The 71,207-nt window shown below is 49.2% G+C and overlaps 1 protein-coding gene across 1 annotated transcript; it reads left to right on the forward strand.

The window, feature by feature from the left end:
• The first annotated feature begins 10,132 nt into the window (after positions 1 to 10,132).
• On the forward strand, positions 10,133 to 40,300 carry Tgfbi (transforming growth factor beta induced). Its single transcript, XM_057787587.1, has 17 exons — positions 10,133 to 10,328; positions 14,886 to 14,984; positions 23,865 to 23,929; positions 25,284 to 25,444; positions 25,709 to 25,873; positions 26,108 to 26,254; positions 27,953 to 28,094; positions 30,758 to 30,970; positions 31,674 to 31,811; positions 32,337 to 32,482; positions 33,114 to 33,250; positions 33,931 to 34,061; positions 36,381 to 36,505; positions 37,436 to 37,538; positions 37,960 to 38,039; positions 38,982 to 39,006; positions 39,683 to 40,300. Exons 1-17 carry the CDS (start codon positions 10,195 to 10,197, stop codon positions 39,721 to 39,723), a joined length of 2,052 nt encoding a protein of 683 aa, XP_057643570.1. The 5' UTR covers positions 10,133 to 10,194; the 3' UTR covers positions 39,724 to 40,300.
• The last annotated feature ends 30,907 nt before the right edge of the window (positions 40,301 to 71,207 follow it).

Here is a 71,207-nt window from a genome sequence, read left to right on the forward strand (position 1 = left end):
AGTGCTGATGCTCCCTGTGGTCACGATGAAAGAAGTTGCTAAATGAGGGAGGTTTCAGAGGAGACTGAAATCCAGGGGGGAGCGGAAGCTCGGTGTGGGAAGCCAGGCCCAGAGAATTGACCTCAAAACTTTGACCCACTTGTGAAGTGTTTGGTTCATAGACCAGGGTGCTCAAGGCTTACCTTGCCCCGGAGACGGAGACCAGCCACTTAAACCAAGCCAGATCCAATCACTTCCAGGGGACCTCGTTCATGAAAGCAGGCCTGTCCTGACTGAATTCTTTTATGTGCCTGTTTGTGGCCCCAGTCACTTGATCCTGTCCCGTGCATGTGGTTGGCTTTTGTAAGCATCCACAATCAGGATGCTTCCTCCCTCCTGGACCACAGAACAGACAAGCTTTTCATCTACAACGAGAACAGGCTCCTGATCTAATGGTTTCCAGGGTTCCATTTCCACAATGATAAAAGGTTTCCACCCCAAATCCAGCCCCTGCTGTGACCCTGGCTTAGGACCACTTAGAAACATGCTGTGTTCCACAGCCTTCTTCTGGAGGGGACATCTGGCCGGTGTGGACATTGTGGCTTGCTGTCATCCTCTCTAAGACCCATGCCAGGTAAACATCCAACGTGGGCCAATGCGTCCAGCCAAGTGAGGCCGCTGAAATCAAAACACACAGACCCTGCTGCTGGGACCAGTAGCCACTTTCTGTTAGCCGGGGAAGGACTGCCATTTGTTATTGTCTTGGAGCTGACACCATGCCAATCCGCACATCTGGAATCGGTTAGGAAGAAAGAAGAGCATGAAAGCCAGGGTCTCATGACCCTGCCGTCTTCCTCTCCGCTGGTTAGAAGCGGTAAGTGGGCCTCCAGCATAAGTACGAAGACTAAAGGGAAAAAGAACTCACAATGGCACAGTGGATTGTTTCAGAGGGGCTTCGGTGGGCTCCGTGTCTAAACAAACACTTGTTTGAAGCTGCACGCCATGCTGTTCTTTACTCACACGCCAAGCCTTTGTGAGCCCAGCCTTGAGGTCCAGGTCCTTCCCGAACTTGGCCGACTCTGCCACATAGTCCCAACGGCTTGGTAGAATTTGCACTTACTGGGTTTGGTCACACAGAGAGAGTCAGGCCACAAAGACACACACTTGCTCCCTTCCTCGCCTCCTTGAAACCGCAAGCAGTGTTCAGCAGGAGCCTGGACGGTACCAACATGGGATGCTGATTGGTGGTCCTGCAGATGACATCAGGATTCAACATCAGGATCCACAAGTCCTCGGGGGCTACTTTAGGGCTTCTTGCTTTTGGAGAAGTGGTCCAAAGAAAAATCAGGTCTAATTTTGAGAAGAATAAATGAATCAGGCCTAAGGATACTGAGTATATGCTATACCGTGGAGAAGAGGTAAAGGAGGGCTTAATGTAAAAAGTCAGGGTTGTGGTTTTTTTCTTTTTCTTTTTTCTTTTTTCTTTTTTTTGGCAGTCAGACTCGGTACATATAAATGTGACTTCTCTGGACTCTCCTGAGTCTCCTGAATTATCAAGTACTAACAAGAACCAGAAAGCCAGCCCAGCGGTCTTGGCTCCAGTTTCTGCCTGAGGAGCTGCGTCTACCTCACTGACACGGCTTCCTTTCGCCCAGATGATGAATCACCTCTTCTGGGAAGACTCTGGGACCCCTGCCCCCTCCCTGCTCCCCTCCCTGCCCACACCAGCTGTATGGTGTGGCGTGTGGTTGGTACTTCCCTTAGGAGCTACTCTTGCGTAGAGTCTTGTATTAGGCACTGATTTCACCGTGTGCGCGTCTGGCTCTCTATGGGGCCGAGCGCCACCCCCCCTCGGCATGACTCACTCCTGTCTGGAAGCAGCCCACTACAAGCTTGCTCAGGCAGATGCGAAGACCCCATCAAGACCCACTTTCTGGAGTGTGCTGGCTTCTGAAAACTGTCAGGACGTTTTTTCAAAGGGCTGACTAATAGGATCAGCTGAGCCGTTAACGTGGCTGCTGAGTTAGAAATGAGGTAACTCTTTTGTTGTCTGAAGACTTTGATGTCCTAAATGTTAGACAATGCCATTAGTTTAACCAGTTCTCACATACGCAACTTATATTTGATCAGTATTGAAACAAAGTATTCAAAGTTTTTTCTTTCTGTGTGCCTGGCATAGTGTTGCCACACGTCCGTGGTCTGTGGGAGCCACCCTCTCTACCTGGGGCCTTTAATTCTTAGTTCATGTGATTCCCTGGTGTTTTGAAGAAATGCTGTCTGCCTCACAGGTGTGAGGTCTTCTCCAGAGTGAGGGGCACTGGGAAAAATATTCTGCCCTGCCCAAGTCAGACAGAGCTTAGAGCTTTAGGTGGAGAAGGCTAAAGAGGGGTCTAGACAGTCTAAGCAGATGATAGAGACTGGCTGTCACCTGCCAATGTGGACCTAGGGAACCCAAGAGCTGACGAGATTGCCCAGTGGGTAAAGACACTCTTGGCCAAGCCTGAGGCCCGAGTCCCACCTCTCATCTGTCCTTGGGACCAATATGGTAGGAAGAGAGAAACGACTCCAACTTAGACATGTATCCTGTGTCAGGTGTGCACACACAGAAAGTAAATAAATAAATAAATGTAAAAAAGAAAAAAAAACTAAAAGCATCCCTTGTAAGCTGAAAGAGTAAATTATTGTCTGGGGTCTAGACAACCCCTGGTGTGAGGACTGCGGGACATCCCTTCCAAGAGGCCCAGGATACAGAGCGTGAAATATTAGTCCTAAGTTACCTAGGAATCCACGCAGATGCCAGGGATGTAGTACAAACCTAAAGATGAAGTCCTTCTTCACCTTGCAAGGTGAGTAGCTGCTTCCTTATTGCACTTCTAGGGATGGAACCCAGGGCTAGGCAAGATGGGCTGCATCTCCAACCTGCTCAGTCACATTTTTATTTATTTTTTTGTCAAAATTCTAGATGCTTCTTTAGAGTTAGCACCCGCAGCAGGGTTGTCAAGAGGGAGTAGAAAGTCACAGCTCGGGGGCCAGCAGTGTAGCTGGCTGATTGGAATCTTCCTGAGGAGCCTGGGAAGCTCCAGTCCTCAGAGACTCGCCAAGCTGTTGATAAGGAGTGTTCTTGTAGCCAGGCGGTGGTGGCTCACACGCTTAATCCCCCATTCAGGAGGCAGGGCAGATGGATCTCTGTGAGTTCAAGGCCAGCCTGGTCTACAGAGAGAGAATTCCAGGACAGACTCCAAAGCTAGTCTCAAAAACAAAACACAAAGTGTGTTCTTGTATGCTGTGAGGTGAGGCCTGCTGTTTACTTGATAGCGCATCTCACTGTGTAGCCTAGGCTGGCCTGGAACTTGCTTTGTGAGTGGTCTGCCTGGGTAAGTGACAGTAATTCAAACAACTTTGACTCTGAGGTGAACTGGAAGTTTGGCCCAGTAGCTCTGGGCTTATTTCACTCTGGAGAAAAGAACACTAGACCACTCTCCTCACCAAAGCTGCTGCTTTCACCAGAGTGACTTGGGGAAGCTGGGAGGGTTTGCTCAGTGGACCTCTATGCAGAGAAAGTGATAGGGTTTCAAAAGGGTTTCAAAAGCTACATGGCTGCCCTACATGGCGAGGGGCACATCTTTGAACACCTCCTCCAGGGATAGACCTGATTGGGGCATTGAGGGAATGAAGAAAAGGTAGACACATAAGAAAGCTCAGATTGGGTGGGCGGGACTCTCTGGTGGAGAAGCTGCAGTGTCTTGGAATTGCGGTGTGTTTATTACACACAGTTGAACAGGTAGGTGGGGTTATCACACACAGCTGAACTTGGAGGCAGGATTAGCTAATGTCTCTAGGAACCATCTCTGTAGGGAAGCAGACTTTAAACATAAAAGCTGGGGAGAGAAGGTTAATGATGTATATTTTCTGCACACACTGTCAACGTTCACACTTGAATCCCCAGGAAGACTTTCTATCCCTCTGAGCCTTGAGGGGAGGGAGGGGCTTTGCCATTTCTCCATGAATCTGGTGCTACGGTCCTTATCATGGGCACCTGTCATATATCCGTGCAGGATTTCACACCAGAGCACAACACACATCCACTCAGGATTTCACACACTCAAGTATTCCTCCACTCCCTACAGGGCACAGCTTACATGGTGGTTTGGTGGTACAGCAGGCTGGGGCAGGGGGGTTGCTTTCTTCATATGTTGACTTTGCTTCGCTGACTTTGTGGCCGCTCTGGTGGGTTCCTTTGATTCTCTCAGCCTTGGCTTCTTTGTATGTGGAGTAGAGAAGATGGCAGTACCCAAGCTATAGGAGTCTCTCGAGGATGGGAGGGCTTAAAGCAGGCCTTTGGTAATCCACTGACGGCTCGGCATCCTGTGTACACACATGCCCATTTCTGACGCTCCTCTTCTGGTTCTTCCTGCCATCTTTCTCAGGATGCCTTTCCTCCACACAGTCTGGAGGGACCACAGAGACTGGTCCTGTTTTTGTTGCATTCAGAGACAATCATCCAAGTCTGTTATCTGTGTCCTCTTTATCACTACAAATGCTGTGCCCTTCACTACGAGACCCTGTGTGGTTTGTGAGCATCTCAGTGTCCACCATGTCCTAGGGACTCATCTGGATTGCCATGAGTGGAGCAGGGAGGAGGAAGGTGCCGGGGGAGATTTGTAAGATTGAGGGGTAGGGTGCAGCTAGCAGATGGAATACCAACAGACCTTCTCTTGTATCCTGTCTTCCTGGCTGGGCCTAGTGTCTTACTGGGTGTGGTTAATGGAGGGTTGGGAGCAGTATAAACTGGGTTTCATATGGCTCTCTGTATGGGATTTAATTCTATCCTTTCAGCGCTGGGCAATATCAAGTTTCAGAATGTTGAAACACAATGACAGACTCTCACATCTGCCCTTCACACATCACTTACTGTAGCGTGGCTTTGAATGTCTGGGATGTTCTGGGCAGAGTCGGGTGACCCCTGGAGAAGAGCATTCTTAGGATCGGGCCTCAGTTAGAAGGATGGCTGCTGCCATCACAGCTGCTCCGGTCTGCCTTTCCCTCTGACAACATTGCAACTGAGGAAGTAGAGACTTACTTCCTCTTGGTCTTGAGGATCTGCCAGAGAGTCAGTGTGTGACTTTGGGCGCACCTTCTTGGGGACTCTCACTCCTTCATGCTTGTATGGGATGTTTTCAGTGGGCAGCCAGGGGAGGAAGCCAGGAATAACATTCCTTAGAGCTCTTCAGAGCTGTAGCTGGAACCAGAAGCCACGCATGGCTGTGTAGTCCTAGACGCGCTGGCGAGTGGCCCCCTAAGCAATCCCGCTGAAGTCCCTCTCTCGTCTAGACCTCTCAGCTGGAAAAAGCAAGAATGCACACACACACAAAAAAAACAATTTAGACAAGACCTTTCAAAATCATCAGGGTAGCCCACTGATGGGCCATAAATATTAAGTTGATTCTATGTTGTCTTATTTTGGGGTACATAAAAGGACCACTGAGCAAACACACAGGCTGTCTATCGAGACAGACTTTCACCCTCAAAAAGAGAGGCCTTGTCAAGTGGGAAAACCCAGGAGGGAAAGCCAGCTGAAAATGCTCCAGCCCAGAAAAATTAAGAAATTTGCCTGAGCAAGACCATAAAGTTGGTTTTGCAAGTGCTAATACGTGTGCCCAAGACAAAGAAGAGCGGGGGAAGCTGGTGTGGATCTGTGTGTGGGAGGAGAGGAGGAGGTGTGTCCAGCAGGAGCGGACAGGTGCACAAGCGTGAGCTGATGAGGGGAATCAAGGGGAATAATTTCCAAGGGGACTGAGTGTCAGGTGCACAGAAGGAAGCAAATAAATCATAAGTTCTTTTGCTCTAGGTGATAAGGATGGATTTTCCACTGATCTAGTCTTTCCCCTACATTTTCCAAGCTTTTTGTAGTAAAGCTGTGTTCCTTTTTCTGTACGTCCAAAGAAGAAAACTCAACAAAACAGTCTGGATCTTCTTCCATAAATAGTAGCCATCAGGAGTGTCTAGGTGAGCAGAGTTTGGGGGATTGGAGTAGACAGGGGATGCTGGGAAAGTGGGTGAGGGAGTTGGGTAGGAGATGATGGTAAGGAGCTGTCTGTGGGTCGGTAAGGGAGCGACAGGAATCTGGGTGTTCAAGGGTTAGAGAGCGAGCAGAAGCTTTGGGGAGAGACTTGGAAAGAACGTTTGTCTTGGTAACAGAGGGCATATGGGAATCAGAAAGGGAGGAGGTTCAAATCCACATGCAGGGTTTCCTGCCTTGAATGGTGCCATCTGCAAGAGTATCAAAAAGATATGTTGGCCCAGAGAACTGTGTGGACGCCTGGACTTTGGAATGCAAGGCCACCTGGTGCTCTCTGGGACCATCGCCTGCTTTGGAGAGAAAGAAAACACAAGCAGAATGACGTGGGTGAGGCTGGTCCCACAAGCCAGCGAACCGTCATCTGTGGGCATCACTCTGCAAAAGTATTTGAGGTTAGGCAATTAAAGCAACCCCAAGGACGCCTCCGGGTTCTCCTCAGAGATTTCAGCTGTGCCAAATCAATGAAGCTCTCTTTATGAAAAATCAATTTCCCTGGAAAACAAATTTGGGTTCTAACCAGCAAGTAGCATTTGGCAAACTCTCATGAAGAAAGCCAGTGTTTGGAGAAGAGAGGGAAACAGCAAGCCATTGAATGGAGCAAGCCTGGGAGGGAGCCTGGTGCTCTTTCAGGCTGTGACAGCTGCCGTCTCCATCAGCTGGGAAATCCAAAGCTGTGGCTTTGTTTCTGAGATCTTAACCACCACAAGCCATGGTCTGTCCTAACCCCGTTGGAGTGCTGGAAGCAGCGAGGGAGAACGGAAAATGATTTGGAGCCCCATTTCCTCTCCCCGTTCAGTGTGTAGAGGACACTGGCTATCAGCAGCAAGATCCAGAGCAAAAGCCACTTGACTGTCATACCTCAGTGGCCGTCCACAATGGGATCCAGTGTCAGCACGAGCTGAGAGTTCCTCCGTGCTTGTTTCGCGGGGGCAGATATTCCAGGGTATTCCCTTTGGGCCAATCATTTGACTTGTACTCTATGATCACCTGAAGGTTATCTGTCTAACGTGACCCCATAGGCCCGGACTTCTAGGGAAAGACACAAAGGGACTCTGTCAAAATGTGGAGCCCGATTCTGTAGGTGAGAAGAGAGTTCTAGAGTCTGCACTTCTAGCACATTCTCCAGTGGTGTGGATGCTGCTTTCTGGACATCACATCTGGAGTGGCAAGGCTGTGGGAGAGCTCAAGAAAGTCAAATCCCACACGGCACCACGGTCACCCCTTACCTGTAGCAAATGCGGCGGCTTCTCGCCTATGTTCCTTACATGGATAGAAGGAGTGTATGATGTGTGTCACGGGAAACAGGGTTCCCAGATCTGACACATATGTTCTTGGAAATCCCATGCAAATATACCTTCCTATTCCTCCTAGGTTGTATGCGGAGCAGGCTGGAGAGGCTGAGAGTCCTCTGGAAAAGGTCTGACCATTTCCCTTGATGCCCAAGCACTTGAGGGGGGGAAACAGTAGCACCAGGCCTGAGCTGGCCTGTCGCCTGCCTGCCTCTCGCCCACGGACATGGGATCCTGTGCAGAAAGCTCTTTGGAAACTCTGGTTTGTCTTCTGCTGCTGAAGGCCCATTGTCGAGTGTTCCCAAGTTGTTTACACATAGCTTCTGGTAATCTTGTTTGTGCCACAAAACATGGAAGCCACCGTTTTTCTAAAGTACCTGGAAGAAGTCTAGTAGTTATTGTTCCAGACAAGCCTCATTTTCTTGTGTTTAGATTTTCTAACATGGACAGGAAAAAAAAAGCTCCCAAATGAAAGAACTGTTTTGCCTTGGCAGCTCCGGGCCATGGGGCTGGAGGACCTCCCCACACACATCACCGTCTTTGAAGCAGCAGCTACTACCATGGGGGGTATGTTTACATTTCTCCCTTTTATGGGGACAGGCAGGCGGTGTGGAACTTGTGGTGGAATTTTTAAAAATATCTAAACAGTAACTGAAGCATTACTGTGATCTCCTCGGTGAGCTCATGGAAAAGCTCAAGTCATCTAACGTTCGTTTTATAGAGAGGGGAGTGAGGACGGTGAGATCACTAGCCACGTTCAGACCCCCTCTGCCTTGCCAGAGATGGGGGTGCTGGACTGGAAGGTGGACAGCAAGCGCTTCCCGGGCTCCTCTCCCGAGTTAGCATGGTTTCCTGACCCGAGGGATGCTTTCTGGGATCAGGCCTGCACTTGACTCTCTATGGGTGTCTTCCAGCATCCTGGACCAGGCAGCCATAGCATTCAGAGATGCTTTCTAGCAGAGCAAAGGTTGCTTGGCTCGGCTTTGTGTGCAGCCTTTCTCTCTGTTACAAGTTTCTCCATCAAGGCCTCCCTCGCCCCACTGCATCTCCACCCGTGGGGTTATCAGCCTCCGCTCTGCTTGTACCTCCCTCCATCAGATCACTGAACAGCTCTTGTCCACTGTCCCCTCACTGAAGAATGGCTTCCAGGTCTGAGTCGCTGGATCAGGCTGCCTGTGAACATTCCATGGAGATGAATCACATGTACCTCAAACTCTTCAGGTCCCGAGCTACTCATCTTTCCCTGGCAGTGTCCACCCATCTCCATGGCCTTCACATGAAAACAGCCGCAGCAGCAGCCATCATGATGCCCGAATCTCAAACACCTCACTCACCCTCGGTGCTTCTTTGCCCCCAGTACAGAGTATGTCAGTTGCTTTTCTCACTGCTACAATCTGACAAGACGCAGTTTCAGAGAGGAAGGTTTGTTTTGGCTCACGGTTCACATGATGCCATTGTCCGCAGTCCATTGTGGCTGGGAAGGCAGGCAGTGGACGCTGCTCGCCTGCATTTCTGCAGATTACAAGGCAGAGAGAATGGGGACTGTTCATGTTCACCTTGCCTTCTCTTTCCCCTCTTTTTCCAACCCAGAACTGCAGCCTGTGGCATGGCACCACCCCTATTCAATGTGGGTTTTTCCATTTCAGCTAGTCTTTGGAAACACCATTGCAGACACACTCAGAGCTGAGTGTCACTGATGCCCTGGGCATTTGTCAGTCCGAGTCAGTTGGTAAGCACAGTTAGCTATCACATACAGCTCGTATGTTCCCCTGAGACTGCATATCTCCTAGACATACCTCCAATACTTCTCCCTTCAGCTCCAACTCTACAGTTCCAACTCTTCAGCTCCAACAGTAGCGCAAGCTCCTATGTGGTCCCCTCCTGCTCACCCGACCCTCCTGCCTCCCATATTGCCTTATTTTATCTGCTCCCCTCGAAGCCTGCTCATGACACTAACTCTGCCCTTTGCTTGAGTCCCTAACCCTGGCAGGATTCTTAGCTTAGATCTGGCCCCTGCTATTCGCCTGTCTTCTTGTCTCCACCCAGCACGCTTCAGTCAACTGACTAGCTTGGCAGCCTCATTTTGCCTGGCTAAATCCTGTTCAGCCTCCAGATCTAAATGCAGATGCTATCGATTCTACCTGATTGAGGGGCCTACTCCATACTCCTAAGGCTCCAGCTGCCTCTCTCCATGGTATCTTCTTGGCTAGGCCCATGCTCTCCACATCTGGGAACTCACCCCTGGGGCTAGTAGAACCAGGTAAGGGAAGGGTGATTAGTAGGTGCCAAGGTGCCTGCTCACCTCCTAGCATGCCTTGAGCTCCTCCGGGGCACACTCCTAGCATCTATCTGGCATTCACAGACTTTTACTGAAGCCAGGTGAGGGATTCCTGATTGCCAAGGTGAGAGCCCCGCCCTTCCCCACTTTTCTGTTTTCTGTCAACAGGAAGATTTGCTCCTCATCTACAGCATATCAGCATGGGTGGTGCATCAGGATCCCAGAGGCCAGTCTGACAGGCCAAAGCTTGTGGGTGCCCGCTCACACCCTCTGGCTTCCTGCAGCCTAGGCTCCAGGCATGAACACCTGAAGAAAGTGAAACTTAAGGGCGCCTTCCTTTGGACCCGCACTTTGTGCGCAGTGGGAGGAGGGTGTGTGAGCCGGCTGGGCGGTGCAGGAGGGCTGCGGGTGCTTAGAAGTGGCTTGGCCTGGGAGGCGCCGGCCCTTCCCCGCCCTCGGCCGCTCCCACCCTCTCGCTACTAAACCCAAGGCGCGCTGCCTGGCCGCTCTCACTTCGCCAGCGCCTCCCGCGCCTGCTTTCGTCGTGGGTCCGCGCGTGTTCCTGCTCCATGGCGCTCCTCGTGCAGCTGCTGACCCTGGCTCTGGCACTGGCTCTGGGCCCCACCGGGACCCTGGCAGGCCCCGCCAAGTCGCCTTACCAGATGGTGCTGCAGCACAGCCGACTCCGGGGTCGCCAACATGGGTAAGCCCCAGCGGTTCCTTGGTGGGCGGTGCAAGGAAGGACAGGTCGCTGAACTGCCAGTGCACTCTGCTGGGGACATCATCGTAGCCAACCTGAGTAGCAGGGGACAAAGCCCAACGAAAAAGCAGCCAGTGCACCAAGAGACTAGCCCTGCGTGGAGGGAGGAACTGTGGGATGATGAGATGCGGGGACCCAGTGGAATGCTTTGTGCTGAAAGGATTGGGGGCGCTGGCCAGTGGCCACAGACTCAGACCAAAGTGCATGAAACAGCCTAGGGAACTTTCAGTCTCCTCTCCTAACTCTAGGTAGAAGGGGGCGTTGGCAGCTCTCAGCACAGAATTCCCATCAACCTGAGAAGGTGTTTACTGCAGAGGGAAAGCCCAGCCAGATCCCACTGTCCAGTAAATCCAGGTGTAAGACTGGCCACACCAGGTAGCAGGCCCCCAGGTGCCCACAGCTCCTGTGCACCTGACATTGCTCTGCACCCAAACACTCATGCCCAAACAGTGCTTTCTGGCCGCCAGACCAGTGTGACACCTCGTAAAGGAAGAGCAGGAAAGTTCACTTTATACATGCTAAACACATCGGGTCCTGAGAGAGCCCCAGCCTGTCATGCAGGGTGCCCTGGAGCCAGCATCGGAATCTGTCTTGAAGCCATGGCCAGTTTTGTGAACGTGAGCCATTTGTGCTTCAGCTACTCCTCTGGGGCACCACAGATGTGTGGGCTTCAGGAGTTCTGGCCAAGGGTATGCCCTGATGAAGATCCTGGCCCAGGCCCAGGCTGTGCTTCTACACACAACCAGGCCATGGCTGCTTTGAACATAGCTCAGCTTTGCTGCACATCCAGCCTTCCTGGCTGCACCAACATGGTTCATACTGGGGAAAACTATGTGGGAAGAGAGGAGAGGTCCAGATGCTCCATACCCCAGCTCTCCAAGAGACTAGACAGATCTGTTCTCAGACTTTAAAAACACCCATGTGGCTAGTGAGGGTTGGCTTTGTAGGCTTAGACAAAATCGCAGGCCCCACACTGGGTATGCTCTGAACTTGGGTAAAGGCTGCCACTTTTAGGGAGCACTCACTCTTCTGCATGTGGATTTTGGGTCTCTTCTAGACTCCCGGGTCTCAGCTTGGGGGAATCAAGCTGCTGGGTGCAGGACTGACCACTCTGCAGGGCAGAGCCCAGCCAGGTCATGCCATAGCCACACACCCTCCAGAAAGGAAGGAGGCAATGCAGAGGTCCTGAGGTCATTTACTGCTTAGGCCCTGTGCGTGGAAGGTTGGGAGGGCAGATCCAAAAAGTGCAGATTTGAAATCTCAAAGCCAAACAATGACAACTGGAACGATCATCCCTGCCTGGGTCACCTTTGGTCCCGCCACCTTTCTTGCACGCTGTATTCGGGTTCAAGGGTTCTGGTCCTCCTTCCTCTTAACCACTAAGAACAGCACACATGTGTGCATGCTACAGCATTCTCATCCAGAGTAGCAATGTCACAGCAACATGAAGTCTCTAAAGATACCACATAGATCTATCGCTGAGGCCAGCCTCCTTCCCAGACCAGGACTCTGATAGGAAAACTTGAACTTTTAAAAACCGGTGTGGACCAGGGAAGTGGCCCCACTAAGGCATTGCTGCCAAGCCTGATGACCTACATGGAATGAGAGAACCAGCCTCTCAGGAGCTGTCTTCTGCCCTCCACACACTCACTGTGGCATGTGCCACCCACCTAAACACAAAATGAGTAAATGATTTAGACCAACATTTCTGAGTGCTTCTTGCGCTGAGTTGGAAGCCCTGTAGTAACCTATGATAGGCTGAGTGATGGGGAGATGATGTGTACTGAGCAGGGCGATGCATTCCCTTAAAGCCTCCTGAGACTGGGGCAAGAGGTGGGCAATTTAGGGAGACCCTATCTCAGCATAAATATAAGGAAGAGCGCATCAGCACCCCTTCCTGAGGGAAATCTGGACGCCCAGGCACACAGGCCTTGGCAAATGGGCAGGAACTGTTGCATTTACTCTGATCTAACTGTCCCTGAAAAACCACGGGACTGCCTGGCCTTGCACGCATGGGTGTGGTTCCCTGTGCAGATGGATAACCTTGTTCCAGTTCCAGTCCTTTATTCAAAGTGAGAGCTGGAAAGGGGGGGGGGAGTTTAAGGACGTGCAGGGTGTCCCACGAGGGAGGGTCAGGACCCTGTACCTAACTCTGGGCAACAGTACACAGTCACCTATCACCCTCATGTGTTCACTTCCCCATGCCCCTGCCCCCAGCACGGTGAGAGCCACTGCAAAGTTCTTATTTTACAGAGGGTGAAAACAGCCTATGTATGCAAATACAGCCTTAGGATGCAAATACAGAAAGCTGGTAGGAAGGTAGGGGTTGCTGGGCGGTCTCTTGGCTCCCTGCCGTATCTGTTTTACCTTTGGAGCTGGCATACTAACATAAAAGTGAAAGTGTAGCCATGGGTTTGAATGGCACCAACAGAAACTGGATGGACATTCTGGAAGTCCTTGGTTTTCAGACACAAGTTGAACAGCAGGGCTGCTGGTCTTAGGGCAGAAGCCCAGAAATGGCCTGCTCATTTTGATTACATTTCAGTATAGATTTCCTGTGGACACAGCTTACCCCCACCCCCAGCTTCTGCTCCTGTGGCAGGGGCCGTGCAAACTCTCTCTGCCGAGAAGAGGAATGCTGGAGCCAAGTCCACAGAGACTCGCCGAGGAGCCGCTGGCCGCCCATGGAGAGCTGTGGGGAATTCATCCACAGTAATTATTTCCTGCTTAGCTGGACAGGAGAGCTGGGACTGTTCAGCAGTAAGGATGATTTGGGGCTGGAGCATGGCTCGTGGAAGCTCTTCAGGGGTTATTCAAGGACTGTGAAACACGTGGATCACTGGGTGGAGAGTCTCTAAGCACCTGGGGAGACCCAGGAAGCTGGGCTGATCCAGCCTTTACCTGAGTCACCCATCAATCTTGACTTCTCATGGTCATCACTTCCCTAATGTCAAGCCCACTGTGCTCACTTACTGCTGTCCCTTGAGCAACAGTAACAAAAATGTAGTCTTCATATGGAGAAGAAATGGGGAGGGAAAAGAAAGGGTCAGAACAAACAGCCACCCAATCACCCAACTGTGGACACTGTCCAATGGTGAGGTGGTAGCCACAGATCCCCCAAATCCTATGCTCATCAAAGGAGTCTATGGATCACAGTTAGTTGTTAGTTAGATAGTTAGTTAGTTAGTTAGTTGAAGCAGAGTCCAGATTGTTCTCAAACTCACTGTGCAACCCAGGTTCGCCTTGAACTCAGAGCAATCCTCCTGCCTCCACATTGCATTTTAAGGTATTGAGAGTTGCTATTGAAGAAACTGCCCACATTTGGATGCACCTGATGCTGTGGGAACATGAAAATCTTGTGGAACCCTCAGTCTGTTTTCTTTGCTTGTCTGACTTACAGTTCAGTCAGATGGCTACTGCCTGCTCAGAAAGAGGCTCACTTTTGTGACCACAGACAGCAGCTCTTTGCCCCAGGAGCTCCAAAGAAGGTGCCACCATCACTGGACCTGAGCACCACTCTGGTTGCTCAGGAGAAAAACATACACTCAAATAGCATTCTCCGGAATGCTGGAGGCTCCAGAAGGCTCCAGAAAAACATTCTCAGCAGAAACCCAGGGGGGTGGGGTGCTTCTGCTTTTCCACAGTTACTGAAGATCTTTTTAAACTAAATTTTTATAAACTGTTTCCACAAGCCTGTTCCCCACCAACTCTAACCAGCCGAGAACTCTTGTCTTTGCGGTTCTTTTGAGGATAATTGGAGAGAGGGAACATCATGACATATCAGTCATGGGGTCTGTTTGGTACCTAGCACAAAATAAAGGCAGCCCCTCAGGTTAGAGTCTGGAAAGGAGGCTCAGGAGCTTCCTGCAGGAAGTGGGGAGTGGCTCTGAGTACTGGGCAATTGAGAGTTAAGTGAGAGAGAACTCACTGTCAGTCCTGACAGCCTCTGGCCACTCACCCTGCTTTACAGGGTGGATACTCCCAGTGTGTCGTCCCAGGAGCCAGGCAGCTGGTCTAGACATGCAGAGCATGTCTGTTTATGGAGCTGGCTGAGAAGTGCTGGAAGCCATCCGCTCTTGACAGCGGGACCTGTGACACACACTGGGATGCCAAGTCTGTGCCCAGGGCAGATACAGAAAGAGGGAGTCTGGAACATCCCAGCAATATCACTTGGGTTTTGCTCACTTTCTCAGTCTGTAAAACATAACCTCACTTTTTAAGGTGCTTCTACCTTCATTTAATAGTTGCCTGAGCCAGGGAAGGATGCTTAGTGTGTAAGACAGACTCGAAGCATTTATTTGAGGAAAAGATTTTATGGAAAGGAAAGATGTATATAGACCATGCCAAAGTTTACCCCAAACCACCAAAATGCCCATATCTCCTCTCTCCAGACAGCTCTGCTAACCATAGGAGGTTCACATGATGGGACGGACCACACAGCGACCTCAGTGTAGGCTGACTTGCCGACCATCTCGCTCATACTGTTGCTCTTGTTTCCAGCCCCAACGTATGTGCTGTGCAGAAGGTCATGGGCACCAACAAGAAATACTTCACCAACTGCAAACAGTGGTACCAGAGGAAGATCTGCGGCAAGCCGACGTGAGTATCTGTAGCCGCCCAAACCACCGCCTGCCAAGGAGACCACAGTGTGTGTGTGTGTGTGTGTGTGTGTGTGTGTGTGTGTGTGTGAGAGAGAGAGAGAGAGAGAGAGAGAGAGAGAGAGAGAGAGAGAGAACCAGCTGCCAAGGAGGCCACACTGTGTGTGTGTCTGTGTGTGTGTGTCTGTGTGTGTGTGTCTGTGTGTGTCTGAGAGAGAGAGAGAGAGAGAGAGAGAGAGAGAGAGAGAGAGAGAGAGAGAGAACCAGCTGCCAAGGAGGCCATACTTTATGTGTATGTATGTATACATGTGTGCGTGAACCAGCCACCAAGGAGGCCACCCTGTGTGTGTATATGTGTGTGTGTGTGTGCATGTGTATGGGGTAGTTGCCAAGGAGACCACACTCTATGTGTGGGTATGTGTTTGTGTGTTTGAGAGTCAGCCATCAAGGAGGCCACGCTGTGTGTGTATGTGTGTGTATGTGCATCTGTGTGGTATGTGTTTTTCTCACTAAATGAATCAACTATTCAGAGGAGAAGCTATGTGACTCTGGGAATGAAAAGTTGTCGGTGAACTTACCCCAAAGGTCAGCCAAGCTAAACACTTCTGAAAGTCTCCCTGTGTCTAGGAGTCACACAGGAAGCAGCGTAGCAGATTGAGACTCAGGCTCTGACCCTAGCTCCGACCCTGGCTGTGCCACATACTTGGGGAGGGCTGACCCCAGCTCCAACCCTGGCTGTGCCACATACTTGGGGAGGGTTCATCTTTTGAACCCTCAGTTGCCTCGTGGGCAAAATGGACACAGCAGAATGACCTGCTGTTGACCGGAGGGTTGAGTTGAGCAATATACATAAGAGGAGGAATATGGCACCTGGCGCATCATAGCTACAAGTCCCAGAATATACAGATGTAGACCACACATGCAGAAGGCGTGTGGTGGTCACAGTAGGTCTTGTGGGTGCCTCTCTTCCTGGAGGGAGGTGGCCTTTGCCTCACTGCCTGGCTGCCCGGTGGAAGCAGTTGAATGCATGTTCCAACAGAACTCTGGGAAACCTAATCGGCTTTGGCGCTGACAGTCAACAGACCTCAGAGCTGTCTCTCTCTTGCAGAAGGGAAGATGTGCTATACCAAATCTCCTAAGAAACGTGTGGGGGCCTGACCTTCCTCTTTCAGGCAAAAGAGGAAGATTTCTCTGTACTTGCCCCAGTGTGAGAGATTTTAAGATGTGTTTCTTATGCTATGGCTGTCAAGCAGCGATCGCCAGCTGAGAGAAGGAAAATGCTCTTCCCTTAATGTGTGCGTGAAAATGAACACCACACTGTATGGTTCGGATTATGTTAGGTTGGTCCTGGTCTCACAAACCAGAGTAGAAGCGAGGCTGGCAGCTCACTGGGGCCCTTTGTATAGCCCATGGAGCAGCTCCCACCCATGGACAGCCCGGTTTCTGAGCACTGTGTGAGCTGGGACCCACAGATGCTCAGCCCAAGTTTGTGCTGCTTGTAACGAAAAGATTATGTAAATTCTGTGTGGAACATCCTTGCAGGACACCCAAGTTTTAAAAACCAACCCTTTCAGTAGTGATACATCCGTACCTAACCTATTTAAACTTTAATTGCTTAATTATATGTGAAGTCAGACCCCATGTCATTACTTCTCAAGAGATGGCCAATGTGCTGGTTCCAAGTGGCAGAGCTTCATGTCATAGCCTCAGGGCACCTGGGGCAAGCTGGCCACAGGGTGGCATTCACCACGCTGCATCCGATTGGCCTGTGCTGTGGAACTTGACAGGGATTCATGGGAGCTTGACGGCATTCCTTGAGAGTTCCTAGACACGTGATGTTGACAGTGAGCTGTACTGATTTACTGACGCCTACCCATGTTTCTGTGGGCCAGGATGAGGCACACGCCACAGGAGGGTGCTGACAGATTGCCCCTGAGAGCCCTCTTCTCTAACCTGATCTGGTTTTGAGAGCACAGTGAGGTAGTGGGACAGTCCTCTCACCCCAGTGACTGCAGGAAGCCATGGTGGTGGTAGAGGGCGGGGGCACCAGCTCCAGGAAGGGGAAGATGTACTGGGTTGTGGGTAGAAGAATGGTCTTTGTGGTGAGGTCAGTCAGAGCCCAAGGCCATCCAGGCTTTGACCTGGCTCACAAAACTGAGAGGAAAAAATTATTCACATCCAACTCCTGCATGTGGTTGCTGCACTGGGAAACCTCAGGAAAGAGAAAGTGAGCAGAGGAAAACATGGGCCGCTAAAAAACGTTACAGTTCCCATTGGAACATCACATGTGGTCTTGGCCTCAGGAGGTGGAGCTGAAGAAGGGACCCAGGGGACAAAGAGGGGAAGAGGGAGAGATGGGACTCATCTCTGTTGTCCTCCAGGACTGAGAGCTTCAGAGGACACCGGTGTACATAGCAGAGTCGTCTCCAAGGGAGCTGACTATCATATGGCCACAATTAAGTGCTAGGTGGGGTGGGGGTGTACCAGCTGAAGTTGATGTCATCTGGAGACTGGGTACCTAGACGTGCTTAGTTGATCATGAATTGGGCTAGAAGTGTGGCTGTTGGAGCAGAGTCTTGACAAGCCAGCATGGGCATTTTCTCAGTGAGATGTCAGCGGGGAGGCTGCGGCAGAAGTGTGTGTGGGATGAGAGGAAGCGGGACCTCAGGGGGCCTGAGACAGAAGGAAATTTTTGGTTCTGAAAACAGATGATGACACAGAGGTAAAGGTCTGGCCTTGTGAGGTCACCAGAGACACGGACACAGGCCTAGCAAATATGGAGCCTAGAAACCCCTTGTCTGTGCCTGTGAGGCTCTGGGTGCTGTCTTCCAGAGGGTACAGGTGGCCCTGCCACACTCGGCACGGTCCCTGCCACATCAGTGAAGCCTCTGAGTCTTCAACAGTAATGGTCTGTATTTCCAAGGAGAGAAGAATCTGAGACTTGGGTGCTGTGTGTCAAAGACTCTGTCAGGCTGAACTACTGCAGGATGTGGTTAGCAGGGGACTCCTGTGTGGTGGCTTCTGTGTGGTGGCCTGAGCGAATTCTATTGCTCAGCATTTCATCTCAGCCTTTGCCTCCGAGCTGTAGCCCCAGAGTGGCACGAGAGCCAATCAGACAAAGACTGTGGCTGACAGTAGCCCACTGTGTGATTTCAGGCCCTGGTTTGCTCGGGAGCCATACAAGTTTTCTGTGTGTCTCTAGCCCACACTGGCTGCTTCCCTGCAGGACTCTTGTGTGAGCCAGGGGGATGGGGATCTGCTCAACAGACAGGTTGAGGCTGACCTAGCTGGAGTGTCACAGCCATGACTGGAGCTACAGAATCCTAAAGGTGGAACAAATGGACAGTGCGCAGGCTAGCGGACAGTGCACAGGCTAGCGGGCAGTGGGGGGGGGGGCAGTCCACCCCAAAGCCTTCAAATTGCTCCCCTGGCAGCATGGCTCACAGGTGAGAAGCCATTCTCTGGAGGCAAGAAGAACTGACAGGACGCCCCAGTATCTCCTGCAGCTCGAGCTTCTGTGCCTTTCAGCCACATGGCACAGTTCCTCGGCGTTCGCAGAAACCGGACATTTCCGGAAGCCATCCGGGACATGGTGGCACTTTCCTGTCAGCTAGAAGGTCTACTTCTAGTGGATATCATTCTGGCTCAAAGACATCTGACAGAGCCCCCCTTTCCTCCCTCCCATGTTTCCCTTCACCTTGGCCCAAGAGGAAAAGAAGTGATCGGAAGCAGTCAGCACTGTCCCCAGACCACACCTGTGCACATTTCCTGTCCCCATCCATAACTTGCTCTAAGATAACAGAGACTGAGCACACCCCAAATACCCCACGACATGGTGCTTTCTAAAAATTCTAGGTCTAGACCATTCTGTGAACTAGGAGTCTGCTTAGCTGGTGCGCGATTTTGTTCTGGTGAGAACTTTCACGAGCCCATACACTGTGTGCGGTAATGATCCCTCAAAGATGCCCACATCCTAATCTTAAAGCTGTAGATACTTTCCTTTTCGTGGAAAAAGGGACTTCACAGACGTGGCTTGGGTGTCAACCTAGGGTGAGTCTGGAATCACAGGTCCTTGTAAAAGAGCAGCAGAAAGGTTGGAGTCAGAGAAAGGGGTGTACTAAAATCTACAGCTAGCATGATGCTGTCAAAGGCTGAGGAATCCAGCCGCCTCCAGAAGCTGAAGGGCAGAGAGGGGATTATCCTGGCAGCTTCTAAAAGGAATATGGCCTTTGGTTTTAGGCCCATGAGCTCAATTGCTGACCCTAACCTTCAGAATTGTAACGCAATAGATTTGTAGTATTTTAGGCCACCGAGTTTGGGGTAATTTGTCACGACAAGCTATTGGAAACTAACAGCCTTTGCTGCTGTGCTGATAGCTATCACGGTGGGGTTTGATCAGCTGTCTCATACAGACCTTTACTTTTGATGAAGTTATGTTTGTTAGAGTATAACTGAGCTTCCATTTTGCCATTTCTGTGAGGGTGTTTTATCTCCATCAGTTTGCTTTAGAAACTCCATGCTGAGTACTTAGAATACACCCCATGTGGAGGTACTTCACATATGTTTGCCAGTTCAGTCCCTGTAGTCATTCTCTGCCCAAAAGTGTGGAGAGAGAGAGAGAGAGAGAGAGAGAGAGAGAGAGAGAGAGAGAGAGACCATTTGCAGATGGGAATACTGAGGCACTAGAAGTCTACACATCCTACTGACAGCCATACACTGAGAAATGGGGAGGTCTGGCCCCTTTGTACCATTCCCAAGGGGAATCCAGCCTGGCCGCTATGGTCAGCAATGCCACAGGGAGCAGGCTAGGATCTAGGTAGACTGTCCTGAGTCTCTTTTTTATAGCCCCAGATCTGTAGCCAGGGTCCTAGAAACAAATCCTCTTGAAGTCAGAGACCTCGGACCAGAGTCACTAGTCGCTCCCCTCCCCTGCCCCCGGGGTTGACTTCAAGTCCAGTGGTCATTATGATGACTGATGGAGACTGAGAACCAGGACTTCTCCCCCAGACAATGGGTGTAAGATCTGGGGGACAGTCAGCATCCAACGGCCACCAAAATGTACTGCTGTCCCTATGGAAAATTCCATAAGCCTGTGTTCTGAAGTCCCTTCACATCTCCCTAGGCTCTGAAAACCTCTGTGGCCGAGGCCTTCACTGGGCCACAGTCGGTTAGGAAAAGCCCCGATTTTTCCCTAGGAACTTCAAGAATCAGCTTAGCCTCTGTCCAAGGGACGGTGCATAGAAAGTGAGCCGCTTAGGGCTGGCAGTCCATGGGGCATGCCAGTATCTGTGTGCTTGCTCTGTGGTTCATCTCAGGCAGGGTGACACAGAGTGTCCCCTATCCCAGGAGACTATGCTCCATCTCCATTCCTTACCCCACCTTCTCCTTGAGTGTAGCTACTCTCCTGCCGCTTGTAGCTAGAACAGCAGTGAGACCCATGCTGTGCATTTGGGGGAGCAAATGTTTGGGGAGAAGGCAGTGAGACTTCTCCCCCATTCAATCCAAGAGACAGGCAGGGGACAAAGCACCCCACACCTTGACCTTGTGTTGACATTATCTTCTTACAGTCTTTCTTCGAATCAGGTACTGTCTCTCTTTTTCCTTTTGCCCTAAAAAGCTAGAACAAGGTGACCAGTAACTCATTGCCCTAGCGTGTGCGCTTAATCCGGTCTGAGGTCTTTATGTACCACGCTGTGTGTGGCCAAGCCAAAACTGGAAGTCTTTAATCAGAATCTAACTGATGAGACAAGATACAGAAACCAGTAGCCTGGTCCTTCCTGAACTGGGGACATTCAAGGAGAGACACCCACAGTTTCCATTCTTCTCTACTGGGTCTAGAGAGCAGACTGAAGTTCTGTGCAAACAAAGTCTGCATCTTCTCCAGGGGGGAGCACATGTAGAATGGAGCATGGCCCAGCGAGAGTGGATAGCTCACTATGAGACCGCCAGCTCACAAAGTCCTGGTTAAGATTGTTCCAGTAAGCTGTTTTCTCTATGTGTAGTCTCCAGCTGTCCTCTGCAACCCAGGCCTGAGCCGGCTGGTTCTGAGAGGGCTTATATGGTCTAGACAGCTAGGAGCATGGAACCTGCCAACTGCAGAGCCCTCTCGGCACATAAGGCTGATGTCCTCAAAGGAGAGCCTGGTGTATAACTATACTCCCGGAGAGATACCTGGAATGGCTGCCAGTGAGCCCAGGAAGGAGGGCTCTCCAGAGCGAGAGGATTGGAAGGGTCTTCACAAAGAGCTGTGCTTGGTTACAGCCTATGCCTGGAGGAGGGCTCACAGCCTTGAAGATGGAAGTTTTGTTGTGAGGACTCCACAGTCCTCCACAGAAGCCACTCTGGTGTGAAAGCAGGGTGCTCTCCAGTCCCCGTGAGAGTTAGGTGCAGTGAGCCCAGCAGAAAGGCTTTGCCATTCGCACTCAAATCTGGCTGCTTCCTCCGAATGCTCACATGATCGAGAGCAGTGGTCAAGGAGTTAGCCTCGATGAAACAGGAGAAAGCCCCCGTGTGTCTAGGCTCTCAAGGACCCCTTAGCCCATCTTGTCCTGTCCTTCTAAGACTGCTCTGTTTAGGTCTCTCCCGTCCTCTCCAGCCCACAACTTTCCACTTCTCCTCATATCATTCTCTAACTCTCTTCTACACGCATGTACACACATGTACACATACACTTTGGGGGGTATTTTATCTTCACTGATATCCTGGAGAGGCCACCCAAGCTATTCAGTTGTCCTTTGGTTTGGAGGGGACTGGAACTCAGAAGCTAATTTGGGGTACAGAATCTATGAGGAGTGTAGCTGGGCACTCCAAGCCATGGAAGATGAAGCAGTGTGTTCACAAAGGGGCCCAGAGAGAACTTCGTGGGTGGGACAGTTTTCCCCAAATGCTTCTCTAACGCCGTAGCTTTCCACATTGGCGCTTTGGGAAAGTGACTAAGTTAGGGTGATGGCTTTATCTGATTGCACCTCCCTAACTCCAGTCACAGAACCCTGGTATTGTTTTTGTGTTTTTTTTTATTTTGTGTGTGTGTGTGTGTATGTGTGTGTGCGTGTATGGGGAGATGGGTCCTGGTGCTATGGGCTCAAGGCTTGGGGAGTTCCCTGGATTTAGCTGGGAGAAGCTGGCAGATACTGTTTTTCTTCGAGAGTCTTTGCCCCTTCCAAGTCCCTCCGCTGTCTGGGATGATCACCCTGAGGCTGAAGGGGCATCATAGAACAGCTGCTTGAAACTGTGCTCCACTCTGTGGATCAGAAAATAGAGACCACAGAGAGAAGTGGGCTCCCAAGGTTACCCCACTAGTCACTGAGGGATCCTAGGTGAGTCACCTCATCCAGGACGGCTTCTTCTACACCTCTCTGCCTTAGCAAGTTCTTTAGCAGAGGAGATGGCTGGCGGAGATGGCGCACGTTCAGAGGATAGGGTTCATGTTCAGAGGATAGGGTTGTGGGTTGATCATTGTCGGCCAGGCTGTGATCTCACCGCCTGTTTAAGGAACCAATGGGCGGTGTGCAGCAGAAGAGGGTGCAGGAGGGAGAGGGAGCAGGGCACTGAGGAATGTATAGCTTGTCGCTCCTCACTCAAGGGGTCAAGCAGGGGCTGGGGGATGGCGGGGGGGGGGAGGAGGCAAGTCTAGCCAAGTGGCACCTGTAGCTCCCTGGCCGTCTGAGAATCTGACACATCCCCTGGGTAACAGAGCACCATGCTTCATCCTCACTTAACTGAGTCTTTCCTGAACCGAGTCCAAATGAAGTCTCAGGAGCCAGCAGCCTCCTCAGCACACACCCCTCCCCCCAGCGCCACATTTCTTCCCGCCTGTCTGCCTCTTTTCTGATGATGTCATCCCTGAAGAAAAGGACTGGCAAATCTCTTGTAGAAGAAAGGAAAGGGAAACTGGATTGGTTGCCTTTGCCGCCAGGACTTGGGGGGAGGGCCGGGAGTGGGGGCTGCACACCTGTGGGCAGCCTTCAGCTCTGGGCTTCGGGCTCCTTGGCGGCAGTGTTATTTGAGACTCTCTCAGCTTCGGGGCTCCCACAGACTATCAGGGTGGCTGAAGTGTGCTTTGTGAAGTCCAGACAGCCGCCGGCGCCCCACAATGGGCCTTTGGAAGAAGGAGAGCACACAATCTTTAGTTTTCTGAACGATTGAGTTTAAAGCGCCCTGCACATCTCCTGTCTCCTGTTCATCTGAGTGCAGAGGAACTTGCCAGCTGCTGCTATTGGCTGCCTCCTTGAAAGGCAATGGGAAGGTTGACGATGGGGCAGGTGGGGGAGTAATTTGTAAATAATCATGAAGGTATTTTAAAATTGAAACCATAAACATGTTTTTAATAAGTTTCTTTAAAATGTAAATGAATAGCAAAGCAGGTATCTTCACATGGAGGCGCTCTGTTTGCATTTGAAATCTGGTTTGTAAAAGCTGAGCGGACACAGTGATCACCCATGCCCTGCCTTTAGGGCTACTAAATCAAGTACTGGAAGAGCAGGAGAGAGACAGAGACCAGAGCCCCTCCACCTCCCACATGTGTGTTTTACATTTGTGCTGAGACCTAGAGAAGAGGTGAGACTATGGGGAGCGTGTTGGGGGGGTAAGCTCAGAGCTAGAACCAGCACAGGAGTCCTCCCAGCTCCTCCCCAGAACACCATCTATCCAGAGCCCTGTGCATGGTTGTTGGAGGTCATTGCAGAGTGACTGATGGTTCTGTCAGGGCTATTGAGTGTGCTGCCTTCGCCTGGTTTCCCGGTTGGTTGGCTGCTGGTGTTGGCGACCATCAGAAACAGGTTACAAGGCTGTTGATGCTCCTGGTCTCTATGCTTGTTGCCCCGGGAGAGCATCTGGGGGGAGAAGCAACACACTGAGGGACACTCTCCTGTCTCTATTTCAGAGTTATCAGCTATGAGTGCTGCCCAGGATATGAAAAGGTCCCGGGAGAGAAAGGCTGTCCAGCAGGTGAGTGAGCCAGGCCCTGCCTGTGGGTGGATGGGATGGAAGAGTTTACCCTGTGAAGGGCAGCACAGTCATAGCATGGTGGGGGCATGTGGTTGAGATGTCTCTCCCATGTGCTCCCTGGGCCACGAGGTGCAGAGGACGGAGGTGGAAACAGTACCTGTCCTGAGCTACTCCTGACCCTCAGCCGCAGATGGAACAAAGGCCACTCCGCTCTTCCCAGCCTCTTCTCCGCGGTTACAGGCTCTGACCTTGTCATTAGTGGCTCTCCATGGTTACAGGCTCTGACCTTGTCATTAGTGGCTCTCCATGGTTACAGTCTGACTTTGTCTTCAGTGGCTTTCTGTGCTTACAGGTTCTGACCTTGTCAGTGGCTCTCCATGCTTACAGGTTCTGACCTTGTCAGTGGCTCTCCGTGCTTACAGGTTCTGAACCTTGTCAGTGGCTCTCCGTGCTTACAGGCTCTGACCTTGTCAGTGGCTCTCTGTGGTTTCAGGTTCTGGCAAAGATGGCAAGATACTTGTGAATTTTACTAGAACCTTCACTGCCACACAGCAACTATGCAGGGCTGGGTTTTGTTTTAGTTTTGAAATCCAAGATAGTTTAAGCTTAAGATAGGAACAGGAATTTAAGAGGGAAAGAGATTTAATTTAGTGGCAAGTTCATGATGCTATAGTTACTGTGGCCAGGGCCATGGCCCTGCTAACTGAAGGAGAAGGGCAGTTGAAAAAATAAAAAGGGATAAGGATGTTGGCCTATAGGGGGGGGACTTAACTTTGGGGTGATCATTTCTAATGATTTAAATACATCTGTTATCCCAGCAGTCAGAAAACTGAGGCAGGAGGATCACCATGAGCTGAAAGCCACATAGTGAGTCTGTCATAGAACGCAAATAAATAGACATTCCAGTTGCTGTCTCAGGGGACCCTTCTCAACTTCAGACAGTTCCTGAAAAGCACACGAGAGTCTTGGCAGATAGATTTACAGTTCTTTTGTTCTAGCAGCGCTGCTAGGGAACACGTGACAGTAGCTGGGGAGATCTGCAAGGCCCGTGTGGAGTTCCCGCCTGTTTCTACCCGCTTTATCTGAACACATCGAAACAGAAGCTCTGCTTGGCTGTTCTTAAAACACTTAGGAGCTGCCCATCAGGCTGGTCCACACAGGGAGGCATTTGACCTACTGGGTGGTTCTGCGAAGCATGTGATTTTAAGCGTCTCCATCCATAGACATCTGAATTTTCCCCACTCTTCCCCCTCCCTTCCCTCTGCAATTGTCCCATTCTTTCTGACGAAGAAGCGCGGGCAGGTGTATGTCTCAGATGGACTCACATCCGTCCCTCTGTCCTCTGCCTCTGCAGCTCTTCCGCTCTCTAACCTTTATGAGACCATGGGAGTTGTAGGATCGACCACCACGCAGCTATACACAGACCGCACGGAAAAGCTGAGGCCTGAGATGGAGGGACCAGGCAGCTTCACCATCTTTGCCCCTAGCAACGAGGCCTGGGCTTCCTTGCCTGCGGTAAGAGGAGCCTTCTGCCCAGGGCACTCATCCTGGGAATCGCCTTTCTCCTGAGACCTGGGCACACAGTGGGATTCTTCTGCTGGGTCAACATCCTTCCCCTTAACCCCTGAGGGAAAGTTAAAGTGGGGTTCCCAGGAGCCTTCCAGTGGCCCCATCCTCCCAATGATGCTCACTAAAGGAGGAGCAATTGGCGGAAGAGGGGTCTAGGTTCCCTTGGAGCAGGGGTTGCTTCCTCTCAATTACTGTGCCCTTTCTTTCTAGGAAGTGTTAGACTCCCTGGTAAGCAACGTCAACATCGAACTGCTGAACGCCCTCCGTTACCACATGGTGGACAGGCGGGTCCTGACAGATGAGCTGAAACATGGCATGGCCCTCACCTCCATGTACCAGAACTCCAACATCCAGATCCATCACTATCCCAATGGGGTAGGGGCATCCCCAGTTATTCAGCACTGTTCTCTGTCATAGCGAACCCACCTCTGGCCCATCGGGGTGTTTCCTTCTAGGGTTCTGTCTTGTGATTTGATAAACCGTAGACACGCCCTTGCCTCTGGGTCTTCTCTACAGAAGGTCCCACTTCACACTGCTCCTAGCTGTGGGCCCACTGTTTGCCCTTCCCGCAGCCCTCTCTTTACTCATCCTTGCTTCTTCTATGGGCAGATTGTGACGGTGAACTGTGCCCGGTTGCTGAAAGCTGACCACCATGCGACCAACGGCGTGGTGCACCTCATTGATAAGGTCATTTCCACCGTGACCAACAACATCCAGCAGATCATTGAGATTGAAGACACCTTCGAGACCCTTCGGGTAAGGCCCATGCAGGGGGCAGTTGACTTCCCCAGAGGGACCTGGCAGGGTGACTTCTGCAGGAGGACCTGAGAATGTCCCATGTGTGGTTAAATGGAGAAGATACTATGAGCACTGGGCTTGACCCACTCCGAGAAATGACCTGTTGGAAAGCTTCCCTTTCTTTGGCTCTTCTGGATAAACCAGCGATCTGTCACAGTAACTGCCGGAATCCTCTGAGCCTTAGGGCTTGAGCTGTGAAGTCCAGAGTGTGAGGGCCCACCTCCCTGATTCTACTTCCCACACAGGGCACTATTACAAATGTCTTGTCAGCTGGCACGGTGCTTTTAGGCCATATGTCACCAGCCTGGGGCCTCACACATGTCCCCTGGAGCACAGACCTTGCAGAGAGGCTGTGGTGTGACTCAGGAGTGTAGTCCAGACTCCCAAGCTGGCTCCTGAGTGCTCTGGCCGAAGGCGTATGTCTAATAACTGGAAAGGCAAGCGGTTTCCTGTTGGCGCTGGCCACACAGGAGGAAGTGAACACGGGCTGCCATGTCAGGGGTTTTGCCTGATTCAAGGAGAACTTCCTAACCACAGAGCACACAAGAGGGAGTGGGCAGCCCCTCCCTGGAGATCTCCAACACAGAGACAAACACACAGCAGCATGGGCGCAGAGGGGCCTCGGCGTCTGGGGAGAGCTCTTGGCTGGCTCAGGGGGCCCCCAGGGAGTCTAGCTCTCCAAGGGCTTCTCCCTGCCTTTCTTCTGGATCTTCAAGGGAATGTTAGTCCAAAGTCGGCAGCGCAGAGTCCTGTGACTAGCTCCCCTTGCTGTGGGATTCACAGAAAAAAAAAAAATCTCTTTCTTATTCCCCTTCTGCCCTCCCTGGTACCCATTTTTTTCCTTCTAGCATGAAGTTTCTAAAACCTGTCACTCCCCAGGCCTAGGTGACAGGGAACAGAGCGAGTCAAAAGGCTGCCATTCTTTCTGAGGGTCTAGATAAGACGTGAACAAGACAGGGCAGGGTGATGTCATTGGGGAGGGTCAGCGAGTGAATGGCAGGCAATGTAGCCCAGGAATGGGGGCCAGGGAAGGCTTCTTTGGAAGAGATACTCTTAGCAGAAGGCTCTGAAAGATGAGACAGCCCGCATTTCACAGCCCCACTGCAGAAGCACTGCTGAGGTAGGGAAGCCTGGAGGAAGCCTCCATGCCTTCCAGACCAGCAGAGACTCCCTACTGGGGAGCAGTCAGAAGCAGCTCCAGCTCTTAGGACACTGTTCTAGATGTGAAGCCCTGAGTCACATGATCTTTGCACGCCATAATCACTCAGAAGGGATCACTACTAATTGTGGAATTAGAGCTGGGAGACATGACAGTGAGTTTCATATTCATCTGGGGACCTACGCCAAGAGGAATGGCATTTTGGTCAAAGTTTGAAGGAATAGGAGTCCAAGACGCGCAGAAAGAGAGGAGGAGGGACTATTGGGATAAAGGCCTAGAGGTGGCATCAACTGACGTCTGTCAACACCTGAAAAACAGCCAGTGTGGCTGAAACATGGGCCCAGGCCTATGGAGTTTGTGCTAAGACAGAACCTCGGCCAGGCTTCTCTCTCACTTGGGACTTCTCTAAGTGTCTCTAGTCCCCAGGGAAGGCATAGCCAGGTGTGTGTATCTTGCCAAGTAAGCATACGAAACACTTCTCCTCCTTGCCCGTGCAGGCCGCTGTGGCTGCATCAGGACTCAATACCCTGCTGGAGGGTGACGGTCAGTTCACACTCTTGGCCCCAACCAATGAGGCCTTTGAGAAGATTCCTGCTGAGACTTTGAACCGGATTCTGGGTGACCCAGAGGCCCTGAGAGGTGAGCACCTTCAGCTCATGTTGCTGCTTCCTGGGCACAGCCCACCTGAACCCCGGCCTATGCTGATGCCACAAGTGTCAGGAAATCTGCTGCAACCCTGGTTTATGTTGTTCCCAGTGGCCATGTCTCTGTGGAAGCCTAGCAGAATCAATTCTGAGAGCCCCTAGCTGACCCTGACTAAATAAAGGGAACATAACTAGAGTGGCCAAAACTGTCAGGAGGACATATGATGCTTAGAGAGCTTGGGAGAATCGGGTGTGGGTGGCCGGTGGTGGCATCCTTCAACTAGAATCATCTTGGTGACCTTTTATATCTTTCTATATCTGACCAGAGGCTTCATGGGTAACCAAAAATACTAGTTAGGAATCAGTAATGGTCAGTGATTTATATTGCTGGTTCCATCTTTCAGTTCCTAAGTTAGGCACGGAAGGTAGATTAGGAGTGGTCCACTCTCACCTCACCTGACCCCCTTTAGTTCTAGAACTTCTGAAGGATCACTAGCACCAAGCTTCCCGGTGACCCTCTAGATCCTGTAATGTGCACATTCTTTCTCCAAAATGTCACTAGGTGTGACTTCATTTAAGTCTGCCTTGGCAGCGTGCCATGTAAGGAGAGGGAGCCCTGTGCTTTGCAGACACCCTGTAAATTTAAACTCTTCAGGCCAAGCACGAGAGGATAGGCCAGGCATGGGAGGACAGGGACACTTCAGAAAGCAGAGGTGGGGACTGTGCCTAGGTGAGTGTTATCCTTTAAGATACCTGTCCCTGGCTGAGATCTGGGGTTCCACAGTGAACACAGTCAAAAGTATGTCTTCAAGGAAGTTAGTCTGGTAAGCACCCGGCTTCCAAAGAAGCTGCTGAGGTGGGATCCGGTGAGTGCCATGTGGAGGGCAGGGCTGGGGTCCATGGCCTCAAGGGCTAGGAAGCTCCCCGAGAGGGATGTGGCTGCATCTCCCCACACATGCCTAAAATGACCAGACTACAAAGAGCAAAGATTTCCTTTGGCTCACAGTCTTCCATGTGTTATTTCCTAATCACTTGACCCCATGGTTTTCAAACCTGTGGCTTTGTGGGTCGGGCACTAAGTGACTTAAAGGCCTCACAGTTGCCCTACCTCTTAAAGTTGTCACCACCCCCACTAGTACCACTCTGGGGCCAAACGTTTAACGCACAAGCCTTTGGGGAGGAAGGACATTCAGCATCTACACTGTAGCATGCATTGAAAGATCTTTTGTACAGAGCACATTTTTTATTTTCATTGATATTGGAACTCATTATAGACCCCCAGATAGAGGCCTTTTGCTTATCTGCTTCTTCTCTGCCATAACCAGTTTGCTCCAACCAGGGTCCTGCCTTCTGCTGCTATAGCTACAGACTTGAAGACAGAGGGCTGGGGTCTACATTCACAGTGCCCTGTTTTGTCTCTAGATGGTTGATAGATAGTCAGGAAGCAGTCCTGGTCTGGCATATCTTGTTTGAAGCCTGACTTCTGGTCCTGTCCTTCTCACCCCTATATGACCCCTGCTTCTCCCCAGGAGTTCAGTTTACTTCTCTAGGAAGTATGATCCCTCAAAGGCCTCATTCCTATGGGGTCTTCTTGTCATTTTCAGACAGGGCTTACTATGTAGCCCAGGCTAGCCTCAAATTCAAGGCAGTCTTGCTTCTGAGTGATGGGATTACAAGCATACCACCATGCTTGGCCTGACATAGTCTTTTTGTCTCTTCTTTACTTACTGAGTTGGGTCAGTACTGGCTCTCAGGATCTGTTTCCAGCACCCTGGTGCCTCTGTCAGCCCTACAGCTTCCTCCTAACTGTGACAGGGCAGTTTTGGTTCCCACACTCAAGGATAAACTGAAACTTGCATCTGTGTTGAAGCTGAGACAAAGGACCTTGGTGACACTGGAGAGTAGTGTCTGGGAACCTGTGGGCTTCGGGAGGGGTGGGACTTGTCCTTGGCTTGTCCGTGCTGCTGCTTTCTCTGCACAGAGGTCATGAATAACCCTGAGACCCTGTTAGAGGTGTGGGTGCAGAGGCTTCAGCTTCTGACTGCCCAACACATGCCTCCAAAGCAGTGTCTATACTTATGAGGGAGCAGTGGACACAACCAGCCTCCAAGACAGATCCTGGCCACTAGGAGGCCTTGGGGTAAGATGAACATCATCCAGAAAACAAGACATACAGATAATACCTATCCTTGGGTCAGTTTTTATCATTTATTGTCTTATCCTATGTCTTATAAAGGCCTAAGACCTAAAGACCATAGTATACCTATTGGGGGTTTCCTCTTCTCCCTGGCCCATTAGAATTTACCCTGAAGCCCACTGTTCATGAGCTAATGGCTGGTGTTTCTGTGTTGTGGAGAGGCTTGCATTTCAGGTCTAGGAGACAATGCTAATCTTATCTGTTTACTCATAAGGAAGATGAGATTTGAGGCTAAGTGGCTGGCCCAGGATCCCACAGTTGATCAACAGCCAGAGGATTCAAACTCAGGCAATGTGACCACAGAGTCCCAATGGTTTTAGGTAGTGGTAGGCAAGAGATTATCATCTCTTGTCTTGTGGGCCCTGTAATACTCCAACAAAGTCCTCAGCCACGGGCAGGCAGGAAACTGGTCCCTGCAGAGGCCACGGCAGGCTCTAGAACTATGTCCTGTTCTGCCATAGACCTGCTGAACAACCACATCCTGAAGTCAGCCTTGTGTGCCGAGGCCATTGTCGCGGGAGTGTCCCTGGAGACCCTGGAGGGCACCACACTGGAGGTAGGCTGCAGTGGGGACATGCTCACAATCAACGGGAAGGCTGTCATCTCCAACAAGGACACTCTGGCCACCAACGGTGTCATCCATTACATCGATGAGCTGCTCATCCCAGATTCGGGTAGGTGGGCCTCAGGGGCCTCTGTCCTGCACAGCTTCCTCCCTTCTCTGACAGACCTGGTGACAGCACCAGGGCTATGTAGAATCCTTTGGGCCATTTCCTGCCCTTGGTTCAGCACACGGCCCTGTACCTACTGTGAACCTAAGGCCTATGGGAAGTGTGAAGCTTTGAGCTCCAGGTACAGAGGTCCAGACACCGTCCTGAGGCAATCAGGAATATGTTAGAGCACCTATGGAAGGAACAAGACACCATCGTAGAGTCCTTTCTGGCCTGCATCTTGTGGTTAGGCCCAAAAGGCCATTTGCTGATGTCACAACATCTTATTTCCTTAGAGAACCCAAGGCCACTGGCCCAGGGAAGATGACTGGATGGGCTTTGGTTTCCATTCAGAAAGGAAACCAGTCTCTTCCTGTGGGAGTATCTTCAGAAGCAGCCACACAGGCCATGCTGCCTCCTCCCCACCCTCAAACAGGCCCTGGCCAGACCACCCTGGGGTCAGGGACAGTTCTGCCTGCTGCCAAGTGACTCTTACCTCCCTGCAAGTTAGGTTTTCTGACCACACAAGCACGCTGGGCCCCACTGCATTCAGAGGGCTGGTGACTCACAAAATGAGGTTCCTGCTAATGCCTGTCGCATCTGGGGTGGACCATGGCATATACTCATGGCCGTGTTATCTTTCGAACTCTGTTTCTCCCTCTTGCAGCCAAGACACTGCTTGAGCTGGCTGCAGAATCTGACGTCTCTACAGCCATCGACCTCCTGAGGCAAGCTGGCCTCAGCACACATCTCTCTGGAAAAGAAAGCTTGACCTTCCTGGCCCCTCTGAATTCTGTCTTCAAAGGTAGCGTAGAGAACACCTTCTACTGTCCTGTTGTCTCTGGGACAGCTGCCCCAATCCTACAGCACTGCCCTGATTTACGACAGCCTTGGAACCTTCCACCCACCATAGCCCAAAGCAAATGTGACTCTCTCAGAAACTTTGGACTACCCATTGTTTATCTGAGACAGCCAAGAATGTACTGGGGACTTTTCCCCTCGGAACCCAGCATTTCGCTTCTGCCGAGAGTGGAGCAGGCTTCTGCTTTTTGTTTGCAGGGTCAACACGAGGGTATATGGGCAGAGGCCAGCTGAGCTGCCGCCGTGAGGATGGCAAGAAAGACCCTCTCCCCCAACTGAGGGCAAAAATACAAACACCCTCAGTGCCTAGACCTATTTTATTTTCTATAATAGAGGCCGAATGTTAAGGAATTTTGGCAGTCACCCTTATTTTCTGTCTCCATTTCCAAACCAAGGGGGGGGGATGGGCTTTCTTTCTACTATATGTGCCTCATCGTCCACTTCATCTCTGCACACCCTTCACTTGCAGATGGTGCCCCTCACATCGATGCCCAAATGAAGACTTTGCTTCTGAACCACATGGTCAAAGAACAGCTGGCTTCCAAGAATTTGTACCACGGACAGACATTAGATACATTGGGTGGCAAAAAGCTGCGAGTTTTTGTTTATCGAAACGTAAGTTCTAGGACCTCACTCACACCCCTTCTTTGGCTTCAAATCTACAATTGTTTTTTAAAGTCCTCAATAGCCAGGAACTTATGTAAGAACTGGCTTCTACTAAAGGGGAAGTAGTTTCTGGAGAGGGCAGGATGCTAGCTAATACTTCCTTTCCTGCAGACTTGGAGAATAAGGCTCAGACCTAACTGAATTGCTGAGGACTGGGGCTACCTGGGGCTCAGCAGGATGGACAAGGGGGGAGGGGCATGGAGACTTTGAGTCTTCCCAGGCTTATGCCAAGAGAAGCCCTATGAAGCTCAGACCTCTTTGATCCAAGACCTTCCCATATCAAACAGGAGGGATTGCTCCTGGCCTGGGATCAAACAGGACCATTTGGTCAAAGATGTCCAATGACCGGTGAAATAAACCAGTCAGCTACCTCTTGTCTGCCTATTTGATCTTTGTCAATGGACCTCGTGTGAGACTGATGTTGTCACGGAGTCCTTATGCAATTTTAAGAACCCCTATGGCCACTCTTCCTTGTGGAACACTTCTGTGGGCAATGCCATTGCCACTGGCTTGGAACAAATCTGGAGACCCCTGCCTGAGAGGATAACCATCTCCCTTTCTCTCCCCCTCTTCTCTGCAGAGCCTATGCATTGAAAACAGCTGCATCGCAGCCCATGACAAGAGGGGACGGTATGGGACCCTGTTCACCATGGACCGGATGCTAACTCCCCCAATGGGGACCGTTATGGATGTCTTGAAGGGGGACAGTCGTTTCAGGTAACCAGTCTCATCCCAGGGCCAGGCTTCCTTCAAGTGATCATGCTGGCCCTCATCTATTTTATCCAACTTCCCAGGGGTGACCTAATGCTAGTGACACATTGGTGTGATCTTCCATGTTTGGGGTGTGGTGAGAATGAGGGTCTCCCTGAAACCTTAGGTTGGGAAGCAGGGCTCTTGCTGGCGGTATAATCTTCATACCCATTGTAAGGGGAGACGTTCTTATTACTACACAAGGGTGTCACTCACACCAGAAAGTCCCCAGTGAGCTGAGGGCACAGGTTAAGGACCTGTCGCCTTTTCCTTTCTGTATTTTATTTATAGGCGACTGAAGTCACCATGTCACTTTGCTTCCTTGCCTTGATCCCTCTGTCTCCAACTTGCTAGTTCTCCAGTGAGTGCTGTCAAGCCAAGGGTTTCCTGAGCACTGGCTTCAGCCGCCTGCCCAAGGGCTGGGATACTGGGCCCCTGGCTCTACGGGATCACACTCAGCAGACACTGACTCTGCCAGGCTCAGGGACAGCCATACCAAGTCCCACCTTTCTCCTCTCTCTGTTCCCTCTGTCCATATTTCCTGTGTATGACATTCTTTCTCGTTGGAAAGATGTAAAGTACACGGTCTCCCTCCTGCATCGGGAGAGGCCACAGAAAGCAAACTCATCTTCTCTGATTGTCTACAGCATGCTGGTAGCCGCCATCCAGTCTGCAGGGCTGATGGAAACCCTCAACCGGGAAGGGGTCTACACTGTTTTCGCTCCCACAAATGAAGCTTTCCAAGCCATGCCTCTAGAAGAACTGAACAAACTCTTGGGTAAAGAGCAATTTAAACTGCTATTCCCATTTCCCTGAAATAGCCGTCTGTCCCGGCCATGGCAGGAAACGAGAGATGCAGGGCAAAGGGACTTAGTGATGAGGCCATGTTGTGGACATGTGGGCAGAATTAAGGGGACCACAAACGGTGACAACAGTGGAAAAGGGTGGGGTGAGGGCAGGGACGGGGCCGTGGCAAAGAGGGGTCCTGAATGCCCCTTCCTTCTTTTCCTCCCTTGGGCCAGTTGACTTTCAGCCAGTTGTAGGAGGGCAAAGGTGAGGCCACTTGGTTTCCTTAGACACGGGGCCAAGCAAGCAAGAAATGAGCCACTGAGGTGTGTGCTCTCCGCTGGGGAGCTGTGATGGCAGAACTGCATTAAATGTCCTCAGAGATGGAAAGTCCGTCTTGGTCAACTTCAGCTGAGGGTGGTGGCTAAGCGTGTGAGTGAGCTCTGGTGAGCTGCTGAACCTCTCTGAGCCTCATTTTCCCCTTTAGAAAAATGAGGTTGGCAACAGTCCCCTACTCACTACGATACGGATTAAATGTGGCACACGGGACAAGGCACACATGTTCCATTAATAGTGGTGGTGACAGGGAGATGGGTTCGGGGTGATGGGTGTTACCTCTGATGTATACCCACCCTCCCAGGAAGATGGTCAGGGGAGGAAGAAAGGAGCCTGAGGAAGCGGCTTAGCCAACCTCACTCAGAACAAACACAGTTTATGCCTCCCTTCCTGCAGGAGAACAGAAGGCTCAGGTTGCAGTCAGCAAGGAACTAAGTTTGTGTCCTGTTTAATTTTCCCGATTGCCAAGTGCATGCCTGTGTCCACGCTGCTGACGCAGGCTCCTGAGAAGAGGGGAGAAGTCCAGTCTGCACATAAACGTCCCATCCTCTCTCAGCCTTCTAAGAAGGGATTATTCCCCAGGTGGCCTGGGCCTGCTCAAGTTCACTCATGTTCAGCTGTATGCGAGGTCTGGGAGGGGGTGTGGGGAAAGTTTCCTAAACAGTCAAGTCTTATGGGTAGGATAAATGACACCCGAGGGAGGAAGAGTGGCCCTGGTGACTCCAGGGGACTGGCTTGACTTTGCAGCTCCGGGCCATATTTTTGTGGGAGGGGATCTCTTACCAGCTTCAATGTAGATGTTCAGGAGACCCTTATAGGTGGCTGTAAACAGAGACAGCTTTAGTTTCCTGGCTGCCCAGACCCCAAAAATCACACAGAAACTAAATTAATGACAACACTGTTTGGCCAACAGCTCAAGCTTATTTCTAGATAACTCTTATATCTTAAATTAACCCGTTTCTATTATTTTGTATTTTACCACGAGGTTCGTAGTTTGTTACCTCTTACTTCTTGGGCAGCTACATGTCTGCCTAACTCCGCCTTCTTTCCTCCTCTATCTCTGCTTGGAATTCCTGCCTTGCTATATTCTGCCCTGCCATAGGCCAAACCAGCTTCTTTATTAACCAATGATAACAAAACATATTCACAGCATACAGAGGGGAATACCACACCAGCAAAACATAGATGTGTCCTTAACCAGATGAACTCTCTGAGTTGTTTTCAGCTTTCCTCTGGGTTTCCTGACCCTGGGAACAGCCACTCATAAGCCCTGGGGGAAATAAGCCACTGGCTGTCTATGGAAGGATCAGGACCAGAGGGTAGCTGGCAGATGTCTGTGCTGCCTCTCATGTAACTTGGGAAAGGTATCGGGTGCCTGGCCCAGTTGGCAGAGAAACTGATGTGACTTAGAAGGGTTGTGCCGAGGAGGAAGGATGCTGCAGAGAGAAAACTGCCTTGGCCCTGACCTCATCGGCTCCGTGGCTCCTCCAAAGCACAGCTGTTGATTCTTTCAAGTTCTCCCTCCAGGAAATAGCTAACTCCAGCAGAAAATGCACTTGAGGGCATAATGTGTAAATATTTCACTACTGTGTTATAGTCGGCAGGAGCCACGTCAGTGGTGAGGCATCCCAGATGCCGATGCTGGAAAGGTCCCTGGCTTTCCAGGCAAATATTTAGCTCATGGAAGCATGAGTCATATGCATAGAGGAGTATGGATTAACTCCTCAGCTGCCATGGAATCCTGCTTAACCCAGCCGCCTGCTGGCTCCAAGGCCAGCTCACAGACAGGGCTGTCTGCTGACTTTTAGACTGATAGTGGGTCATGGGCTGTGCACACAGTGGGCACTCGGTACACACTTCTGCTTGTTCACTGAGTTGTCCTGCTCAGAAGAAACCACTGCTATCTTCTCTTGTCCCTTAACCTCGCCAGTCGCCACCCTTGTGCATAACAGTGTCCCCTTCCGCCATCTTACAGCAAATGCCAAGGAACTTACCAACATCCTGAAATACCACATTGGCGACGAGATCCTGGTTAGTGGAGGAATCGGGGCCCTGGTGCGGCTGAAGTCTCTCCAAGGGGACAAGCTGGAAGTCAGCTCCGTGAGTGCGCCAGGGGAAGGTTGGCTGTGTGCTGCCATGAAGTCTCTAGGACACGCCTCGCCATGCACACAATTTTTAAGATGCTAATCGAACCTTCGAGTGTGGTTTGTCCAAAGAAAGAGAGAAAAGAGAAGCGCCCGAGGGACACCGAGAAAGATTACCTATAGATGTGTGTAGGAGCTTTCAGATGTTCAGGGAAATCGGGCATCTGACGTGGACTGTAAAGAAGACCCTTAGAAAGTGGAAAGTGGTCCCCAAAGCTCGGCACTCACTGAGCTGTTCCATGGCTGGCATCTTAAGAGGCCTCCCATTCTGATCTGCTCTGGGAGCCATCTCTCGCCCTATGGTGATGGTACCGCTCAGCTTTGGAGCTGGGTTCAGTGTGTCTCTATTTCAGAAAGAGAACGTAGCCAGCCTGACTCAGCAGAGGCCATCCGTGTGGATAGAAGCTGGTGGCTCTCTGCTCCCTTCTCTGGATCGTTGGTGTCCCTTGCTCACCAGTTCCTTGGAGACCGTGGGAGGAAAGCTGGGAGAGATCTGTTTAACTTGAGGTCACTCAGGGTCTCTTGGGACTGAGTTCCATGTGTTGGGATCCTGTCTGTCACAGGCACATGGGCTGTTCAGGAAAGCATTTGCCCCGAGGAGACCTCCCTACCTATGTAGTTCAAGGGGCTGTGTGGCCTTCCTTGCACCTCAGCTCCCACTTCCGTTAAGAGACAAGCTCCATCCTTACCCCGCATTGGGTGAGGGCATGAATCCTAATTGCACCGAGCCTCCATATGGCAGTGGAAGCCTGCAGAGATTAAGGGCCACTGCTCCCTGGAGAAGCCCTGCCGCCCATGCACAGAGTGGGTGTGTGGTCAGCAGGGGCCTGCAGAACGAGCAAAGCCAGTAGGCTCCGCATCTAACAACTGCTCTCTCTTCTCTTAGAAAAACAATGTGGTGAGCGTTAATAAGGAACCTGTTGCCGAAACTGACATCATGGCCACAAATGGTGTGGTCCATGCTATCAACAGTGTTCTGCAGCTGCCAGGTGAGATGCTAATCTGTGGTCCTCACGAATGGTGGCCACGAGCACGGCCTCCCTGGGGCTGAGGAAGAGTGCATCAAGAGCTATGGTTCCCAGATGACATACTACAGAACTTGAGGGCCTATTTCTTAGTGAGCTGCCTGCTGTCTTACCCCAACTCTGACATTTTACATCGTGTATATTTACATGGATGCTGGTGGCAGACAAGGCCCAGATATATGTGTGTGTGTGTGTGTGTGTGTGTGTGTGTGTGTGCATGGCGACACTGGTGGAAGACAGGGCCCGGCTGTGTGTGTATATATGGACACTAGTGGCAGACAGGGCGTGGTTGTGTGTTTACATGGGGACACGGGTGGCAGACAGGGCCCAGCTGTGTGTCCATTGAAATGGTGATAGCAGACAGTGGGCTTCTCTTTCTCCCTAGCCAATCGACCACAGGAACGGGGAGATGAGCTGGCGGACTCCGCCCTTGAAATCTTCAAACAGGCATCGGCATATTCCAGGGTATGTAAGGGTACCAGTAAGCATGGCTGAGGAAAGCAGCCCCGGGAGCCACCTTGTCAATGGGGGCAGCGCACCCCGAGTTCATGCCGTAGCAGCTTGGCTGCCAGATCTCTGAATGAGTCTTCATTTTCTGAGGCTTGTCTATCCTCTGAAGCGTGTGTGGATCTGGGCTCCCTGGCCTCATCCCTGCCTGCCTTGCCCCGCATCTCTCTCTTTCTAAGCTTCCTTGCTGGGTCCCCTGCCAGCTTAGGGTGTGGTGAGTTATCCTCTGTATGTTACTAAAGCTTCAGTTTCAAGAGAAGAGACTTCTGGCCCTGGAGGCTGGAGTTCCAACATGGCCCTCCACTTTTGAAGAGAGATCTCCTCCATAAGGGCTCTGAACTCTTACTTCTGGGAGTTGCCCTAGCTGACCCCCACTCCCCCCAACTCTAAGCTTTGATCTCAGTGGAAAAGCCTAATTTGTGGTCCCCCAAGAATGTCTATCCTCTACATAAGACCTGGCTTGAAAGAGACCTGGTACAGCCAAGGGCCACTGAGCTCACTGAGGGGGCTCTTTGGGGACCGTGGGTTCCACTTTTCCCTTTCTCTCCCCTGCTTCAGCAATTGTTTGGTGTAGAGATGACAAGGTGCAAAGACCCCCCATATGCAGATTTAATGATGATATGTACTGGAAACCTCACGCCCTAGGCATGACACATGCTGCAGTCCCTCCCTGGAGGACCGCCACAAGTTCTAGACCAGCCAGGGCTACATAGAGAGACCCTGGCTGGAAAAAAAAAAAGACAGAAGAAAAGGAAGGAAGGAAGGAAGGAAAGAAGGAAGGAAGGAAGGAAGGAAGGAAGGAAGGAAGGAAGGGTGGGTACAGAGGGAAAGACAGAAACGGAGGGGCTGGAAAAAAAATAATGAAAAGAAAGCCTGACCTGCGTGTGTTTGTCCTTTCAGGCTGCCCAGAGGTCCGTGCGACTCGGTAAGTGTCTGGGTCTGCTGTCCCCTCTGGGCTAATGAGCCCGACAGTCCCTAGCAGAGCCAACCTGCCATCTGTTATAACATTCAGTAAGAGAAGCCTGGCCCTCAGGGTCAGAGCAGCAGGGTCAGCTGGGGTCAGACAGGCAATCTAGTTTCCTTCTCTGTAACATGAAGATAGTAGGGTCGGGGTGGATATGGCTTTGGCCTCAGGGAACCTGGGAAGATTGCACAGGGCTTGGCAGACCCCACACTGAGAAAAACATCCCAAGATGACAGATGAAGAAAAACCTAAAAGATCAACTATTGAGTAAGACATGAAGTTCCACAAACCCCAAAGCCCCAGCTGTGTACCTGAACAGGAGAACATGGCAGAGGGAGGCCTCACAGCCTCAGGAGATCCCAACTACTTGGTAGTCTGAGACAGGAGGATTGCAAACATAAGGCTACAGCGTGAGTTCAAAGCTATCTGATCAATCTGGCAAGACCTTGTCTCAAAAATAAGAGAAAAGAGGGCCTGGATGTCACTCACTGTGAGAGCATTTGCCATGCATGCATGTGGCTCCAGGCTCATCCCCTGATATCCCCAAGATAGAAAGACTAAGCACCCAGACAGATGGTGGCACATCAGACGACGGTGGGACCCCTGCATCTTACTGGCTTTTCGTGCTTCCTTGCAGCTCCTGTCTATCAGCGGCTACTGGAGAGGATGAAGCACTAGCAGGACCAGCGAGGTGTGTACTGCAGCAGCTCCCTGCCAGTTTCTCCCAGTTTGTCGAAGAGACCATTGGATGTTTTTGAAACCAAATATCACACTTCAACCTACAAGGGCAACACCATATTGAATTCTGAGCCTTGGACGGGTAGAGAGGGGGTGGAGGAGAAACGGGCTCTTTTTAGCTTTTGGTCCCTCTAAGCGTGGTTGTTGACCCACTGAATACACAGATTACCTGGCTCTGACGTCCAGAAAGGACCTCTCCAAAGCATGGACTTTTCTGACTGTGCAGAGGGCCTGAACAAAGGGAGCTGCAGCATTGCAGAGCTCACAAATGTGAATCAAGCGGCTCGGCATTCTGGGAGCCCTGGCATGTTTCTGTAAAGCTCTTGTACAGCTGGAGAAATGGCATCACTATAAGCTATGAGTTGAACTGTTCCTGTCAGATATGTCTTGTATCCACACATGGCTTGGACACTTCTATATGGCCCTGCCCAGGTAGAAAAGAAAGGGTGTATAGAACATGTAGAATGCAAATTTCCTGGGTGCGATGGAGCCATGGTGTGTTTGTGATAATAAAACCAAAGAGATATATATCCGTATGCTGGTTGGATATTGGGGATGGGTTCTGCTCCTCGGAACATGCAAACTACTTCATGCCTGAGTCTTCCCAAGAGCAGTTCAGCGAGGAACCCTGAGGGTGGTTAATTGGTACAGTTCCAGCAACTGGCCCTTGGAAGCCCAGGCAGCTTGTGCTGGTGTAAGCTAAGCCTGGGCTGCTCTTGTTTCTGCCTACTCCTAAGTCCTCAGTTTTCAATTCACCCAGCACTGTGCCCCGTATTTCTCTGAAACCTCCTCCTTCCGGGGATGAGATGCCATGTTTGTGTTGGACTTTTGACGACTTGGTCTTGTCAACACAGACCTATCATTCAAGGGATCAGATGGGTACTCGGGACAGGGAGAATGTTAGTAACAATAGTAGCCAGACTGATGCTGGAGCCCATCTCCTGGCTCAGAGACCAGTATCTGACAAGAGAGCTAGTCCACATTTCCCAGGCCCCGCCTTCTGAGCCAACCCTTGTTCAGATCTCTTTCCTGCTCCCTCAGCCTGTGCCATCCAGATGTGCTCGGTACTCTGGGGTCAGCACTGTGTGACTGGGAGAGTTATTTAGCTTCCTGGGCCTTCTATGTATCAGGGTGGTGACCTGCTTCCCGGGTTAGATATTTGTGGGTGTGAGGGTAAGGTAAGACATGGTCTATAGAGTACCACACAGTGTCATGTCCTTACTGTTATACCTTCTGGGAGGCTCCTGATCCTTGCATCCATTGCATGGGTCTTTCCTGAAGGCAGCCTGCTCCCCTGGAGAATGGGACAGCCCTGTTCATACTTTATGCGCACATAGGTGTGCATGCACACATGCGCATGCACACATAGCTAAAGCATAACACCAATCAGTTCTGGGACTGGACTGATAGATGAGGCAGGAAGGCCTTTCTCTTACATAGTTTTGAATCTGAAGAAAGATATTGTACCAGTCTATTAAAATTGACTGTCCAGGGGGATGGGCAGAAGGCTCAGTAGTAGGAGAACCCAGCACCCATGTCCTACACCTCACAAACACCCATAACTCCAGCTCCAGAGAGTCCAGTACCCTCTCTGTCCTCTGTGGGCACCTGTGCCTACGTGTACATAACCCCACACACATGCACACAATTAAAAATAAATCCTTTTTTTAAAAAGTCACTCATGTGCACAGATAGCTTTTGAGAGTCACAAGCATCCACCTTAGGTCCTGGGTAACAGGTATAGCTTTGTTGTCACGAAGCTTCCCTAGAGGTGGAAAAGAGAATGGTTACTCAGCTAATGGCCCTGACGATGACATATGGAAACACGGAAACACAGCCCTTTAGCTCTGTGACAGATGACGAAGGAACCTGAGGAAGTGGGGGTGGGAGGAATGGATGGTCCGGAACAACCCCTGCATCTAGAAGTGTGGGGGGGTACTGAGATGGGTTGGGGTGACTGACTAAAATTTAGGGCTCGGGGAGACAGTATGCTGAGAGGTGAGACACAGCCCTGGGCCTTGCCAGTCCCATTGCTTCCCCGTAGCTCTGGCCTGCTCATGTGGTCTCCTGGGCAGTCCCCTGGCCTGGGACTGTGGTGACCTTGCTCTTGTTGGGTATCCTGCAGCTGTGGACTTTGAGTACACACAATACCCAAGACTCCAGTGGAACCCAAAGGGATGGCTAGCCTAACTCTTAAAACCCATTACATTTTAAATAAAACTCTGTGCTGGAGAGATGGCTCAGCAGTTTAGAGCACTGGCTGCCCTTATAGAAGACCTAGCAGGTTTCCAGCGCTTACACAGTGGCTCTCAACCACCTGTTACTCTCATTCCCTGGGGCTCTTCTGCTGTCTTCTGACCTCCATGGGCACCAGGAACACATATGGTGCACATCCATACATGCAGGCAAAAACACTTATACACATAGAATAATAAAAGAAATCTTGAAGAGGTATTTAAAACCTCCCACAGGATTACTTAAAAATGCCAACCAGGGTTTAAATCCTTCCCCTCCTTTTCGCCATTTGCCTTTTCCACATCCTTGCCTCAACCCTTCTAGTAAGGATTCCACTCTTCCCTAAACTCTCTCTTCAGAGTTTCCTGTGGCTACAGCTCTAGGTGCTCAGAGCCCTCTGTGGGGATCTTAACTTGAGTCCTTTCTGCCCTCCGCCCACGTGCTGGTTTCTCTAAAGCTCAGGCTCAGCTTAAACGTGTGCTGCCACCTGGAGGCTGTCCTCCTAAGGCTGAGGAATCTGCCTCTAGCTGTTTCCTGAGATTTTGTACATCCAAGGCCAAGAGCAGCCCAAATAGGATAGAAGTTGCCCAGGCTTCACCTGAGTCCAGGCTCCTGAGCCTTTCAGTCCGGGGAGGAGATAGAGGTTGAAGGAGAAGGGGGTCTGCCTCTTGCTGCTGTCTTCAGGGAGCCAAGAGAAGCATGGCCCAGCCAGTTCTGAGCAAGCCAGGCACTGGCAAAGGGGACCCAACCGTCCTGAGATCACCCTTCCCCGGCAGCTTGAATCTCTGCTGCACCTCCTTGACTGTGATTTGCTACCACACCACCGAGGGACTGGGGTGGAGGAGCAGCCACAGTCGCGGGGCCCCAGCAAAGCACCAATGCTGCGAAAGACGGGGATACACCTCTGTGAAGGAACCGCCATTCAACACTGGACTTTTGAAGAGCTGCATGGAACATTGTACTCAGATCTGTTTCGAAGCCAGGAAAGACGGCCCTGGAATGAAGGGTGGGCCCAGTGCCCCACCCACAGAAGTCAAACGGGGCCAGATCGTTCACGCCTGGCAAGGATAAAAAGTCACTCACTCCAAGAGAGCCAATACAAAGACCAAATTGGGAGGGGACAGGGCCCTGGAATCCCCTACACCAACCCCACTCACCCCAAATCCTCCCCACACCCACACTCTGCTCTCACACCCACAGCACACTAGCGCGTAAAAAATCTGAGACAGAACGCCAGCCAGGAACAACTGCATTTCTCTTCTGTGGAGTAAATGCATCCCATGACCACCATGGAGTAGAAACAAAGAAAACAAAACCGACCCTGGATCTAAGATAATGAGTCCATTAACACTCCCTAGTAGAGGGTTGGGAGAATTCACAGACCCTCGCCTGGGATTCAGCGCCGCCCCCACCTCCAGCTGCGCATGCTCTGGAGAGGTACTGTCCTGTGTGAGACGAGAAAGGTTAACTGAAGGTGGGACTCCATGACACCCGTCTCAGAGAAACCACCGTTTGTCAGTCTGCCCACTCTTGTACACTCTTCACACCCACCCTGCTGGGGCCTGGGGTCATTTGACTTTCCAACCCTTTGGAGAAGGTAGGTGGCTCTTACACGTTCCCAGAATCCTCCCTGCCCCGCCGTCCTCACCAACAAACCCCCACCCCCGCGCGCCCCGTTTTAATTTCCAGGAAGTTCTGAGATTTGGAAGTAGCAGAGAAGGACTTCTGATTAAATGCCCTCATTTGGGCAGAAATGAGGTTTTTGCATGAACAGATGGGAAAACTCCTCTTCCTCTCAGTCTATGGCGCCTGCGGTCCCGACAGCTTCTTGAGAGCCATGTGTCAATAATTGAAGTTCAAGGAAGCAGCGCCCTTAAGTTTTCGGGGATCCTCAGGACACAGGATGAGGACAAACCCTGCTGTTTCCAGCCAGCTGAGCGGAGCACAGCTACTGCCCGGGTGTGGAAGGACGGATACAGGATGCTGCGTAGATACCGCTTGGTGCTGAGATTACAGTCGTGGGCCACCATTCTCGGTTTAAATGCAGTTTATATTGGCCTGAATTCTGAAGATCATGTGCTTGTCAAGTGGGGAGCACCTTCTACTGGGCGGCTGTGCACAGCAGGCGTGCACGAACACAGTCGCAAGCCAGCTTCTTTGCCTGCAGCAGGAAAGAGAAAGAGCCTTCATTCTCAGAATTCATGGTGCATCCATTGTAGTAAGGGAACTTGAAGGACCCTGCAGGTGCTGACGGCATAGAAGACCTTGACTGAAAACCCAGAACTATTTCACCTATGGAGAAAACACACCAATGGGGCATTCTGGGCCATTAAGGGATGTGAGGTTATGCTATAAGTTGCTTATCTATTAAACCCTCAAGAAAATTCTCCCACCAGTGAGTACATTTATCAATAGCCAACTGCTTGACGTGGAGATCACAGAGTTTATACCAGTGAATGACTTGAAGTAAAATCCCATTTGTTGCCTTCCTAAACTAAATGGTTTTTTTAAAATATTTATTTATTATGTATACAATATTCTGTCTGTGTGTATGCTGTAGGCCAGAAGAGGGCACCAGACCCCGTTACAGATGGTTGTGAGCCACCATGTGGTTGCTGGGAATTGAACTCTGGGTCTTTGGAAGAGCAGGCAATGCTCTTAACCTCTGAGCCATCTCTCTAGCCCCTAAACTAAATGTTTAACTTCAGAAAAAATACTTTGGGTGCTGTGAGAGTGGCTTGAAAAACAATGATCCTCACTTCACAATAAGAGTGCTGGTGCTGGGCGCTGGTGGCACTCATCTGTCTTTAATCCCAGGAGGCAGGGGCAGGTGGATCTCTGTGAGTTCTACAAGAGCTAGGCTAGTTCCAGGACAGGCTCCAAAGCCACAGAGAAACCCTGTGTTGAAAAACCAAAAAAAGTGCTGGGAACTCAGCGTAGTGGAAGTGAAACAGGGTGCCTTCATTTCTACAGAAGCCAGATATCAGCCTGCACAAGAGGCAAAAACAATCATTACCATGACTCGATGCAAAAGTGAGGTTTTATATATTCCTAATTTCATTTTCCTGTCCCTCAAACTCCTCATTGACTGAGCTCTTCAGGAAGATGTGGTCCTTCCTTCTGGTCTATCACAGTCCCTTGCTGTGGGATTATGCTTTTGTACACTGTAAAGATTCGTCACTCATTTTGGTTTAATGAAACACTGATTGGCCAGTAGCCAGGCAGGAAGTATAGGTGGGTGACCAGACTAGGTGAATTCTGGGAAGAGGAAAGGCAGAGATATTCAGTCACCAGCCTGATGCAGAAGAAATAAGATGGGAATGCCTCACTGAGAAAAAGTACCAAGTCACAAGAATTATGGATTAAGTCATAAGAGCTAGTTAGTAATAAACCTGAGCAATAGGTCAACCAACCAATTTATAATTAATATAAGCATCTGTGTGTTTCTTTGAGACTGTATGGCTGTGGGATCAGGTGGGACAGAAACTTCTTTCTACAGTCCCCCACTCCTACTCCCCACCCCAAATTCTCGATCCTCCTGGCTCTAGCTCCCCTAGTCTGAAACAAGGGCTGAGTCATGGAGCTGATGGTCTGTAACTTTTTAGCCCTAAGATAATTAAAGAGTGTCCTGGCAAGCGCAAGCATGAGATGATGAGCCACTAGCTAAGGAAGACAGGAGCCCCGTGCCTTCTGCTCATCTGTCATTCACTGCTGAGCTCTAAATGCCCCTCATGCTGATATGGACCATGTTTTTACAGTAGCTCAGTGGTTAAAGCATTTGCTATCTAATCATGAGGACCTGAGTTTGAACCCCCAGAACCCACATTAAAGCTGAGACACAGATGTTTGTAACACCTGTTCTCCTATGTGCACACGGAGTATGAAGACAGCAAAAACTTGCATGCTAGTTAACCTGGCGTACACAGCAGGAAACAAAGAAAACCACAGAAGCCCTGTCTCTGACAGGACGGAAGGCGAGAAGCAACCCCTGAAACTGTTCTCCAACCTCCGCACATGCTCATGTGCCATATTCAAACACAAATGTGTGCACACACATTCATATATACCAGATGGAGGGGAGGAAACTTTCAGTTATGGAAATAAATAAAATAATTGCCCACTGTTTGCTCTAAGGAGCTAAAACTCGTCTTTCCTCTGAGTTTGATTCTTTTGCCAGGGGAGGCACAGTCCCAGCTGATTTCATCTATGAAAACTGTTTTCCTTGTACCACAAAGTCATCTCCGACCTCTTGTCCTCTGCCGTCTTACCTCTCAGCAGTCTGTCTCTTTGTCCCTTTGATCTGCATAGCTGTGCGCACATCTATAGCACACCACTTAAATTGCTGTTAATTTCATACCTTTTTTTTAACATCTTATAGACTTAGATCTCATTAGAGCTCTTTCTTTTTGAAGATAAGTTGGATTTTTTTTTCTCTTTTCTCCCCCAAATTTATACTTTCTTCTTGTAAAAAAAAAATGCTAGAAAATGTAGGGCGCAGAAAGAAAAAGTGAAAATATTTATCATTCTACCACTGGCGGTCATGTAGATCTCCTTCTCAATTTGTGTTTTGAGGAAAATGTGTCCATCCAAAACATATTGCACCCCCACGATAGAAATAAAACCCAAGCCTGTGCACAACAAATAACACTCTACGACCAGGCTGTGTCCCCAGCTGTCATCTCCATTATGGTGCTCAGTGACACTTCAAAATAAAAAGAAAACCCATCAAAGCAGGAAGAACTCCAAGGCAACCCTGGTGGTTTTGGGATGTTAGTGATGCTCCCCTGATGGCATCAGGGGGTCACCTGGCTGGATGGGTATCACAGCCCATTCAAGATAGATGTTTGCACCAGCTGGTGGCAAAGTGGAACATCAGACTGAAGTCTGCAAAGAACTCCAAGAAAAGTTGCTGGTTTGAATACGGATAGAAGGGACACAGGCAGCCTGGAGTGGGAGTGAGAAGTCCCCAGCTGACAGCCATCGAGGACACTGACCCCTCTGATCTAAAACCACAAGGAACTAGATTCTACCACCAAGGCCAGTGACCCTTGGCAGGAAGTCTTCACTCTCTGAGCATCCAGTAAGAGCTCTGTTGATGCCATGGCCCCTGTCTGAGAGACAGACCTTAAGTAGAGACTCCAACCAGCCCCCTCTTGGAGAATTTCCACTTTACAGAGCGTGAGATGAGGAGCAGGCATTCTGTGAGGCAACTAGTACAACCCACCCCTGGTGGCTTTACCGTGAAGAGCAATGACTTTCTATCCTGCAGCCGAAGGGGCCTTGTTACAAGTATGGATTTCTAGACTCCATCTTATCAGATTATGCTCCTGTCTCATTTGTATGAAGAAGCCTAGGAATTAAAGCAAGCAAACAACAAAAGGAAAAACCGAAAACAAACAACAATAGAACCAGAGTCTGTGTTTCTTGTTGAGAGGCCAAGCTGGCCTTGAGCTCCTCTTGATCCTTCTGCCTCCATTGCCTAAGTTCTGCAATTATAGGCATGTACAACTGATACAGGGAGAGAAGTGGGGAAGGATGAGGAGATCTTAAAAAGAAACTAAAGCTTTCCTGCCTCAGCTGGGCAGTAACTCAGGTGCTGGAGTCCTAGAGAGTCAATGGTCATCAAGCCATAGCGGCTTCAGGGTCCTTTATCTCATTAAGCTGAAGAAAGAATTTCACAAAGGATCAGTGTGCTCTTCAGTTTTTACTGTCGAGTTGACACAACCTAGAGCCACCTTGGAAGAGGAACTCTCAATTGAAGAGTTACCTCAATGAGTTTTCACGTGGCCGCATCTTTGAGACCTTGTCTTAGCTAACAATTGATATGAGAGGGCCCAGCCCACAGCAGGTGGTACCATCCCTAGTTACAGGTACTCTGGGCTATATAAGAAAGCTAGGTGAGGGTGAATCACGGGAGAGCAAGCCATAACAGGGTCCCTGTTTCTAGGTTATTGCCTTGGGTTTCTGACCCGACTTCCCTCGGTGACTGACCGTAACCTAGAAGTATAAGCTGAAATTACTCCTTTCCTCTCCAAGTTGTTTTTGGCCACGGTGTTTTTCATAGTAACAGAAAGGCACCTGAGAGCAGTGAGCTTTGCAGAAGGTGTATTGTAGTCAGAGGTGAGTGCCGCAGCTGGAGAGTAAGAGTGTGCTCCAAAGATGGATTGCTGCTGAGGGCAGGTGTCTGGAGTTAATAAGGATTGTGTAGCCTGAGGCATGGGGTGGGGGTGGGGTGAGCATTACAGCTCTGAAGGGAAAGATATCCTGAAGCCAGGCTATACCTATAGGCAAAAAACACAATGTATCCCTGATTTGTGTTTTTTTGCTATGAATTCCGGTGGTTTCCCAGCAGGAACTAGCAATCCTGCTCCTCAGAGAGAGAGAGAGGAAAGAGGAGAGAGGAGAGAGAGAAAGAGATACTGCAACTCAGCTCTGCTCCACTCTGTTAAGGGGATTTCCAGCAGTGATGTCCTTAGCTTCTCTGCTCTGGTGAAAATGTTTTTTCTCTGCTTCACTCTGCTAAGGGGGAAACCCCATAGAAATATAGCAGTCTTCTGCTCTGGCAAAAGTTGTTACTTGTTACTTCTCTGGCCTGTTTCACTCCTGCATAAGAAGGTCTTCACCCAAAACTCATTCAAGAGATTTATTGGGAGGGAGGAATCCAGGAGAGTGGCTGCCTCTGCCAGGGTGGAAAAGGGAGCTCCCAACTGAACAGACACAGGGTTTATATAGGGCTTCTTAGGGCAGAGTTTTTCCAGAGTGAAGATTTTCAGGGTGGGAACTGGTCAGATTTCAGTCTTTGAACTTGGACAAGCTCAGAGATGGGCTGGATTTCGTTCTCATAGATGGTTGGTTTTCCTGCTCAGGGATTGGTTGTTCTTTTATACTGAGTTGGTCAGGGGTAGATTGTGTTTTTTGCCTATGGTTTCAGGGCCAGGGTATGTATTTATTTTCACTGACTCTGGTTTTAGGGTGAGAGTATGCCCTTTTACCCTACAGGGGTCCCAGTCAGTCCAGTTGGCCCAACCTCTGGGTGTTGTGGGATAATCTTTTTTTATATTGTGAAAATGTGTCTCTGCCAAGGCACCTTCTGATTGGGTTAATGAAGAGCTGAATGGTTAATAGCTAGGCAGGAGAGGGTAAAACTTCTGTGCAGATATAGGAACTCTGGAAAGGAACCAGAGAGACAGGAATATATCAGTGAGACGTGGAGGAAATGGGAAGCACAGTATGGAGGAGAGGTAACAAGCCACACGGCAGAATGTAGATTAATGGAAATGGGTTCACTTAAATTATAAGAGCTAGTTAGGAACAAGCCTAAGCTAAGGTCATGCTTTCATAGCTTTCATATTTAATAATAACTCTCTATGTTATTATTTGGGAGCTGGTGGTCCAAAGAAAGTCTGGCTACATCTGGGAGTCTATGTACCTCTTCCATTCCAGGTCCACGGACAGAAGTTTCAGTCAAACCTTCATGCTAGCTTCCAGTCACCTGTGTAGAAGAAGAAATATAACAAGGAACCAGAGTCCCCAATACTTCCCTGGCTTCTGACCAAGGATAAGAATGGAGGTTCCTGTAGGCGGAGGCTGCTTGTTTATTTCTCAGCCACCCAGACTCCCCAAGTAATCACACAGAAATTATATTATTTAAATCACTTAAGCGTATTGGCCAATCACTTAAGCGTATTGCTAGTTAGCTCTTATATCTAGAATTAACCCATTTCCATTATTTTATATTTTACCACAAGGTTTGTGGACTACTGGCAAGGTTCCAGCTAGCAGCAGCTTGTGTCTTTCCCCTCTGTTGGCTCCATGTCATCTCTGACTCCACCTTCTTTCTTTCAGCATCCAATTTAGTGCCCTCCCAGCTCTACTCTGCCCTATCACAGGCTAATCCAGCTTCTTTATTCATTAACCAATAAAAGCAACACATATGCAGAAGGACTTCCCACACCTGCCCCTAAAGCTACCTCACCAGATTCTACTTTCTCATGACCTGACACCCAGCTCAGTATATTTAAAACTCTCCGGCTCAACGTCTCTTAAAAGTCATGAAAACGAGGATTCTGATGCCATCACTTTGGGATGGAGCCAGAGACTGTTGCATCTCACACAAGGTGATATTGATGCCATTGATCCCAGGAGCCACAGTCAAGGCCAAAGTCTCAGCAGGTTCAGAAGGTCTGCCCTAGAACAATTGGGCATTCTCAAGTCTAGTCATGGGACTAAGAGCATCCCCTAGGACAGCGACTCTCAACTTGTGGGTCGTGACCCCTTTGGAGGTCTCGTATCAGATATCCTCATGTCAGACATTTACATTACAATTCATAAAAGTAGCACAATTACAATTATGACATAGTGACAAAATTTTATGATTGGAAGGTCACTACAACATGAGGAACTGGGTTAAAAGGTTACAGCATCAGGAAGGTTGAGAACCACTGCCCTGGGGACTTGTTAGAAAACAACTTTGGGGGTCCCTGCTCAGCTCTATTGGATCAGACATTCCCCACAGTTTCAGGAAACCCACTAAGTTGCAGGAAGCCTGGGAACCACGGCCAGGGTTGGGGAAACACATTTGCTGGGACAGCAGCAAGGCCTGTGTTGGAGGGGATGCCTGGCTCTTTTCAGCTTTGTTCCCAGGGGCCAAGTCCCTGGGGCAGGAAGCAGACTAAGATCTGCCAGCGCAGCTGGGTTTCTGCTTCCTGATAAGGTCAAGGGCAGCTGTGTGGGCATCATTATGTAAATATGAAAAAAGCAACATTCTTGGGGTGGGGAGAGAGTCCTTCACTTTGTGGCTTTAATGAGCTGAGGCTCGGGCCAAGCCAGATGTCTATTCCACTAACAGCTGCCCGAGAGATAAAAACACATCTGATTTGTTTGTTTTCTCTCAATGTGATGTATCAGTTTCTAGCGTCTAAACACCCATTTCTGGAAAGCTGTGGGATTTCCCTGCGAGGAAACAGGAAAGCATCTCTCTGAAAGGAAGGGGCAGGTTTGTCATTCCAAACTCGCAGGCACACGTTCTTCCCGTAATGTGTGGAATGCCTGCCAGATGGCAGCCTCTGTGCTAAGAATCAGAGACGGAGCTGTTTATCCTGTTAGTAAATGGTGTCTTTACAATTATTGTCTCGTTGTAACCAGCTTGCCTGGCAGGAAGAAAAATACTCTAAAGAGACGCTTGTGTTCCTCAGTTTGAATCAATGAACCCCAAGAAACTGGAAAGCCCCCAGGGAGTTCATGTTGGCAGAGAAAAACACAGAGAGTCTGAAGCCTGGTGGTACCCAGAGGAAAGAAGTTTGTCTTCTAGAAAGAGATGCATCACACATCCCATCACACCACCTGCAGAAGGTACTGGAACTATGTGGGGGTCAGTGACAGAAGGGACCACACCTTGACCAAGATTGCTTTTACCCTCCAACCAGCTCCCAAATCATGACACAGAGACCTAATATTAGTTATGAATGCTTGAACTTATGCCCATTTCTTGCTAGCTCTAATAACCTGTTTCTCTTCATTTATATTTTGCCTCAGGACTTTTTTTTTTTAACCTTTCTTTACTTTTGTATATCTTATTTTCCTGCTGTCTCCATGTCTGGCTAGCTAGCAGCTGCTTGGCTTCTGGCCCCAGACATGACCTTCTCTTTCTCCCTTGTTCTTTCCTCCTTCTTTTCTCTTGAGTCTAGCTTTTTCCTCCTTATTCTCTCTGCCCACCAGTCATGCCTAGCCCTCTCCTGCCTAGCTACTGGCCATTCAACTTTTTATTAGACCAATCAGGTGCCTTAGGTAGGCAAGGAAACAAATGTAACACACTTTTACACAGTTAAAGTAATATTCCACGGCATAAACAAATGTCACACTTCTTTACATAGTTAAATATTCCCTATTTCCCCTTTTTGTCTAAATAAAAAGAAAGGTTTTAACTTTAACACAGTAAGATTAGATACAATAAGAACAGTTATCAAGTAACAATTACGTTTACAATATACAGTCCATTTGTATTTGGCAAAATTAAAGAAAATACTCAGGACCTATATAGACATTTGTACCTCACATTAGGCACCAAATATACCAGGCTTCCCCTTAGTCACACACCTTGACATAGTTAAATATTCCACAACAAAGGATGAACATTTCTTTGCATTTCTCTTCCATTTGAGATTTCTCTATTGAGAACTCTCTGTTTTGACCTGTACCTCAATTTTTAATTGCATTATTTATTTGAGTTTTTTCTTTATATTGTCTGGTTTCTTGAGTACTTTATATATTTTGGAAATTAACCCTCTGTCAGATGTGCGGTTGGTGAAGATCTGATTCTGTAGGCTGCTGTTCTGTCCAAATGATGGTTTCCTTTGCCTTATAGAAGCTTTTAACTTTCATGAGGTTCCATTTATTAATTGTTGACCTCAGTGTCTGTGCTTTTGGGTTCTGTTTAGTACTTTTTCTCCTGTACTAATGTGTTAAAGGCTGTTCGTCACTATCTCTTCTATCAGGATCAGTGTTTATGGTTTTATGTTGAGGTGTTTGATCCACTTAGACTTGAGTTTCGTACAGGGTGATAGGTGCAGATCTATTTGCGTTCTACATGCTGACATCTAGTTAGACCAGTGCCATTTGATGAAGATGCATTTTCCCCCATTGTATAATTTTGGCTTCTTTGTCAACAATCTGGTATCCATAGGTGTGTGGACTTATATCTGGGTCTCCATTTCAGCTGCATTGATCCACCTGTCTGCCTTTATACCAATTCAGTTTTTATTACTGTATTTGTGTACTTAACTTCACCACAGGAAAGAATTTTAAGACAAGTCGGTATGAAGCTGAAGCAAAGTAGGGATTTTTGTGGGTTGTGTGTGTGTGTATTTTAGAGACAGGGCTTCTCTGTGTAGCCCTAATGTCCTGGAACCCACTCTGTAGACTAGACTAGCCTTGAACTCAGAGACCAACTTACCTCTGCCTCCCCAGTGCTAGGATTAAAGTCCTGTGCCACCACTGGCCAGCTGAAGCATGAATTTATTTAAAAAATATTTTAGGGTCTGGAGAGATGGCTTAACAGTTTGGACTGCATACAATTTTATCAGAGGATCATAATTTAGATCCCAGCACCCAGCTCACAAATGCCTGTAACTCTACTCCAAGGAATCTGTTGCCTGTTTCTGGCCTCTATCGGCATTCATGTATATATACAAATGCACACACAGACACATAAACATACATCCACACACATACATAAATAAGATAAATCTTTTCTTTATCTTAAGAAAAGCTTTGAACAGATTTAAGCATGGCTGCTGTAGGCACAGAGGGAAAGCGCATTACAGACAGCAGTGTGAACATGGTGTCCCTGGAGAGAGCTAATGATATAAGTGTCCTAATAATAGTCATACATGGTTTTGGTGACTTTGGAATTTACATAGTTTAAACAGTGTCTAAAGACACTGTTTTTATTTTTTAGTAAATGAAGTCATAGATTGATCTCTGAGGTGCATTGGATAGGTGTTAGAATATGGCCTGTACCTTTAAGCCTGATCCCATAGCCTGAGTCAGGCCACATCTCCATGAAGCTTGGTCTGATTCCATCTGCCGAATCATGGCCTGGCCGCAGCCCCTAGTCTTCCACAGCACCTGGCTCCTCCACGCTCTGAGGCTGCAATAAATCAGATGCTATGAAACATCCTTCTGTCCTGAAAAGATTGTAAGTTAGACCTTGCTTCTGTTTAGGGCAATAATCAGCAAATCCTTGGAGACTTTTCAGAGATTTGGTTCCAAAAATGAAGGCTGCTCTTTGAAGAGGCTCCTCTGACCTCTACCCAGGCACCCCCATAACACACCCCCCCCAAACACAATCCCTCCACATCACACACCACACACACAAAAAAACACCCCTTCCTTTTATCTCCCTTCCTCTCTTTCTCTCTCTCTCTCTCTCTCTCTCTCTCTCTCTCTCTCTCTCTCTCTCTCTCCCCTCTCTCTCTCTGTCACACACACACACACACACACACACAACACCCCCTTCCTTTTATCTCCCTCTCATTTCTCTCTCTCTCTCTCTCTGTCACACACACATACACACACACACCTCTGTCTCTCTCTCACACACACACAACACCCCTTCCTTTTATCTCCCTTCCTCTCTCTCTCTCTCTCTCTCTCTCTCTCTCTCTCTCTCTCTCTCTCTCTCTCCCCTCTCTCTCTCTGTCACACACACACACACACACAACACCCCCTTCCTTTTATCTCCCTCTCATTTATCTCTCCTCTCCTCTCCTCTCCTCTCCTCTCCTCTCCTCTCCTCTCCTCTCCTCTCCTCTCCTCTCCTCTCCTCTCCTCTTCTCTCTCTCTCTCTCTGTCACACACACATACACACACACACACACACACCCTTCCTCATTGATTAAGCTCCCCTTCAATCCTAAAATGAAGTCTCTCTTTCCTTTGAGGCCCCATTGTGTTTTGAGATCTGTGTGTTGTTTTGCTTCTTTCTCCTGTTCTCTCTTTCTCCTCAAGGTCCAATTACGGCCTTCCCATCACAGTAATCATAATGATGGGATTATAATGGCCGAGCATCGCCACAGACCTCCTCTCTGAAGCGGCAGTCTGTGTCAGCTTCCTTTGCAGACCGGTCACTGCTATTCATATTTTGCTGAAAAGGTGAAAGCCAGGGTCACAGGGCTGAAGGGAGGCTTACTGTCGCCGCCTGAAGGGGACTGAAGATGTGGTTTGACTCCGAGCAAAGTTCATAATCTTGCTTGTGAGATTCTCGGAAGGCATTTGCAAACTGACAGCTGGAGAAGAAATGAGGTTAAATTCGAAGGTCACACATCCTTGAGCCCTCAGCAAGGTTTCTTGCTATTTTAACATTCTTATTTGAAATAGCTCTGTAAAAATGATACATCTCTGTGCAGACGGGCTTTACAGCAGTTAGTGTTAATTATGCTGAAATTCTTGACTTCAAGCTAGCAAAGAGTCTTCCACCAGACTCCATAGCGAGAGGCCCCTCCCCTCCCCATGTCTCTTTCATTTTCCATCTTTCCATCCTGCCTTATACCTAGGAGTCTTGGTACAGCATCTGTACTTCATTTACTTCGTGGCTGTGGTCTTTTCACTGACCCTGCTACCTCAGGCTGGTTCTTGTCACTGGGCACACAGCGCAGGTGAGAAACACAGAAGGATGGGTTCTCAAGAGACCTCATTCCACCAACCACACCCACCCCAGAGGTCATAGGTCAGAATCCCAACCTGTCCAAGGTCATCAGTTATGACCTGGGAAGGGGGTGATTTACAGTTCCCAAAAATCTCCTTTTAAAAATGTTTCATTTTAGCCTATATATATATAAGCGTTTTGCTGGCATGTATGTATATATGTGCGCCACATGCTTGCCTGATGCCCGCAGGCATCAGAAGAAGGCAACTGGAGTTACAGATAACTATGAGCAGCAATGTGATGCTGGGACTAGAACTCAAGTCCTCTGCCAAAGCAACAAGTTCTCTTAACTACTGAGCCAGTTTTCTGCCCCCAAAAGATCTTTAAAATGCAAACCTCAGAAAACCCATGCCTCTCTGAGCTGGAGCTGTGCCCTGAATTCAGGGCCTCCTTACAGTGGAAAGTGCTGAGGAAGAAACAAGGGCCCTGGGCCATAGGGGTGGAGGCAGCAAGACTTGGCCTCTTGTGTTTTCCTGGAGTGCATCCCCACCCTCCAGCTTCCTCCCTCCTGTGATCTAAGAGGTCACAGGAGATCTAAGAGATCTAAGATCTAGATCTAAGGCTTTAAAGTCCCACTGCTCTGCTTAGTGGTGGTGGAAGCCTTTGAGAAGCAGGACTCCTGCATGAGGGGCCCGTAGGAAGCAGCTCACAGGTCCCTAAGGGAAGAGTGACTTCTTCACAGAACAGTGGAGTAATGTGGTGTGGGAAGCCCTTCTGTCTTGGTTAATGAATAAAAAAACTGCCTTGGCCTCTTGATAGGGCAGAACATAGGTAGGCAGGGAAGACAGAACTGAATGCTGGGAGGAAGAAGGGCAGAGTCAGGGAGAACTACCATGGAGCCAACGCCAGAGTAAGACATGTTGAATTTTAACCGGGTAAGCTACTGCCATATGGAGATACACAGATTAATAGAAATGAATTAAATTAAGATGTAAGAATTAGTCAATAAGAAACTAGAACTATTGGGCCAAGCAGTGATTTAATTAATGTAGTTTCTGTGTAATTATTTCAGGGCTAAGCTAGCCCGGTGGCCGGGATGAACAAGTGGTTCTCCTTGCAACAGTAATGATTCTATGCTTCTGTTTCAAGTCTGAGATGAAGGGGACATGAAGAGCCATGCACCAATGGCCATGTAAGGTATCCAGTCAGAGCTGTGCCAGAGCAGAGGGAGAGCCACCTCTATGCCAACTCCCACAAGATACACACCTAAGGTCTGTGCATTGAGATGCAGTGTGTTTGCAGTCATCCTGAGGGTGTGTGCAGGGGAGGTCCCATTTAGGGGTTCAAATTAGGTCAGTTCATCCCTGTATCCCTCCAAGCCAGTTAGTGTCTGTATATGACCCCAGGAGCTTTGAACCATTTCTTGTCCCTTCTGTAAAAGAAAAGCAGAAGAGACCAATTCCGGTGCATAATGAGTTGGCCCGTGCTAAGGGGAAGCAGGGAGCCAGCAGCATGGCTGGCAGGGTCCTGCTGAAAGGGGATGGAGTCTGGGTTCACGTGGCTCAGAGTTCAGTGGCAACAAACAGTGACCTCATTCAGGACACGTTATAAAAATGGAGCCAACGGGGCTTATTAATATATTGACTGGGGGTGGGACAGTGGAGGAGGAGAATCGCAGATAGGGTCTAAAAGTCTGACATAAGCAACCAAGTGGGCTATCTTGTCACTTCCTGAGGCAGGAGGCCAAGGAAGACCAGGCAATGTGGGCAGGAGGGAGTTAAGAGTTCTGGTTCCCCCAATTTGAAACATCACTGGAACATTTCAAATAGAGCATTGGATGCTAGAATCTAAACGCCAGAAAAACCTGGGATGGAGGGCTTTTTTTGTTTTAGTGACATGTATGTGTATGTATGTCTGTATGAGAGAACATACACTTGAGTGAAGGTACCTGTGGAGGCCCCAAGAGGGTGTTGGATCCCCTGGAGCTAGAGGTAGAGGCAGCTGTGAGCCTCCTCTGGAGACTGCTGGGAATGGAATGCAGGTCCTCTGCAAGAGCCCTGCATGCTCTTAACCCCTGAACTCTCTCTGGGCTAGAGATTTATGTTTGGCAATGCTTTGGGGAAGTTTAGACTAGAAAGCATGGCTGAAGTTGTTAAGATGTTAAAGGTAAGGAAAATTTGCATTTGGCCTGAGATCACTTTGACACGGGCTATTGATTGGGGGGAGGGGGGGTGGAATGTGCTTTAAGAAAGTGGGTTGCAGGGCTAGAGAGATGGCTTAATGGTTAAGAGCTCTGGTTGCTCTTCCACAGGTCCTGAGTTCAGTTCCCAGCAACCACATGGTGGCTCTCAACTGTCTGTAATGGGATCTGATGTTGTCTTCTGGCCTGCAGGTGTATATGCAGACAGAGAACAGTATACATAAAATAAATCAGTCCTAAAGAGAAAAGAAAGTGGATTGAGATAAGAATAGAAAGCAATGCCTAGCCATAAGGGGGACCCAAGGATTGGATTGTTGCCAGGAAGAGACATAGATAAGAGACAGTGGGGTGAGTGTTTTATTTTTATGGGAAGAGGAGGTGTAATGATTAATGTTGATTCTCAGTGTGGCTCTGAGAGGCCCTCGGGTGTAGGCGCCCTCCTCCACAAGACAGTCAGGATTCTTGTCTATTTTGTTCTGTGTTTGATACTGTGTGTTCATCAAGAATAATTGGAAAATAAGATTTGAGTAAAATATCAAGCTGGCATCTCCTACCCACCCACTTCAGCTGCAGCAGCAAGGTCTCTTACAGGCTCAGAGGTTCAGTCTGTTATCATTACGGCCTTGAGCAGGCAGAGGTGATGCTGGAGGAATAGTTGAGAGTTCTACATCTTGTAGACAACAGGAAGTCGACTGGCTGTCACACTGAGGGAAGTTTGAGCGGAAGGAACCTCAAAGCCCGCCCCCGCAGTGGCGTACTTCCTCTAATAGTGCCACCCAACTTGGAGGCCATTTTCTCTCAAACTGCCCTAGGCAGCATCACTATCTAGTTCAAGGGTCTCTTGTGGTTTAGTCTCTTTCCTTTACAAAGACCAAGGTCTGGGCTGAGGGCACTCTTCTCTCTGTGTTAGGTTGGTTTCCTCCAGCTGAAACTCATGCTCCTCCCGTTCATCCCTCCTGGTTCCATTTGAGGTGTGGTGTCTGCTCAGGGCAGAGAGCCATCGCTCGTCCACCTCTAGAGCCATCGGTGGTTCTAGTTGCAGCACAGCAAGGCACAGGCAGAGGCCAAAAGACCCACAGTCAGGGCCACCATATGTGACTTGCTATGTATGACACTGGAGACAAGGTGGCATACACAAGCAAGTGGTATACCATTGGCCAGCCTCATCAAGGCTTGTCAACAAGGTTGAACAGCTTCCCAGTAATTGGAATTTAAGGGTGGAAAGGAATTGGCACTGCCTTAAGAGGTCCTCCCTACCCCTACACTGCACCCTCATGCCCCATTCTGCACTGCCCAACTCGGACTCCAGGGGCATGCTGGACTGAGGAAGACCCCTCTCCCCATATCAACTTGGCCTTTCTCACACAGACCTAAGATCCTGGGGACAGGCAAGTTCTACTGGACAGTTTTGAGACAAGAATTTAATACAAAAAAACACATGGGTGTGTCTTCATGCATTAAACCATTTATCTTAGCAACACTTATCTGGCCTATTAAGTCCTAGATGATATAGCTACCACAAGGGTAGAAAGTCCCTGCCCTTGAGTGACAGATCCATCCTACACAAGTGAAGACAAATCTCGTGGAGTATCTGGAGAGGGTGCAGAGCACTAGACAGGAAACAAGTAAGGATGGGGAGGGGGTGCTCGGGGTCCCACACATGACCAGCACAGGACAGGGAAGGACAAGTTTAAACAAGAAAGGATGGAGAGGATACTCAGAATCCCAGACACAGGACAGGGAGGAGGAACTTGGTTCTTTTAAAGACCTACAGAAAAATTCTGGGTGGCTGCATTGGAAGAAGAGCACACTGCCGGGGATTGCCACACTGGTCCTTAGTGTAAATAAAACGATAAAAGGTTCAGTGGGTGAAGCACTTGCCTTCCAAGCACAAGGGCCTGAGTTCGAATCCCCAGAACTACATCAGGTGGCATGATCCTATAGCACATCTCCACAAGGAGATGGAAGCCCCCAAACACGGGAGTCAACTAGTCTGGTGCACAACACAGCAACAAAAAACAAAAGACAACCCGTCCCAAACAAGACAAAAAGCAAGGCCTGCACCTGAGGTTGTCTTCAGACCTGCACACAAGAGTCATGACTGACAGATATATTTACACACACACACACCTTTAGAATTTATCTCCCCTCTCTCATTTTTTATTGTTTTTTTTACCTCTATCCAGATGTATCTCTTCTGTACATTCATAATTTTTCCTTACAGCGTATATACCCTAGCAAAATCTTTCAAGTAATATAAAAATTACAATGTGGTTACATTCTATTTTTCAAGTGAATGATTATGCTGAATACACATAGAAACATGTTTTCTATTTCCCTTACATGATTAAATATTTTACATATTACAGATGGAAAACAAATTATCCCCAAGAACCCACATACATTCATGTCCAAGCAACTTGTTATAGGTTAACAAACTGCAAGCAAGCAAGGTGTTTTTCTCAGCCGGTTCGTTTACTGGCAGACTTGCATTTTGCAGTTACAAAGAAAGAATCAATCACTTTGCCATTTGTCTCAAAAAGTAATCTTATAATAAAAAATCTCAGAAGAATCACAAATCTAAACCTTTATATATGGAAACAGTCAGCTTTGCTTAAATCCTCAGAGTGCATGCATATTAATCAACAGTTCTGTATATCAGGAAGCTGAGGGCAGAAATGGGGACAAGGAACTAATCATCGCCTTTGATCACCGACCCATCTTAGCAAGAAAGGTACGTCAGCCAGCGACAGTCAGGCTGTTTATGTCCCTCACTCAGTTATTAAAAGTGTGCTTTTCTAAACTTTAAACTGTTCCTCAAAGTTTTCTACCTCAAAGTCATTAATAGAAACATCTTAACTTTAAGTCATTATTTAAAGCTTTGTTTCAGCTACAGTGCACACTGAAACCTGTGAACTCATCTCCCAACGTAAGATGAAAAGAACTTAAACCAGCCTGGCTTTTGGGTCTCGATTGTTTTCCTTAATCATTAACCCAAGCCACAGTCTATACAGTGGCTCCTCAAGAGAAACTAAGTCCTAGCTGTGTGACACTTTTCTTGTTCTTATTTTCTATCCTCTGCAGTCCCTGCTCTACCAGGGCTGTGGGCAACACTACATCCTACCTTTACCTGTATTAATTTTCCCAATAAACTAATCTTTATCATAATCCCTTGGGGTGATATTTTGTTTGTGATCTAATAAATAAAGCTTACCTGAAGATCAGAGTGCAGAGCTAGACCCACTAGTTAGCCATAGAGATCAGGCAGTGGTGGCTCACACCTTTAATCCCAGCCTTTGGGAGACAGAGGCCGAAGGATCTCTGTGAGTTCAAGGCCACCCTGGGCTATACAAGACTGAATCAATCTATAAGAGAAACAGAGATTACACTTTTGATCCCAGCACTAGGGAGGTAGAGACAGGAGTGATATGGCTGAGTGAAGAGAGGAAGATAAGGTGGGAGGAGACAGGAACTCAGAGTATCCAGTCTGAGGACTTGTGGAGACAGGACACCTGCTGCAGGAGCTCCTGCAGCAGACGCCACACTCACTTTCAGGATTTCGTCGAGGCAAGAACTAGTGGCTGTCTACTCTGCTTCTCTGATCTTCAGGCAAGCTTCATTTGTCACAGCACAAATCCCTTACTACATTTGTTAGAATTCCTTAACCATCAAAATTCTATTTAAATTATTTTAATTAAGTAATTATACTATTGTTGTATAAATCATTGCTTCAGCTAAGTAGTACAGCTTAAGAGGAAATCATCCTCATAATAATCTACAGGTAAAAATGCCCAGTAGAACTAGATATTTGCATGAGATAATCATACTACATAAAGGCAGTGGGGATACCCCCACCCCCATTCACACCATGCTGGATGGATATGAGAGGAAAAAAGTAGTGGCAAACATGTAAAGACACAACAGTAGCAAGAGACATTCTGGAGCCAAAGCCCTTGGGCCTTGCCTAGCCTAGATTCACCCATCAGTGCCTTGCATCCTGGTGGGCTGACCTCCCGAAGTCAATAGCCACCTGCTGTTCCTCTGACAAGGCCACCAGCAATACACCACACACGCACACACACATGCACACGCACACACGCGCGCACACACACATGCACACACACGTGCACACACGTGCACACACATGCACACGTGCACACACGCACACACACATGCACATGCACACGCACACACACGCACACACACATGCACACACACGCGCACACACATACACTATTCTTTAAAAATAAAATTCTGAGTGGAGGCTGCTGTAAGGTCCCAAGGCCCTCCTGAAGTACTTGGAGTGAAATCTCAATGCGCCAACACTGTGTGGTTTGTATAGGAATGGCCACGTAGGCTCATATATTTGAATGCTTGCTCACAAGGGAACACCACTATTAGGAGGTGTGGCCTTGTTGGAATAGGTGTGGACTTGTGGAGGAAGTGTGTCACTGGGGTTGGGTTTTGGGCTTTCAAATACTCAAGGTACAGTGTCTCTTTCTTCCTGCTGCCTGTAGGTCTGAATGTAGAGCCCTCATCTACCTCCCCAGCATTATGTGTGCTATGTGCTGCCTGGCTTCCCGCCATGATGATAACAAACTAAACCTCTGAATGTAAGGAAGCCCCAGTTTGTCATGGTCCTGGCGTCTCTTCCCAGCAATAGAACACTGACTGAGATAAACAAACACTGAAGCTTGAAGCCGCTGCTGTGATTTTCCCAGTATCTATGTCTTCACGGTGTCCCCCAGGTATACGGAACTGGCACCAACGATTGTTCACTATAGGATCTAGTGAGATTGTATGCAGAGAAGTGACGTTAGCAGGCCTCCAAGTCATCAAAATTATATTAGCAACCATTGGATTAAGCAAATTAAGAAAAAACAAATTGTGCCAAATGGTGGTAGCGCACACCTTCAATCCCAGTACTCTAAGGACAGAGGCAGGTGGATCTCTGTGAGTTCAAGGCCATTCTGATCTATAGAGTAAGTTCCAGGATAGGCTCCAAAGAGAAACCCTGTCTTGGAAAAGAAGAAGAGGAAGAAGGAGGAGGAGGAGGAGGAGGAGGAGGAGGAGGAGGGAGGGAGGAGGAGGAGGAGGAAAGAGAGAGGAAGGAAGGAAGGAAGGAAGGAAGGAAGGAAGGAAGGAAGGAAGGAAGGAAGGAAGGAAGGAAAAGAAACATCACATAGCCAGTCTTCAAAATGAGAATACAGAGCTCAGGGAAGCCAGACAGTCAGACTATATTGGCAGGTCTCAAACCCAGGATGGAATGAACAGATGGAAGCTGACCAGGGATTTCTAGCATTCAGAGGCCTTGTAATTGCTCTCCCAAGGATACAGGAAGATGGAACTATTAACAGTATTTGCTAATGGAGGCGTCTGAAATCACCCAGTTCAGGCAACCAGACACACTGTAGCCGTTGTCAGCAGTTACAGAAAGCATTGTTATTTTCCTATCCCCCATCTCCATTCTCCTGCCCCAACTTGTCTCTTCTGTTCCTGTCTTTGGGGATGAAAGAGATTGGGGAAAGCCTGGGTATTTTAGGAATCAGAATTGCCTGGCAGGAAGACAGAGTCCAGCCCTGTATCCCAGATGCTCCCCCTGGTGGGCAAATATTCCCGGACCACAAGAAAAATCGCCCGTCTTTGGGAACCGGAAACCCTCCTGTTAGTCTCCCAAGCTAATCCAGACACCACTGGCTGCAGGAGCTTGTACCCGCCTGCTTGTCCCACAGTCCCAAGGACCCCTCTCTGCCCGTGCTCTGCTGCAATCACAGGTACAGTGTAGGTGTCCTGAGGACAGAGAACACCTTCCCAGGATCTGCCTGGCGTGAGCAGCCCTAACAGGTGTGAAAACAAGGATAAATGCGGAGCGTTAGCTCGCAGACTCAGCGGTGGAGAGGAGGGCGCACTGTGGGGCCACACATCTTCCAGGGTTTCTGTTCCCTGCCCTGCCCCACATGCATCTGGAGTAGTGGGAAGGGGACAGTGGTAGAGAAGCTTCTGGAACACACACACCCTGTTGTTTGAGAACCTAGACCCTGTCTGGGGTGTGTCTTTCTTCCTCTCTCTTTAATAAATGCCAAACTCTGCTTCACAGTGGCGAGTCCTAAAATATGTCACCAAAGCCACAGATCCCTGTTCCACCTGAGTCAAGGTCCTCAGGAGACGGGAATGCCTCTGGCGGCTGTGGGTAATAAGGAACCACACACAGCAGGGGTGTACATGCGCCTCACATCGTATTAACACAGTCTGGTGTTTCCTTAAGAAGATGAATATATAGTACTGTGTGATTCAGCCACCCCACTACAAGCTATTTACTCAAAAGAAAAGAAGGCACACTGTGGGCAGGGGTGGGGTGTAGGGCTGCAGCAACACCCCGAACTCAAGATCACTTAGAGGTGCTCAGCCATTGAGACCAGCTCCTGCAGAAGACCCAGGTTGGGTTCCAAGCTCACAACTATCCATGACTCCAGTTCTAAGGGATCCAGCACCCTCTTCTGAGGGTATCAGGCATGCACATGATATACACACATGAAGCCAAACACTCATTTAAAAATTCAATTAAAAAATTGAAGTGTACATAAAATCTCCGACATGAATGTTCTTAGCACCCTGTGGAGGTTTGAATGAGAGTGGCCCCCAAGGCTCATGTGTTCAAATGTTTGATTCCTAAATGGGGAAATCTTTGGAAAGGGTTGGGAGGTGTGGCCTTTGGGAGGAGGTGTGTCACTGGCAACTCTCTCTCTCTCTTTCCCTCCTTCCCTCCCTCCCCCCCTTTGTGGACCAGGATATAACCTCCCCTTCTCCCCTCCCCTCTTACCTACTGCTCTAGCCTGCCTGCTGCCAAGCTCCTTGCCACAGTGACCATGGACTCACAGTCTGAAATGGTAAGGAAACCCTTACTAAATGCTTTCTTTTATAAGTTGCTTTGGTCATGGTGTCTCAACGCCAACAGAGAAGAATCTAAGGCAAACCTTCATTCATTATAATCCCTGAGCCAAAAACAACTGGATGTTCACAAACAGGTTGATAAACAATCTGTGGGTAAGGGAATGACTGCTTGAGACTGTTCTGTAGAGCTGTCCTGGGAACCAGACTGCTGCCATCTTTGAGGTCAATGGGGCCTGCTTGCTGAAGATGATTACAGCTGGGCTGGTTGACTGTGACCTTTCCTTGTAGAAGGAGACCTGGGAGGGTCATGGGATCCTCAGGAAGTACCCAGCCTCTCCTCCTAACCAATTGTATCCAATTCTGCCCTAATTGTGCACGGCCTCAGGGTGGGGGGGTTAGAAGTAGCTCAGCTGGGAATCTAAGGAGGGGCTACAGGCATGGGACCAGTTGAGAGTTATCATCCCTGCTGAGTGGAAGCCTTCCCGTGTGGCTGCTTTAAGGCCACCTACATCCTGCTGTGTGGCTGTCCACCCACTGCTCTGTAAGTAAACTTAATAAATTCCCGGGCTCCCCAGGGTGAGCTCTGGTGAAATAGTACGTGGATTTGTTAGGGGGTGGGGTAAACATTGTCTCTCCCAAGGGAGGAATTTTAGCAACAGATAAGAAAGAGCATGTCCAGGGTCATACGGCCTCCCATAAATTTTAGCAACAGAGACTTTTGCATCTGCACCAAGGAATCTGAAAATAATTATGCGGAGAGGAAGACGCCCAGTGAAGACAGTGCTGCTCTCTGGTTCCACGGACATAAAATACTCTGAAACTGGTCTGTTCTGAGAGAGAAGAACAGAGCTGCCTGGGCGTGGGAGGGGCAGAGTTGGAAGTAGGAGAACAGTTTTACAAAGGAGCGTTAGAAATGTTCGCCATCTGGATTGCCATCTTTCCAAGGGTCTAGATGAGCTGTTCTTAACACCTGGGGTGCAGCCCCTCAGGGCGTTCATGAATCAGATATCCTGCATATGAAATGTCTACATTATGATTCATAACAGCAGCAAAATTATAGTTATGAAGTAGCAAAGGAATGATATGATGGTTGGGGTCACCACAGCTGAGGGACTGTATTAAAGAGTCACAGGTTAAAAACCACTGTCTAGAGGAATGCCAAAATCTGCCAGGTGCAGTTCATTGTCTGCCAACTCATTACAATATTCTTGCAAAGACTTATCATCCACAGGGTTGCTTGTGTAGGCTTGGGTTGCACAAGGAGTAGGGATGAACTTGGTGGGACTTCAGTTGGGAAAAGCTGAGCTTTAAGACTAGGAGCAGAGGGGCTAGAGAGATGGCTTAGAGACTAAAAGCACTCACTGCTCTTCCAGAGGACCCCGCTGCAGTTCCTAGCACTGACCTCGCTTGACCCACAACTGCCTGTAACTCCAGCTCCACGGGATCCAACACCTCCACGGGCATTTGTACTCAGGTGAGTGTATGCCCGCAGACATCTACACATAATTTAAAGTAATGAAAGAATTCTCTGAAGGAGATGAGGAGCAAAAGGCTTTCCCAGTGTGACATATGTGTACATGTGTATAAGTATGTGTGTGTGTATGTGAGTGTGACTGTGATATGTGTGTTTGTGTGAATGTGTGTGAATGTGTATATGTATGTGTGTCTGTGCATGTGTATATAAGTGTGTGAATGTGTATGTATGTGTGAATGTATGTGTGTATATATGAATGTGTGTGGGAATGTGTATGTGTGTGTATGTATGAATATGTATGTGTATATGAATGTGTGTGAATGAGTATATGTATGTGCATGTGTGTGGGAATGTGTATATGTGTGTATGCATGTGTGTAGATGTGTATATGGGGGTTTGCTTATGTATGTATTCATTTGTGCATGTACGTGTGTGTATGTGTGTTCATGAGAGACAGAGAACTGACCTTTCTCAATTACCCAAACACCTACAGGTTTCAAAAGCCACCGGATACTGTAATGAGCAGCAAGTCTTTGTGACAGAGCTTTTATCAGATTCTTACAAACAGATACAGTGACCCTCTTCGCCCTTCTGACTCTGCCATACCGTTTAACAGAGGAGGCTCAGCAGTGTCAAGTCTGCTGTCCAAGCTGTACAGCAAGGAGAGGACTAAAAATGGCCGAACCTGTTTCCTCTCCCTAGGACACGGCCCCTCCCTTCAGGCAGCTCCCAACTGGGTGACTGCAGGTCTCTGAATGCCTGTGGTGGGCGTTGTGACCACGGGCCAAGCCTATCCAAGTGTTCAGCCCTCCTAGGTTGACTGTAGTGCGTAGTGCTATATATAGCAGGTTGTCAGAAAGAAAACAAGATTTACTTTTTGAAGGTTCAGAGGATCTGGGTGACTGGAGTGGTCTTGATGCTTTGCAGGAGGCCAAGGGGCCATTGTCTGAGCACAGCTGGTGTGTGGTGTGGGCTGGGAGGTGGCCTGGCTCAGGAAGGTGTAACACTTGGCTCTGCTCAAAATAGAGACTGGCCATTTCCTGAGTGGGAGTTAGCCGGAGATGGGAAGAGTGTCCAGCCCTGGAGCCTCTGCCCACAGTCCCTCAGAGAACAGAAACTGGACAAATGTTCAGGGTCCCTGAGGTTTCAGGCTGGGCAGAGATGACAGGCGAGTTGGGTAGGTGTGTGGGTGACAAGGACAGGCCTTGGGAGACCCATGCTGCCAAGGCCACCCAGCCGACGGGGCAGGGGTGGATTTTGGAGAGGAACAGCGAGGGCACTGTAGGGGCATATAGTGGTGGGGAACTGGGGGCGGGGCGTGCTTCAAAACACTGGGCGTGGGGAAAGTTGATGATTCTCACGTAGAAATTGAGCTCACAAGGATCCAGAAAAGGAGGCAGAGGCCAGATGATAGCCTCACTGGTGTCTGTGGCAGTGAGCCCAGTGGCTGCTGAGCGAGCATCAGAGGTGGTAGTTTAGAACGCCCACAGGATGTGGCTCAGTTCCTGTCAGCGGGTATTCATTGGGGCTGAATCCTGGTAGTTAGCTGTAACTAGCCACTGCCTGCATGCCCTCTGGTAGTTAACTGTAATTAACCACTGCCAGATTCCCTTCTCTGGTAGTTAGCTGTAACTAGCCACTGTCTGAATGCCCTTCTCTGGTAGTTAACTGTAACTAGCCAATGCCAGATTCTCTTCTCTGGTAGTTAGCTGTAACTAGCCACTGTCTGAATGCCCTTCTCTGGTAGTTAACTGTAACTAGCCAATGCCCGATTCCCTTTTCTGTCAACAACTCCCACAGCCTCTGACCCCATCCCATTACCTCCCATAGACCCCATCACTAGGGACTTAATTCTTAGTTTCCTCTGATTGACTGCTTGTCAGGGTTTGAAATGGTGGACTATCACCCAAAGGGAGTAACAGCCACCTTCTGCTACTGGTTATATACCAGACCTCGTTCTAGCCGGCGGTTCACTGTGTCAGCCAAGTAACTGACAAGCACTGGGTGCTCATTGGGGACCAGCTGTTGTGCCATGTTGTGTACTGACCGTGCAACACAATGCCCACCCGTCTATTCAGCATTAGCCCTCTTTGGTCAATTTTTAAGACGATGCTTCGTCCTCAAAAGAAAAAAACCCCTAAGGTTCAATATGCTAGTCATTTTTTGTCTCAATGACAATACCTGAGAGAAATAATTTAAGAGAAGAAAGAGGTATTTTGTACCATGATTTCAAAGTTTCAGACCGTGGTTAGCTAGACCCATTGCTTTGGGCTGAGGGGAAAGGCAGATGGCTTGGCTGCAGAAGGATGTGGAGAAGGAGGCTGCTCACTTCATAGCAGTCAGGAAACAGAGCAGGGAGTGGAGACAGGAAGGAAATGAGCCGGGTGTGTTTTCAGGACAAGCTTTTCAGAGTCTCCTTCCTCAAAGTAGGCCCTGCCTCCAGCCCTCCCCCCCCATGTCATCATACTGTGAATCTATCTAGGGATTGGTCCACTGATCAGATTGGAGATTTCAGAACCCAGTCATCTCCCTATGACTATACCTATCAACTGGGGACCAATTCTCTCACATATGAGCTTCTGCATTATCCAAACCTCAGCGCAGGTAGTGACAGACCCGGTGACTCCAAAGCCGTGTCCTGGAATCACTCTCTACTGGACACTGGACGGGAATTTGAAAATGCGTGCAGGGTTATCTGGGAAACTGTGGCCGTTTGAATGAAAATGGCTCCCACAGGCCCCTAAGCAGTGACATTATTGGAAAGGATTAGGAAGTGTGGCCTTGTCGTAATTGGGGGTAGACTTTGAGATTTCAAATGCTTAAGCCAGACCCACTTAAATGGGTCACTCTCTTTTCCTGCTGCCTGCCGATCCCAATGTAGGACTCTCAGCTACCTCTCTGTCACCATGTCTGCCTGCTTGCCACCATGTCCCACTATGATGATAATGGATTATACATCTGAACTGTAATGACATGTTTTCCTTTATAAGACTTGCCTTGCCCATGGTGTCTCTTCACAGCAATAAATCCCTAATGAGGACAGAAACCGTTATTCATTCCCTCATCCACATATCCGCTGGGCACACAGCACCCTACTCTGCGATGCCTCCGACTTTGCTGCTTCATGTTCCTGACACTGCCCCCGAATTCCACAGATGCTGCCCTCGTGCTGTGAAAATCAATTAGATTGTACCTTGGGTCTCTGAGAAAATTTTCTGTTCCAGTGGCCTCAGACTCTCCAGAGAGTACATGAGGCCTGTGACAGTCCTGTGCTGTCTACCTGTTCTGCCTCTGACTGTGGTCCCTTCCTGGACACCTCCTGTCTCTGTTTCTTCTGCTATGCTGAAGTCAAAGTGAGGCCACCCTTCTCGGCAGCATCTCCTTGCAGGCATCCTTGAAGATACCCTGTTGCTAAAAACAGCATCCCGCTGCTGTGTCCAGGAGCCTTTCCACGGACCAATGATGGGCAGTTTTGTATGCCTCATTCCTCAGCAATTCAGGAAGGGCAGCCAGTGTCGGAGTCCATGGATAAGTGAGCCACGAAAACCAGACCCTGCCCAAGACATTTGCAGACGAGGGAAAGAAAGCAACATTAGACGTATAATTACAGAAAGGAGCAAAGTGATGTCAGATCTTAAATGGAAGTCAAGGTCATAAGAAGAGGAATTAGTATGACTAACAGCCAGGCTGACACATGAAATAGCCAGAAGAAAGGATAGGTCTCAAGAGCTGCCCGGGCAGTGGGAAAAGCCTAGGCCACGGCCTCTGGGCTGAGGTCAAAGTTCGGTATGTTTCAAGTCACAGAAGATAGAGCAAGCAGTAAGAGGGTTGGAGCCAGGGGGTGAGGATGACAGATCCCTGAAAAGGGACTGTTCTGGGAAGCACAGGTGAGGACTTAGTGCTGAAGAGGCCAGGCAACAACCCCACAGCAGCATCCTTGGCACTGGGAAGGGGAGGAGTCATAAATGTCCTTTTTCCCCTGTGGTCCCAGCCAAAGAAGGCTTCCTGCATTACAGTAAGCCCAGAGAGGCCATGGTTCAGCTTTGTGTCTAAACCTCTGGGGTCCAGACTGCTGCCTGTTCCAGGATGCTTCTGGTCCTCAGAGGCAGAAGTAGCTGATGTGGTTCAGGTTAGACACAGAAAATGGGAGGCTCAGGGGAGCCAACAGGAATAGAGAAGCTCCAGCGGCCCCTGTGTCCTTTAGGGACCCCTGTTTCTCTGCACCCCTTTTTCTTCCCTTCTCTCTTCCTGCTGACTTACCTGACATGAAGATGTCATCCACTGATAAAGATGGCCTCATGCTGTCTCAGACAAAAAAAAAAAACCCACAGAGATGTGAATTCTGAATGTCTCACTTATCTGCCTATCCTCAGGCAGCTGCCCAAGGGGGACAGCAGTGTTCAATGGCTCTGGACCAGCATTGCCTTAACTACTGGGTCAGACTCACTTTCCAGGAACACCAAAAGTGGGAGTTTACCCCCTGGGGAGGTTCTTCTCCTTCCCTTCCTCCTTCAAGTAGAATGTCACTCTTCCAAAAGTCATGCATGGTTCATACTGCAATCCTAGCATTCAGGAGTCAGAGGTAGGAAGAACACAGGTTCAAGGCCAGCCATGGCTACCCATGATGGGTTTTAAAAACCCACATCAGGTTCAGTTAGCGCCCCCCCATGTGTGTGTGTGTGTGTGTGTGTGTGTGTGTGTGTGTCAGTGTGTCAGTTCCTGCCCTCACGCCATGCCTGCCTGCTGTCACTCTCCTCCCCATAAAATAATGGCCTCACTGAAACTGTAATCAAGCTCCCAGTTAAACGCTGTCTTCCATACATTGCCTTGGCCATGGTGTCTCTTCACAGGACTAGAGCAATAACTAAGACACAAAATATTAAGTTGCCAAAGAAATGTAACCCTGTATTCTTCTTTTCAATCGCATCCTGGATGGAACTTTGGTTGACCTTTCTCTGGGTAAGCCTCATCTCACAGCTTTCTCGCTCTCATTTTTCTCCACACTGATGTCAGCATCCTTGGTTTATTTGCATGTATGCATAAAGTACATACATATGAGTGTGCGGGTGTACTAGTTTTTTATTTATATGCATGCATATAGTACATACATATGAGTGTACCAGTTTTTTATTTGCATGTATGCATAAAGTACATACATATGAGTGTGCAGGTATACTAGTTTTTTATTTATATGCATGCATATAGTACATACATATGAGTGTACCAGTTTTTTATTTGCATGTATGCATAAAGTACATACATATGAGTGTGCAGGTATACTAGTTTTTTATTTATATGCATGCATATAGTACATACATATGAGTGTACCAGTTTTTTATCTGCATGTATGCATAAAGTACATACATATGAGTGTGCGGGTATACTAGTTTTTTATTTATATACATGCATATAGTACATACATATGAGTGTACCAGTTTTTTATTTGCATGTATGCATAAAGTACATACATATGAGTGTGC

This window comes from Chionomys nivalis, chromosome 13, assembly GCF_950005125.1.
Source record: "Chionomys nivalis chromosome 13, mChiNiv1.1, whole genome shotgun sequence".
Classification (NCBI taxonomy): Eukaryota; Metazoa; Chordata; class Mammalia; order Rodentia; family Cricetidae; genus Chionomys; species Chionomys nivalis.

Coding starts and splice junctions, on each gene's coding strand:
- Tgfbi (XM_057787587.1), top strand. CDS start 10,195: ATGGCGCTCCTCGTGCAGCTGCTGACCCTGGCTCTGGCACTGGCTCTG. Junction 25,874..26,107: donor TCCATCACTATCCCAATGGG/GTAGGGGCATCC, acceptor TTCTATGGGCAG/ATTGTGACGGTGAACTGTGC. Junction 28,095..30,757: donor TGACCCAGAGGCCCTGAGAG/GTGAGCACCTTC, acceptor GTTCTGCCATAG/ACCTGCTGAACAACCACATC.